This window comes from Lactuca sativa, chromosome 2 (assembly GCF_002870075.4).
Source record: "Lactuca sativa cultivar Salinas chromosome 2, Lsat_Salinas_v11, whole genome shotgun sequence".
NCBI lineage: Eukaryota > Viridiplantae > Streptophyta > Magnoliopsida > Asterales > Asteraceae > Lactuca > Lactuca sativa.
The window spans coordinates 170,938,783-171,010,871 of NC_056624.2; the positions used below are offsets into that span (position 1 = coordinate 170,938,783).

General features: G+C 37.1%; 1 long non-coding RNA gene and 1 other non-coding gene across 2 annotated transcripts; one reads left to right on the forward strand and one right to left on the reverse strand.

The window, feature by feature from the left end:
* Nucleotides 1–21,332: 21,332 nt before the first annotated feature.
* Nucleotides 21,333–23,202, reverse strand: LOC122196499 (uncharacterized). Its single transcript, XR_006188288.2, has 2 exons — nucleotides 23,030–23,202; nucleotides 21,333–21,816 (listed from the first exon to the last, which is right to left on the reverse strand). It is a non-coding gene; the product is annotated as an uncharacterized LOC122196499 (long non-coding RNA).
* Nucleotides 23,203–33,523: 10,321 nt separating this feature from the next.
* LOC111903101 (small nucleolar RNA R71) lies at nucleotides 33,524–33,629 on the forward strand. Its single transcript, XR_002854045.1, has one exon. It is a non-coding gene; the product is annotated as a small nucleolar RNA R71 (small nucleolar RNA).
* Nucleotides 33,630–72,089: the final 38,460 nt, after the last annotated feature.

The window sequence follows — 72,089 nt, forward strand, 5'->3', positions numbered from 1 at the left end:
AAGTTGAGTTTAACTTATGTTTCAATATTAGAGGTGTGGAGTGCACACTCATATAGTTAAATATGAACTTGAAAACATGGGTGTTCGAGGGTAGCAATCCTAATGGGGTTCCAAGGGGTATCGCCCCTAGCGAGGTCCAAGGGGTTAAGTTGTGGAGGCAGTATGGAAGTGCTGTTATCGAATAATGCAAGTGAGGCTCAACACTTGATCATCAAAGTTGATGTAGTTGCAGATGAATCCAAATTACATTGAGTGGCAGTTAGTGAAGCCATGGGTACCAATGATTATTTACAAAATCGAGGTACTTCTAGATCGAGAGAATTTTTTAAGGGAGAATTCATGTATGAGTGAAGAAGATGTAACGCTCTAAAAACTCCAACCAATTTAAACATTTCAAAATAACCCAATATCATCAAGTTATTACTAAAAGGTTTTCAATACATTTATTATCAGAGTATTCCCAGAACTATATCATAAAACAAAACATGAGGAGCGGTACGATCACGCCTTTGTCTTGCCACGGTCTCCTGAAGTATCTGAAACATTAAACCACAACTGTAAGCCTGAAAGCTTAGTGAGATACCCCCAAATTACCAACCACGCATACCAAACACATAACATATCATATCATAACAAAACAGAACAACCATGCACTTCGGGTCTACTGTGTGACTGGTCTGCCGCACCGGGCCTTCAGTCCACCTGGTCCACCCTCCGAATCTAGTCATATACATCGAGTCTGCAGTGTGGTTGGTCCGCCCGCACCGGGCCTTCAACCCACCTGTTCCACTCTCTGAGTCTATAGTATGACTGGTCCGCCCGCACTGGGCCTTCAGTCGGCCTGGTCCACTCTCCGAGCCTCGACACGCCTGGTCCACCCTCGCGGGGCCTACAACCTATTCGGACCGCTCGCTGGGCCTTCGGAATATCTGGTCCGCCCTTGGTATGTTGGCCTACTGCACAAAGCAGGACCCGCCTTAACCCAACCCAGTCAACCAACCATGTGCACATAAACATATAATCATATAACAATTAATCACCAATCAACCGATCTAGCAGATCACATACATAGCATACTCTAACCAGGATTCCGACCTTAACCAGGTCACTAACATATACCATCCTAACTATCAGGATGTAATCATACAGCGAAGCAATAACATAACAACTACCCGGATTTCCATCCGATAAAGGGCCGACCTTGGTGCCTTAGACCCTGTCGATATAATGAGGATAACTCACCTTGCAACTGCTGACCGAAAAGATAAGATCACGCTGCTCCAACCTCCAACACGAACTCCACCACTGATCAATACCAAAATTCTGAACTCAATCAATATCAATAATTACCAAAATACCCCTGGAAGTAAACTGGCCAACTCTTTATGAAAGTCAAAGTCCTCAGTCAAAGTCAACCTTCCTGACTGACTCTACTTGCCGAGTCAACCCGCTGACTCGTCGAGTCCCTATACTCAGAAAATCCCTAACCATGACTCAACTCGCCGAGTCGCCCCAAGACTCGCCGAGGCCAACCAACTCTGAGTCACTTCCGGCTCAACTCACAGAGTCGTCCCTCGACTCGCCGATTCACCGCTCAACGAAAAAGGTTAGGACCTTACGACCAGACTCGCCGAGTCCAAAAACAGACTCGACGAGTTCAGGGCAATCTTCAACAGACTCGCTGAGTTGTTCTTCCAACTCGCCGAGTCCATGAACATATTCATACAACTCGTTAAGTGCACCCATGTGACTCACCGATTCCAGACGTGACATCTTCATCCAGGCGATTTCAGGCCATTCCAATGCTTCCAATACATAGATTTGGACTCCAAGGGCCTGATTCACACGGAAAGTTTCCAACTTTACGTGCATGCAAGGTTCAACAAGCTCTAAACAAGCTAAAATGAAGGTTTAAGGCAAGGACACTCTCAAACAAGCCCCAAAGCTATCACTTTCCAGATTCATGAGTCAAGACCAGTCTAGATCTATAGTAGCAACCATAGATCTGAACCCAAAACTCGAAAAGAGACTTATATATGACAATTTGGCCCTAAAACTTCATTCATGAACAATCTAAGCACAACCAAGCCAAGACAGCAGTTTTTTACCTTCAATCTGATGCCAACAAGCAAGGAAATCAGATCCACTTCGCTCCTCTATAATCCCACCAACTCTTGCTTCAAGTATCCTTCTTCTCCAAGCTCCACAAAACACTTAAATCCCTCTCACTCTCAAAATAGGGTTTGGAAACGATGGGGAAAGCTTATGGACATCAAAGGGGGTGCTTAAGAGGCTGGGATGGGGCTTAAGGTTCCTTATATAGGGTGCAAACCCCAAGAATTAGGGTTTCTCATTCCAGCACGAACTCGTCGAGTCCGGTCACTTAACATATGCCTGGCACACGCTTAGACTCGACGAGTTGCAGCTCCTACTCGCCGAGTTCCTCTCTTCCAACTTACACTTTTACCCCTTGAACTCTTGATTCTGACTTTGGGATGTTACAGAAGAAGTAAATGAAGAGGTCGAATATGAATCAAATGTTGTTAAAATCATTGAAAAATATTGAGCTACCAAGAGAAATGGGAGTATATCTAATACCAAAGAATAATATCTATTTTAAAAGTACTTTACTTTTTCGATAGGGGTGATAATTGATGACATGACATGACAAAAATACACGACACGAAATAAAATTGGGATGAAAATGAAATTCGAATTCTTGTGTGTGTCCTTTTCGTGTTAAGTGTAAAAAACACAACGTCATGTCGTTCTGTGTTCGTGTTCAAAATTCGATACGAAATTGACACGATTTAGCACATGTATGTCGAGTATTTCGTGTTTGTCGTGTTATGCATGAATAAGTATTAATTAAATAAATTAACTGTTATTTTATGTTATCTTTATCGTGTCGTTTTGTGTTTGTTGTTTTTTAATCAGTTCATTTTCATGTTAGTTAAAAAAACACTATATCGTGTCGTGTCGTGTTAGTCAAAAACACGACATGATGATCCGATTTGCCACCCCTATGTTTTATATGTATTTTTTTTATGGATATTTACCTTTTTTGAACCGTTATCAACTTATTTGTCATATATATAGTTTCCCCAAAACTAATTAAATGCTTTAACAATTATTCTAGTAAAGTATTTCTCATCTAGGCCGAGTACTTGCTACTTCGTAGTCGACCGACGAATAGTGTATGACGAGTAGTACAATATTATTTCACATTCTTCACTTGTGTGTGAATATATGTAAATATTGTAAGATATATATGAAGTCTCGTATTTACTTTTAAACTTATAGAACTATGTCGTATCAATATGATATACACTAGCACTCCCCTCGAAACGGAGGCTCGATGAGGTGTGCATGTATATATCAAGCCAAGGGATTGCTTCGTGTCCAACTCAAATAGGTTACAAAATAAACATGTCGAAATTTGTTTTAAATTGGAACGGATTTTCATTAATTATATATATAACTATAAAACTATGAAATAAAATAAAATTTAAAATAAAAAGAAAATATATATTTACTTTTATCGAGTCCTAAACTTCAAAACCAAGTGCTCGAGGCACAAAATGGACAAAGTGGTTTTACTTTTTTGACTAGTAGCCAACATTGCTATAATGCTTTATGCTCGTCTACGCGCGGCGTCCAGCAGCGCTACGCTGGGCGTAGCTCGGATAAGGTTGTCAGCTCGCACTAGCTGGTTCGCACTCGGACTCGGAAGGATAGGAGCGAAGGTACGCTGGGCGTATAGGCCTCGGACGCGGGGCGTAAGCGAGGGGTGGCGTGTCGCAATCCGAAGCGAGGACCGTGTTCAGCAAGCGACGGTCAGGATCTTGCCACGTCATCGTTCTAGCATCAGATTTCACAATTTCGAGTTACAACTTCAAAAATTTGTAACTTTCGCGTACGACCTCCGTTTTTGACGTTCTTTATATCCACGCCAAGGTGGGAACTTACTCTACAACTTTCGTTAAGACTTTGTCGGCTAATTTTGGCTCGATTTTAAATTTTATATTATTAACGGGCCGGGACACGATTGGTCCGTTAAATCCTCATAACTTCTTCATCCGACATCCGTGTTCGCCCATCTTTTTCTCGTTACGCTACTCTCAACGAGATCTTCGATTCTCGTTTAGGTCGTGTCGGCTAAAAACCGCTCGATCTAATATTCGAATTTCGGGATGTACACTGCTATTCCGAAACTTCGAAAAATCATAACTTCTTCATACGAAGTCAGATTTGGGCGTTCTTTTTATCGATGTTCTTAGTTTAACATATTCTACGACTTTCGTTTAGATCACTAAGGCTAAATCTCGCTCTATCGTAAATTCACTATTTACGCTCTCCGGTATCGTGTCGGTTCTGTCGCGAAACTTCGACGGGTCATAACTTCTTCGTTATAACTCGGATTTCGGCATTCCTTATATGCACGGAAACCTTGAGACATATTCTACAACTTTACGTAGAGATATCGTGCATATTTCACACTTTAATTTTGACGCTCATTTTTATTCTTTATTAATTATACATTTATAATTAAATTATAAGCACATAAATACACATAATTCACATAATACTCAAATATTTCATCTTTATTACTTCAAGAAAAGTGTTACAATAGTTGACCTAGACTATTACATTGACAAAAATGCTTAGCCCTGAAACCCGGGCGTTACAATTCTCTCCCCCTTAGGATGATTCCGTCCCGGAATCATGCATCAGCAAACAGATGTGGATAGCGACTCATCATGTCATCCTCTGTTTCCCAAGTGAGATTCGGCCCATTCGAATGTTTCCATCGGACTAGCACTAAGTCGACCATCTTGCGTCGTAACTTCTTAGTCTTACGGTCAACAATTGCCTCGGGCTCTTCGATCAGCCTTTTATTTTCATCCATCCTTAACTCTGAGATTGGAATTATGTCGGGAACATCTCCCATGAATTTCCTCAAATAACACACATGGAAGGTGTTATGAATACCATCGAGTTCTTCGGGCAATTCCAGCTTGTAAGCTTGGTTCCCAATCCTCTGAAGAACTTTGAACGGTACAATAAACCTTAGACTCAACTTTCCTCGTTTCCCAAATCGTATAAGTCCCTTCCACGGTGAGACTTTAAGCAAAACGGAATCCCCAATTTCGAAGGTTATCGGTCGTCTTTTCTTGTCAGCATAGCTCTTCTGACGATCCTGAGCTGCTAACATTCTTTCCCTAATCATCTTCAACTTCTCAGCAGTCTCATGGACCATCTCGGGGCCCATAAACTGCTTCTCTCCGGCTTCAAGCCAACAAGACGGCGTACGAAACTTTTGTCCATACAAGGCTTGATAAGGAGCCATCTTGATGCTCGAGTGAAAACTATTGTTGTAGGAAAATTCTACCAGAGGTAAGTGCTCGTCCCAATTCCCTTGGAATTCGAGGGTACATGCTCTCAGCATATCTTCCAACGTCTGAATCGTTCTTTCGCTCTGACCATCAGTTTGCGGATGGTAAGCAGTACTTAAACACAACTTTGTACCCAACTCCTCTAGTAGACTCCTCCAAAACCTCGATGTGAAATGACTATCACGATCTGATACAATTGTTAGAGGGACACCGTGAAGTCTTACAATTTCCTTCATGTAAGCATTTGCGAGCTTATCCATAGACCACTTCTCGTTGGCTGCTATGAAGTGTGCACTCTTGGTGAAACGATCCACGACTACCAAAATCATGTCATGACCGTTCTTCGTCCTGGGCAGTTTAGTCACAAAATCCATGGTGATGTCTTCCCATTTACCCATGGGTACAGGTAAAGGTTCTAAACTCCCATATGGTTTCTGATGTTGTGCCTTAACCCTCGCACATGTTACGCACTTGGCCACATACTTCGCAACATCGAGCTTCATCGTCGGCCACCAGTAGTAGGGTTTTAGGTCCCTATACATTTTAGTGCTACCGGGATGAATTGAGTACATGGTCTTATGTGCTTCTTCCATCAGAAGATCTCTTATTCCTCCCGTCTTAGGTACCCAAATTCGATCTTGGAATACCTTCAGTCCTCGACTGTTTGTTCTGAATACTAACGTTTTGCCCAAACGTTCTTCCTTTCGGTCATTCTTCTCTAAAGCTTCTTCTTGGGCTTTCCTGATACTTTCCACAATTGTCGAGACGACTTCGATTCTTAACGCTCTTGGCCTTTTCCTTTCAAGATTGACTTTCCGACTGAGAGCATCAGCAACAATATTTGCTTTACCTGGGTGGTAAAGTATCTCACAGTCGTAGTCCTTGAGAAGTTCTAGCCAACGTAGTTGCCTCATGTTCAACTCCTTCTGATTAAAGAGATACTGGAGACTCTTATGATCAGTGAAGAGCTTGCACTTCGTGCCGTAGAGGTAATGCCTTCATATCTTTAAGGCAAAAACTACCGCTGCCAACTCCAGATCATGAGTGGGGTAGTTCTTTTCGTGCTCTTTCAATTGTCGAGATGCATATGCTATCACCTTTTCTCTTTGGGTCAAAACACAACCCAACCCGACTCCAGATGCATCACTATAAACCGCGAAATCTTCGACTCCATCGGGTAGAGAAAGTATCGGTGCTTCACATAACTTCTTCTTTAGCTTCTCGAATGCCTCATCACGCTTTTCACTCCATGTATACGTAGCTCCTTTATGAGTCAAAGCTGTTAATGGAGCAGCTACCGAAGAAAAGCCTTGGATAAATCGTCGATAATATCCGGCTAATCCTAGAAAGCTACGAATCTCCGTGGGACTCTTTGGACGTTCCCAATTCATTACAGCCTCGATCTTTGCGGGGTCAACCATTATTCCCTCCTGGTTAACAACATGACCCAAGAATTGGACTTCCCGTATCCAAAAGTCGCATTTGGAGAACTTTGCATAAAGCTTCTCCTTCTTTAACACTTCTAATACTTCCCGTAGATGCTTGCCATGCTCCTCTTGGCTTTTCGAGTAGATGAGAATGTCGTCGATGAACACTATTACGGATTTATCGAGGAATGGTTTACAAAACCCTGTTCATCAAGTCCATGAATGCTGCGGGAGCATTGGTTAGCCCGAATGACATAACCAAGAACTCGTAGTGTCCATATCTAGTTCTGAATGCAGTCTTCTCAATATCCTGCTTTCTCACCTTCAGCTGATGATATCCTGACCTAAGATCGATCTTGGAGAAGTAGCTCGAACCTTGCAGCTGATCGAATAGGTCATCAATCCTCGGCAATGGATACTTGTTCTTCACCGTTGCCTTATTCAGCTCTCGGTAATCTATACACATTCTCATACTTCCGTCCTTCTTCTTCACGAATAACACCGGAGCTCCCCAGGGTGATGAACTAGGTCGAATGAAACCGTTATCCAACAACTCCTGAAATTGCGTCATGAGCTCCTTCATCTCCGTCGGTGCTAATCGGTATAGTGCTTTTGCTATCGGTGTTGTTCCTGGTAACAAGTCTATACGAAACTCCACTTATCTATCAGGTGGTAATCTGGGAAGATCTTCGGGAAAGACTTCCGGATAATCACACACAACCGGTATATTCTGCACCTCTTTCTTCTCCTTCTTAGCATCGATTACGAATGCCAAGTACGATGCACATCCTTTGGACAAACATTTCCTGGCTTTCATCAGGGAGATGATTCCAGAATTCACTATGCGTTTGTCCCCGTACACCATAAATGATTCCTTTCCGGGTGGGTTCACCCTTACTATCTTCTTTCAGCATTGAATCTCAGCATCGTTGGCGCTAAGCCAATCCATACCCAAAACGATGTCGAAACCGTTTAACTCTATGGGTAATAGCTCTTCGTGTAATTCGTTTTCGTTTAGGTCAATGACGATGTTCCTAATACGATTACTAACAGGTATGAATTTGCCACTGGCAACTTCTACAATCAGGGCATTATCTAGTTTTTCTATAGGCAATGCTAATTTCCCACCAAATTTATGCGACACAAAGGAGTAGTTGGCCCCCGAATCAAATAGTACATTTGCAGGCAATCCATTTACAAGAAAGGTACCTGAAGCGACGTCTGCTGCCTCCTTCGCAGCCTCGAGCGTCATCTGGAAGGATCTCGCCTTCGGCTTCGGTGGTATGTTGGGTCTTCCTGCCTCCTTCTTCTTTGGGCAATCCCTTGAAATGTGCCCCTCCTCGTTGCACTCATAACATACCTTCTTAGTGAACGTGCATTCGTTGGCGTAGTGCCCAGGCTTTCCGCATTTGTAACAAGTGACCCCTCCGTCACACTTCCCAGAGTGCTTTTTCTTGCACTTGTCACACCACTTCGCTTCTGATCCTCCTCCTCTCGAACCAGACTTCGAGAATCTACCCTTCTTACCAGACCTTGAGGATCCGTCAAATTTCCTTTTCTCTCCCACTTCCGCTCTCTCCAGACCCTTCTCTCGTATCTGGGTCTCCACATTCTTAGCAGCCCAGATGGCGGATTTCAGAGTGGTAGTTTGCTTGACCATTGGACCGAAGTCCGTTGGTAATCCGAGGGCAAATTTGTTAACCTTGGAGAGTTCAGTTGGGACGAGGTGAGGAACAAGCTTCATTTTCTCAGTAAAGCTTGCAGCGTATTCAGTAACGCTCATTCTTCCCTTCTTCAGATTCTGGAATTCGTTGTTGATTTCCAGAAGATCCTGCTCAGAGCAGTATTGCATCTTCAATTGTACCAGAAAATCCTCCCACGACATATTGCTTGCTTCACCTTTGGGCATTGAGTCAGCTAGTAGTTTCCACCAGCTTAGTACTCCAGATTTCAACAAAGGAACCGCGAGAGCGGTCTTCTGCCTGTTGCTACACTCGCAACTCTCAAACATCGTCTCCATTTCAGAGATCCAGTTCATGACTTCCACCGGTGTCGGGCTTCCAGATAGACTCGGTGGCTTGGATGCCATGAAATCCTTGTATTTGCATCCACGTCCGTCATTTCCTCCCTCCTGGTGGTTTTGCCTAACTATCGGTGGGTTGGCTTGACCAACAGTCCCACTATAGTTTCCCTCCTCAGTCTACCCTTCGTTCAACTCGGGCTGTTCGATCTGAATAGTCTCTTCCTCTCGATTTTGCTGGAGCAAACGTCTGGTTTCCTCCATTTGACGATCCAACATTGCCTGGATCATCGCTTGCACTCCGGCCATCGTGACTGGCTCAGGTGCAACTTCTTTAACAACAGGTATTTGTTGAACCAGTGGGGGTTGGTTCCTATCTCCATTGGTGTTCAAGTTTCCGCTACGGGTCCTTGCCATCTTGATCTATACACCGAATAAGGTGAACTTAGATCTTTATTTAGGATAGACGTTTTAAATCGTCCTTATCACTCCGAAACGTTTACATGCTAGTTCTAATATCTTAGTCGTGCGTTTAGAATCCTAAACACATAAGGTTTCCAGATCCGGTCGGCAACAGACCATAGATCCGAACAATTAACAGCATATCATGCACAAAGCATTTAGCACATAAAAGCATTTTAGGCACAATTCCTAAAATAAGCTAGTGCTCACACCTCACAATCATCGCTTAGCATTCTAAGTTTAAGTCTAGAAATCCTACAAATTCCTAGTTCGCTTAAACTAATGCTCTGATACCAACTGTGACATCCCCAAAATCATGGCCAGAAAAGACCGGTTTGTTTATGCTTTGTTTAAAAATCAGAGTTACATTTTAAATGAAAGTGTTGCGGAATTTGTCCCAAAACAAAAATATGATAAAGATTTATCAAAAGCATTTCCATAGAAATGTATTTCATTAAAAGACTCGGGATGTCATGTTCGTACAGATCAAAAGCATAAACAGTACAATATAAGCCTTACTACATTATTTCATATCTACAGGCCTATATCCGTAATCCCTCGTCCAAAACATCACACCTATGCTCATGCGCCACTACCTGTAATACATAAAACTGAGTGGGTCAGGCTTGGGAGCCTGGTGAGCACATAGGGTTTTCAACCCACAATAAATAAGTTTATTAATTTCATCGATCAACAATAACCCGATTACCCGTTCCCGTTATCCTCACTTTACGTCCCTAATCACCTATCATAAGGGACCTAGCCTAAGGATCATCATCGGGACGGACACTACTGCTAAGGGGATTCCTCAGCAATAAATGTCCTAAAGGCAACCATGTGGGGGATAGAGTACACCGGTGAACACATCGTTCACAAACACCTACAGGTTGCGAGCCTGCTAGTGTTCCACTGGACTGTCTAGAAGAGTCCGTGGTCGTCATCCATACTCCGCTAGATGACAGAATCAACAACATTAACATCGAGGCCTCTCATCATTTTATCACACATCACCTATTACATCTACCCATGTTTTACCCCAACATTTTCGTATATATAAAATACATATACAGTTTAAATCATTGAAAACATGTATAACAATGTTCATCCGACATAGATAGCAAGTATTCAGATAATATGCACACATAGCACGTAATTTATATAAAATACTTCATATCTATGTGTAAGTTGAAAGTAACTATGCACTCACCTGATTAGGTGGTGACTCAGCACTCGGACAGCGCTTCGATACTCTCAAAACGATATTCCTTCGATAAAACGTAGTATCGATACCACTAGGGTTTAGTTTAACGTTAACCGCGACAATTTAATTAGTCCGAGTATTATTAAGTGTTAATAATACTCGATATAACTCATAATAATAGCCCAAATAATTATTTTAAGGACCTAATAACATTCCTATAATTATTTGAAAGCTATATTAAAAATTGCGTAAGCTTAGCATACTTACAGCGAATTTTATCGAAAACCGGGACTTAATTGGAGCAGCATTTTGAAACCGAAAAACTCCTTTTTCTCGGGACTCCGGGAGCCTCGGGGCTTCCCTAGGGTGCTAGGGGTTTTATCTAGGGCTTAGGGGGTGGTTTGGGGTTGTAGAGAGAAAGAAACTAGAGAGAGAAAGGGTTTTGGTGTGAAAATGGAGGCTGACTTCGGACCCTTTTATAGGCTGCGAAGCCTCTGTCTACGCGGGGCGTCCACGCTGGGCGTAGCTCGGATAAGGCTGCCAGCTCGCACCAGCTGGCTCGCACTCGGACTCGGAGGGATAGGAGCGAAGGTACGCTGGGCGTACAGGCCTCGGACGCGGGGCGTAAGCGAGGGGTGGCGTGTCGCAATCCGAAGCGAGGACCGTGTTCAGCAAGCGACGGTCAGGATCTTGCCACGTCATCGTTCTAGCATCAGATTTCGCAATTTCGAGTTACAACTTCAAAAATTCATAACTTTCGTGTACGACCTCCGTTTTTGACGTTCTTTATATCCACGCGAAGGTGGGAACATACTCTACAACTTTCGTTAAGACTATGTCGGCTAATTTTGGCTCGATTTTAAATTTTATATTATTAACGGGCCGGGACACGATTGGTCCGTTAAATCCTCATAACTTCTTCATCCGACATCCGTGTTCGCCCATCTTTTTCTCGTTACGCTACTCTCAACGAGATCTTCGATTCTCGTTTAGGTCGTGTCGGCTAAAAACCGCTCGATCTAATATTCGAATTTCGGGATGTACACTGCTATTCCGAAACTTCGAAAAATCATAACTTCTTCATACGAAGTCAGATTTGGGCGTTCTTTTTATCGATGTTCTTAGTTTAACATATTCTACGACTTTCATTTAGATCACTAAGGCTAAATCTCGCTCTATCGTAAATTCACTATTTATGCTCTCCGGTATCGTGTCGGTTCTGTCGCAAAACTTCGACGGGTCATAACTTCTTCGTTATAACTCGGATTTCGGCGTTCCTTATATGCACGGAAACCTTGAGACATATTCTACAACTTTACGTAGAGATATCGTGCTTATTTCACACTTTAATTTTGACGCTCATTTTTATTCTTTATTAATTATACATTTATAATTAAATTATAAGCACATAAATACACATAATTCACATAATACTCAAATATTTCATCTTTATTACTTCAAAAAAAGAGTTACAATAGTTGACCTAGACTATTACATTGACAAAAATGCTTAGCCCTGAAACCCGGGCGTTACACAAAGCAACGAGAGTACAAACCAATACTGGTGACAATAGAGTAATCGGCGCAAACAAAGACCGGTGGTAGACAGCGGTGGCCTCTGACGACCAAAATTACATATAATGTTTGTTTTTAGGTTTTTTTTTCACTCCCTATTATAATCCATCTTAGTGGGTTTTTGGGATTTCTTATTGTGATTTGGCAGTGACAATAATGAGTTTTTAGGGTTTGGATAAAACAAATTTATAAGCACTTATTGGTTCAAATAAGAAGTTTTTGATAAGTTATTTATTGACTTATTTAAGGAGTTTTTAATAATTTGTTTTTTATTTCTCATAAATTTAGAGTTTGTCCATTAGTAAAAATAACATATCAATTTATTTCATTTTGATACCGGATAAAGCTAATCTAAACATTTTTTTCTATTAAAAATGACATTGTATATTCAACCCTGATCCCACCATCCATCGAAAATGGATGAAACCTATTTTAGGAATGAAATCTGAACAGTTGAAAGTGAGTTTAACCATTTGCGGTGTTGGGATTGGTTACCACATGAGGTTTGAGATAATTGACTACATAAGAATGTTGTTAAGGTGTCTAAAAGAAGAAACCAAAGAGGAAGGTCTGGGATATAAGAAAGTGAGGAGGTGCACATTTATGCTTTGGGCCTCATGCATAAATCATGAAACTTTATTCGGAATAATATCAATAAATGAGAAGCTAGAAGCATATATGCTCAAGAAATTATGTTTTGGGGTCCCTTGTCAAGCATTATTGGATTGTATAATGTTATTTAAAGAAAATATTCTCCAGTGTTGATACAATTCTAAGGACAATGAAGGAAGATATCATGAGGAAATGTAATTGAAGAGTGAGTGTGGATCAATGTACGAGAGCAAAAGATTACGCTTCAAATTAGTACCAAGGTGGGTTAAAGATCACTATTGTAGGCTTTGGGAATATGCATAGGAGGTAAAGATATCAAAGCCAGGGAGCACACAGAATATGGATGTGAACATGATGGCCAATCGAAATAGTTACTTCATTGGCTTTTATGTTTCAAGGTGTGAAATATGGATGGATCAATACATGTATGAACGTCTGTTTGGATGAGTGCATCTTAAACGGTATATATAAAAGTCTTGAAATCAATATGAAGGACCACAATATATGATTTCTTAAAGTTCATTAATGCTTAATGTTTGTTAATCAAGACTAGATTGGACTTAGCCTAACCATTGTTAAGTATAAGTCTCAATCGGACTACTCAAGCTATTACTTTCTAACTTAACAGAACAAATCTCAAAGAGTTAAACAAGTTATATTTTTATACTACCTTTACATAAGCAAAAGGAAAAAAAAACTATACTTTATTGATAAAAGCTCAAAAAAATTGTATACAGTTAGGTGGAACAAACTTGAAACCTGGTTACTATTTAACAAAACTACATTAACATTTTATCTTACTAAAATTGAATTAAAATGCACCCTAAGCCATCTTATAAGCATTTCTATGTGATAAAACTGTCTTTTGTATTTTGTAGTCCATTGATGCACAAAAGCATCATCAAATGCACTTGGGCATATGCAATTAAATTGAAAAGTCTTCCAGGTTTATGAATGTCATGCTTGAGGATGAAGATGAACCCTTTATCATGTTCCTGAAGAATTATGTGCTTCTGGTTTCTCTTGACTTCAAGAAGTAGGGGTGTTCATATGTTCAAATCCAATGGATTTTGATTAAATCAATCCAATCCAATCATCCATTGGATGTTGGATTTTGTCAACCAAATCAATCTAATTGGATGTTGCATCAGATTGGTTTTATCCATTGGATACTTTGATAGGTTTAATCTGTCATCTAATCAATTGTAATCAATTTTTTTTTCGAATAACCAAATATAACTATGATAACAAAAAATAAAGTCGCACACAACTAAATAAGGCTAAGCACGTTTTATTAACTTCAAGTCTTTAACTTATTTTTTATCAAATAATTAATAATATTAACTGGATCTGGTTAACAATATTGGATTAAACTTGAACATCCAATTGGACTAGACTTGTTCGGTTCTACTGGATTTTCAGGATGATCCAATAATCGATCCAATCCAATTGGATTTTGAAATTTGGCATCCGTTCCAATCTGATTGTAATTGGATATCCAATCCAATTAGTCAGTTCCTAATCGTAATTGGATCGGTTAATTTCTGAAAGAAGATGTTATCCATTTAAACCCCCTACCTAAAATCCAAATTAACTTGCAAAAACACAGCACCAAATTAGTCTAGAATTTCAAGTATCAACTTGATTTAAGGCCAAATATGAAAATTTGTGGTGATTTTAACTTGCAAATTTGTGGAGGTTCAACTTGAGAATCAAATGCACATGATTTTTAGGCCATAACGTGTTTACATGCTTATCCACCTCTAAAGCAATAGTGGTTTTCCCAACACTTGGAGGCCCAACTAATCCCAAAATATGTCTGCATCCATAAACATGCATAAACTCTTGACATCAGATTAAAATGTAACACATTCATATTATATGATTGTATTTGAAATAGTAAATAAATGTCATTAAAGACTGTTTCGTGTAGCTTAAGATAACTTTGTTACTGTATCTCACATTGGTGTGACATGGTCTTATAAGTGGCTCTATATATGTTGAAGTTCCGTTCTCTCGACAAGGGATCTTTTGGAGAGTTAATATAGGGCTCCACATATATTTACAAACTTATTAATTAAGAATCTAATTTGACTTAGTGAAGGTCACAATCTACTTTTATCACCCAATATAGATATAGAGCCTTGGCTATATTTCTCTTTCAAACAATAAATTATATGACGAGATTCCGACATCCCTTGGCAGTCTATCAAATATAGCCACTGTAAAACTCGGGAACACTCCTTAATTAACATTCAATCTGAGCATTGATGGAGTGGGATCTTACCAAATTAGATGCTGATAGTCTATTTTTGTATGGACACCATCACCATCATCATTAGGGTTTAGAGCAATGGAGATTTTCATTTAGTTGACACACATTACATGAAGGGCATACACAAGTAACCACCACACGACATCCCTTTTGTTCATAAATGTATCATTTTTTCTCAACAAACACACTAAAGAAATGAGTGAAGCTTCTATCAACTGCTTCAGATTAGCAAACACTTTCTTAGTATTAACTAGTTTATCATCGCACCCACTTCCGTAGTACTCAGACATAGCGTAGCGAGATATAACTTAGTTATATCCAGAAAGTTAGTCAATGGATACATGTTCCCATGCCAATGATAATCTCCTAAGGCATCATCTAAAATAACATTATCATGATAACCTAATGAAACAAGCTTAGATATAGCCTCATTGTATAAAAGTTTCAGTTTTTTCAAGATAAAGTCTTCGAGATGCTTATCAGTATAATGATCCAACGTTTTATCATCAAGAGTAGGCTTTAAATTAGGAGTTTGTGTCGATTTGTTAATCCCAAACCGGAAACCCATCGGATTTGAAAAAGAATTGAAACCACAACATGATGATGTAACTGATAAATCGGAATCAAATTCCAAAGGATGAGACTCCAGTCGGGGCAGACATGTTTTCCTCTAACACCAGTAGCGTAGCCATTAGATGCTACAAAAAAGCATTAAAATTTATAGAACGATTTCGTTTTCATCAACAAAATTCATATGGTCTCTTGGATATATGATAAAAGTTAATTTTGTAAAGACTCATAAGTTGCATGAAATAAAAGGAAACTTACGATTGAAATGTTATGAACACTTACCGTGATAGAACAAAAAACTTCATTTGAAATTGATATTGTCATGTTGCAGCAAGATTATGGAAATATATTTGGTTTTGTTGCGATTTTTCTCCTGGTTACGAGACATGGGTGTATATGTTTGTGGTTGTTTCATTTGTGCAAGCTCCTATAAATATCAATGCTATAATGGCTAGAAATGTAAAGATATTTAAAATCAAATAGTTAAGTTCAAACGGTAACATTTTATGACAATCATATTTTTTTTAATGTCGAGAGAAAGTTTGGATATTCATCTAAATTGTGTGTAAATGTAAAGATTATAAAAATCAAAATATCAAGTTACAACAGTAACATTTTATAACGGTCATATTTTTCAAATTGAAGAAAATGAGTGGATATTCATCTAAATAGTGTGTAAATATAAAATTTAAAATTTAGATAGTCAAGTTACATAATATTTTATAATGTTTAAATTTTTCTATTTAAGGAAAAAAATGTGGATATTATCTAAATTGTGTGTGTAAATTTAAAGATATTAAACATCAAACAATAAAGATACAAAAATAACATTTTACAACGGTTATATTTTTCAAATTGAGGAAAAACATGTGCATATTCATATAAATTTTGTGTGTATATGTAAAGATATTAAAAATCAGATAGAAAAGTTACAGCGATATAATGGCCATATTTTTTAAGTTGAGTAAAAGTGTGTGGATATTCATCTAAATCTGAATGTGATGTGGTTGATATATATATATATATATATATATATATATATATATATATATATATATATATATATATATATATATATATATATATATATATATATATATAACGCTCATATATATCATAAATGTAATTTAATAAATAACTGATAACACTCTTACGTCAATGATGCTTAGTTGAAATTTATGGGCTTGTTTGACGTGGAGTATTTGAGAGCTTCAAACTTCTACCTTCTAGAGTTCGAGAAAATGCTCCGTCTTGAACAAAAAGTCTCGTTTGTCACTACTGACTCTCACGTAGCATTTAACAAAACGTTATCAACTAAATTTTCCACGCACTATGTATATTTAAGATAATGAAATGAGGTTTGTGAAAACATGCTTTTCTGATATGAAGATTGAACTTGAAGCAAGATTTTTGAAACAAGGGAAACTAACTTTATTCAAAGCCAATATTCAAAGAGTCATATATATATATATATATATATATATATATATATATATATATATATATATATATATATATATATATATATATATACACACACGTTATGGCTACTGAATGACACATTTGATGTCCGCTTCTTGTATCTGCTTTGCATGGAAGTGAAGAGCAGTGTCAAATTCAATAAACTTTTGAGCGATGATCAAGTAGATGATACCGAGATTATTAGAAATCTATAGAAAATTGTGTTTTATATTAAACCTTGATCCCACCATCCGTTGGAAATCAATGAAATCTCTTTTAGGAACGAAATCTGAATATTTGTGCAATTGATAGTGTGTTTAACCAATTGTGGTATTGGGATTGGTTACTAGATGAGGTTTAAGATAAATGACCACATGAGAATGTTGTTGTGGTGTCTAAGAGAAGAACTAAAGAGGAAGATATGGGATATAAGAAAGTGAGGAAGTGTACATGTACGCTTTGGGCCTCATGCATAAATCATGAAACTTTATTCAAAATAATATCAATAAATGAGAAGGTAGAAGCACGTATGTTCAAGAAACTATGTTTTTGGGTCCCTTGTCAACCATTATTGGATTGCATAATGTTATTTAAAGAAAATAAGCTCCAATCTTGGTACAATTTTAAGGACATTAAAGGAAGATATCAAGATGAAATGTTATTGAAAAGTGAGTGTGGATTATTGTATGAGAGCAAAGAAATATGATTCAAACGAGTACTAAAGTGGGATAAATATCACAATTGTAGGTGTGACATCACTATTGAAGGTCCAAATGATTTTTTCAAATAATAAAATGCTAAGGATGTTATAATCGATACACAACATAAATTACATCGTAAAGACTTAACGATCCTGAATACTATTACAAGTCTTCTCTTTAATCACTCAACATCCATTCTGAGTCTCCGACAGTCTTAATACCGATACCTGTGATGCTTATAAATTGAGTAGGTCAAGTTGGGAAACTTGGTGAGATACGTAGGATTTACAATTCTACAATATTATTATGATAATCATCAATGATCCTGCAAAACCATTAGTTAACCAACAACTCATCGTAACATCTATAAAACATTTTACTCTTAGTTATCCCCCCGTCGATCCTCACATACTAATCCTATATTGGTGATCTTATAAGATCTATCCTATGGATATTGTAAGCAACAAGTTGACTATATTGCTTTGGGGAGTCCTAGGCGTTAGTCAATAAAGGCAACCATGGGCGGATAGAGTACATCGAATGAACATACAATTATATTTATTTAGATCAATATTATTCATTAATACCACAAGAATGGGTTTAGTCAGTGGTCGTCATCCTACTCGTATAAATGACTGGTCCTCTAGGCACCTAACAGATGTTTGATACATACATACCATTTTTGGTTGTCCATAAAGGATGGAGAATACTAATATAGTACCCCACCAAACATCAATTTCATTGAACAAAGTTCTACTCTCCATTCCCATCTCACACACATCCTTTATATATACATACCTATTATCCAAACTTAATTGAACTAAGCATCTCTTTTGGTTCTTAGTCTATAACTAGACAAGAGTACAATACATGTAATCAACCTTGAACACAATTTTCCTATTTATGTATTATCTTTACAGAACAAGCATACCTAATCACCCTTTCCAACTTAATTCGAACCAAGCATCCTTTATAAGTCTTGCTTCATTACTATGCAAAAATATGACACTTGTAATAATTATCCAAAAACATTTTCCTATTTATACCATACTACAATATACAACTAGGTGTGAGACCCATGTATTACATGAGTTTATTTAAAATAAAAACTAAATACAAAATTCTAAACATTTTAGAAGTTTGAATTTATAAGAAAAGTAAGAAAATATTGAATTATAAAAGTTAAAGTGTTTGTTTTCTCTTTTAAATTTGAACAAATATTTAGTTAAATAATTAAATAAAATTAATGAATCTTTAATTTAGTAAATTTGAAATAAGAAGAAAAGTTCATTAATGAAATTGATATGCATTTATTATTGCATTTTAATATTATCTAGAATTTTATAAAATGAAAAAAAACAATAAAATGACATGTGGAATAAAAATTAATTTAAAATAACAACAAAATTACATGTGGCAAAATAAATGAGAATGTGAGATGTGACAAAAAGATATTTATTTATTAGGGATGATTATACTACTATCTAAATTAATTGGACCTACTCATTCTTTATACGTCTTAGCTTAGAAACTAGACTAGATTACAATCTCTGTAATCCACATCCAATACCAACTCTGTTTCTACAACACTATCTTAATTTAGTGTATATATTTAGCACAAAGTATCAGGTGTATACAAATCTTTTAAGTAATAATACTTCTATTAAAATTTTCATATAATATATCATATATACACTTAACAGCTACAATGATATCTGGTTTGCATAATGCATGTTATAAAAAATTTATCAAACACATATTCCAAACAATAAGCATATAGATCACATATAAGCTTTTAACAACTACTTAATACTTTCAGTAAATACTTGTATTAAAATCATGTTCATGAAAGTAACTATAATCTCACGTAATCAAGGTGGAAGATACGAGAAATCTAGCTTCCCGACTAATACTTAAGCTTATCCCTTTCCATCAACAAAATATGAATATTATTGCGTCTTAGTATTCGTTCAATTTATATGGGTTTTATAACTATTCTAGGATTCTTCAATAATCACAAGAAATACTTCAAATTCTATCAAATAAGGAACAACAATGTAAGATCATATTGGAGGTAAAATCTGTATAGTATAGATAGTATATTGTTTGGAAAATCCACTTTAAATACATCACTAGATCCTAGACATCATTCCTGTAAGTATATCAATCAATATTATGATTGGAGTTACTGATATATCTTATTTATAAATTCATAATAACAACTATGAATATAAGTATAAGTTACACTTATAGCGTAGTAAGTGCAACTTAACTTACAATTTTTTTTAACAAAAGTTCGGAAAGTCGCAAGCAGAACTTCGACTCTGAAAGATCTATTTCTCATGGCTCTCTGATGGCTTAAAGCCTTGCTAAAGTAATCGGGAACTCAAGAGTATCGAGGATAGAATGCAAAAACATTTTAGGAGGATTTGTGGCTGAAAATGTGAGAAAATGAGCTAAATTCATGGCTATTTAAAGGACTCCACGGGCACGTCGCGCCTCCAAACCATAGGCGTGCCGTGCCTCAAGGCGGTGTTCGATCCAACGCTTTCAACGTGTCCTTCCCTTCGTTCTTCCACTTCGTCCGATCGTTGTCACCTCCAGCCTTGCCACATGTCACAATTTCATAGAGCCACATCTCCAGCTTCGGCTGGTGCCACATTATCAGCGAGACATGGTCTCTGATCTGTAAGCACCCGATCTGTAATTCTCGTTTACATTGATTTGACTAATAAGCACCCGATCTGTAATTCATTTTTTATGACACACATAACTGTGTCGGTTTGAACGCAGAGCTTCGATAAATCATATCTTCCTCATATGAAGTCGGATTTGAGCGTTCTCTATACTCACGAACTCATCATCACAACTACTACAACTTTAATTAAGATTATTTATCCTCAATCATCTTCTGTAAAAAATGTATATTTAACGTAATTTGTTAAATTTATAAAACAATTTTATACAAATCTTATAAGCCCATAATATTTGTCCATAAAACATGTATGCAATATATACATATAATGTAAATCGTCTAACACCAACTTACAGGCGTTACAGTAGGATTTGGGAATTTGCATAAGAGGTAAAGAGATGAAACCTCGGTAGCACAAAAAATATGGATGTGAACATTATACCCAAACGAAATAATTACTTCAATAGCTTTTACGTTTAAAGTTGTGATATAAGTATGGATGAGTGCATGTTAAAGGGTATATGCAAAGGCTTCAAATGAGTATGAAGGACCACAAGTCATGATTTCGTAATGTTTTTAAAGCTTAATGTTTGTTAATCTAGAATAGCTAGACTGGACTTGGCCTAACCATTGTTAAGTATCAGACTCAATTGGACTACTCAAGCTATTGCTTTCTAACTATTGGGTACTTCTGTTTTCTATGGACACCAAGATGGAAGATTTTATCCATTTAGATCGACCTATATGTTTAGGGGCATGGAATGTCACATAAATCCAAATTTAACTTGCAAAAGCGCATCACAAAGTCAGTTTATAATTTCAATTATTAACTTGATTTAACTTTTAAGGCTAGATTGAAGAACATATTCGTTACTTGTATATGTCATAACCATAGAACAAATTGCAATAAATAGAAAGATAATGCAATAGCTACAACATTTGAAAGTTGAAACCTTTTTTGGTTTCTCTAATTAACCTCTTCATAACACCCTCGGATAAATACAAAATTAGAATAACACACAATCAAGAATCGTATGTGCTTCTAGGTTGTATCTAGAACACGGGATTGAGAAATGTACCACTAAATAAAACTATAAATTTTTTTCAACAACTTCAAAATCACTAAAGTTAAATACATCAAGTTCCTTCCTTGCATACTTTTGGGTATAAAATTTTTGATGGGTTCTGAATCATCTAATATTGTCACCATTGTTGAGCTGCTTGACCTCTGGTTGCATTGAAACTTTGACTCTTTAGGAGTTTCTTCCTTTGCCTCTAAATTCCCCAGCATTACTAATTCCAATGTTTAGTTGTTTGACTTTTTTCTTTTCGGCAAGAACCAAAACGGTGGAGATTTTAGCTGCAGTTGAAGGTTCCTTTTTTTTTTTTTTTTTTTTTTTTTTTTTGCAGGCATCATTGAACCTGTTTCCGTGTATTAAAAGTTTCATTCAATGTACTCTAATTGGATCACGAACAACATAGCACGGATGATCCCAAGGAAAATTAATCATTGACATTACCATTCATGACTATATGATCTTATCGAACACGTTTCCCTATTTTGATTAATACAAGTAAGGATATCTTATCGAGTATTGACTAATGTCATCTTATTTCCTGTTTCGATCTTATTGGCCTCTAAAAGTTCGATGCATAATGAATTTTATCTTCATATTTTTTTTGTCCAATGCGACCTACTTTTACATATTTTGTTAATTCATATCATATAAATAAAAACTAAGGATAAAAAAATGATTAAAAAAATTGGATAAATAAGATATTTTGAATAATTATGAAGGATATATAATATTTTAAACTTAGCTTTACGATAGGGGTATAATAGTCAAATAATTATATAACTTTGCTTTTGTAATATAATCGCATAAACATGTTTGGTGCTTTAAATCCTACAATTTTTATAATGCCACATCAAATGTCGTTAAAAACTTGGCATTGTAGAAAAAAATATATGTATCACTAAAGATTTGTGCCGCTAAATGTTATTTTTTTTGTAGTTAAATATCGAATACTTGAATACACAATCCATTCCTTCAAAATCGAATTCATTTTACATATTTTGCTCCTTAAAAAATCAGTATGTGAGCTAAACACCCCTTAGATTACATTCAATGCTAATCGAGATTTGCTACTATAAATTGCAGGATCCACTACAAATGCCCAAATAAGAAAAACAAAATCAAAACACATGATCATATGAATTAAATTAGATAAAGTTTATTGTAAATTCATTATAGAGATTAGATGCTTGTAATTTATTATAATCTTGAAAAAAAGTTAAAGTAGAGACCAAATTTTTATTTATTTATTTATTTATTTTATCTATCTATGTTCAACATAATGCAATGAACTTGAAGACAGGGCAATTCAACATGTCTAGATTGGTAAACCGATAAACACCACCAGAACTTACGGAATTCTTAATAAAAAGTTTAAAATATGCAAAAATTATTCATTAATCGATGTTTCGGAATATGCATTAAGAAGTTTACCTATTACAATCAATATGATAATGCGTTATAATAAGCCAACATTTTTGAGTAACTTTACTCATGAATAAACGATAAAGCTTAGTTTGTAAAGACACATAAGTTGCATAATATAAAAGGAAACTTACAATTGAAATGTTATGAACACTTAGCATAATACTTCAAAACAACTTCATCTGAAATTGATATTTTCGAGCAAGAGTCTTGAAAATATTTTTGTTCTTGTTGCTATGTTTTTTCTCAAATTTTCGAGACATGGATGGATATGTTTGTCTTTGTTTCATTTGTGGATGCTCCTTTTAAGTAGCAATGCTATGACGACTAAACATGTGAAGATACTTAAATTCAAATAGTCATGTTATAACGGTAACATTTTATAACGGTCATATTTTTCAAGTTTAGACAAAGTGTGTTAATATTCATCTAAATTATGTGTGTAAACCTAAAGATAACAATGAAACAATCAAGTTACAACAATAACATTTTATAACGGTCATTTTTTTAAATTGAGGAAAAATGTAGTTACTCAAATAAATTGTGTGTGTAAATATAAAGATATTAAAAAGTAGTTAGTCAAGATACGACCATAACGTTATACACGGTCATATTTTTCAAGTTTAGGGATAGTGTGTGTGGATATTCATCTAAATTGTATGTGTAAATATAAAGATATTGAAAATCAAATAGTTTACAAAAGGGTCATAATTTTCAAGTCGAGGAAAAATATACAAATATTTATCTAAATTATGTGTAAATATAAAGTTATTAAAATTATGTGTAAATATAAAGTTATTAAAATTCAGAAAGTCAAGTACAATTTTTATCATTTTGGTCATATTTTCAATTTGAGGAAAAATATGAAACACTGTGTGGATTTCGAGTGCTTGCTGGAATGGTAATTGTAGGAGTATATTACACGAACGGTCCCTATGATTTATGATAATTTGTGCGTTTGGTCCTTAACTTATTTTTTTAACTCGGAAGGTTCATACTGTTTGTGTTTGTTACGCGCTTGGTCACTGTCTGACTTAAAAAAAAAAAAACTATATTCCCTTCGATTTTTTAATTTAGTTAAATAAACACACCCTCAATCCCACCCTTCACCTTATCTTACCTACCTCACCATTTTTTTCTATTTCAATAATAGTATTTTTAGGTAAGACAGGACCAAACACGTAACAAAAACAAATAGTAACAAAAACAAATAGTAGGGACTTTCTGAGTTAAAAAAATAAGTTAGGGACCAAACACGCAAATTACCACAAACCAGAGGTGTGGCACTTGTTCCAGGTGTTACATGATTCATTCAATTTTTAGGGTTTTGGGCGTAGACACGGCGAGTTGGGAGTCCAACTCGTCGAGTAGAGGAATGATTTATGGACGCGGGAACGGGACCTACTCGACGAGTTGGAAGACCCGACTCGGCGAGTAGGATATGTAAAGAGAAAACCCTAATTTGAGGGGCTGCACCGTATATAAGGATCATAACCTGCCCCTTGTGGCCTCCCTTAGCACTTTACTACCCAGAGAAAACCGTTTTCGGCCGTAAGCCTCCTTGAGTGAGAATAAGAGCTTGGTTTAGCAAACTTTGGTGTGTTGGAGAAGGAATTTAGAAGAAGGAACAAGAAGGGAAGCAATATATCAGACATCTACACTGCATTAGTCACCATTTTAAGGTAAAAAGTCATTACATTGAGCTGTGGATTCTTAGATCTCTTCTCTTTCAAGTATATGACCATTTGGGGGCAAAATGGGTTCTAAACTTAGATCTAAACCTATCACAAGGATATGATTCAAGATCTGGGCCCCTTTAGGTCCCTAATGGCATAAAGTTGCTCAGTTTGTGTAGTCTAGCCATTTTCCATGCACAAACCTTGAAAGGAGCCTAGTTTTGAAGATATAGCCTTGGGAAACCTTGCATGCTCGTAAAGTTTGCAACTTTACATGGTATCTGCACTAGGGGAACTTGGATCTAGAGTTTGGGACCTTAGATCCCACTGAAAAGGACCGAACATGAGAGGACTGAAGGAACTCGTCCAGTTCCTCATTTGACTCGGCGAATCAAGAAGGGTTTTCCTGTTTTCGGGATCTAGGGTGTTTTCGGTGGAGAACTGGGTTTTCGGCTATATGAGTTTTCGGCCTGAATAGGGTTTTCGGCTGGATGGATTCTCAGTTCAAGGTTCATGAGTTTTCGAGGGACTCGATGAGTTACACAGGTAACTCGGCGAGTGGATGAATTACTCAGACAACTAGGCGAGTTGCTGGATGCACTCGACGAGTAGAGGTCAACATGGATTGTTGACCTTGACTGTTGACCGAGGTTGACCAGGGTTGATTTTGAGGGTGTCTACGGGATTTGACGAGTTATTCATATGATGATTATAGGCGGTTGATTTGGAGCAACACTTGGGGATTATCTAATCTAAACCCGTCAAATTCTACATTCACTAGAGGTGAGTCTTCTCACCATACCAATGGGTCTAAGGCACCAAGGTCGGCTCATTTTATGATAATTGGTGTGTGTGGCATACTTATGCAGTGATACGTGGTAGAGATAGCTTCTATAGCTAATGGTAAAGATAACTTTTATAGCTCATGGTAGAGATAGCTTTTACAACTAATGGTAGAGATAACTTTTATAGCTAATGGTAGAGATAGCCTTTATGGCTAATGATAGAGATAGCTTTTATAGCTAACGGTAGAGATAGCCTTTATGACTAATGGTAGAGATAGCTTTTATAGCTAACGGTAGAGATAACCTTTATGGCTAATGGTAGAGATAGATTTTATAGCTAACAGTAGAGATAGCCTTTATGACTAATGATAGAGATAACTTTTATAGCTAACGGTAGAGATAGCTTTTGTAGCTAATATGATACGTGCTATGTGGCTTGTGTGTGTGGGGTATGCTATGGGGAACTCATTAAGAGTTAGCTTACAATTTGTGGATTTGTGCAGGTACATCTGAGCCTAAGGACAAGGGCAAAGCTTGATGGCGCGGCTTGTACTCTCTTTCTCTCTCTCTCATGCATTTTATGTGACACTCTGATGATTTGAAATTAATTGTAATGGTTATGAATTTTGGAAACAATTGTAATTGGAAACCCCGTGGGTTGTGAAATATTTTGGTTAATTAAAAATAAAAATTTTCTTTTGAAAATTTTGGTTGTTATAATAGGGACTATTTGTGTAATTTACTATAATTGTAGAGATATACATATTAACGCTAATATTTATCATATTAACCAATGTTGTAATAAATAAATTTATATAAAAATAATTATTTAGTATAAAACTAAAATGTTATATTAAATAAATTTATATAAAAATAATTATTTAATATATAACTGATACCACTTTCGCAAACGGGCTTTCTGCTTTAAATATTGAAGCAAGATTTTTGAAATTGAGAAAACGGCTTTACTCAAAGCCCATATTTAGAGAGTCATACATATTGCATAAGCCCAACAGCTTTACCATTATTTACAAATTTCACACTAAATCATTATTTTACTAGATTTTACTAGAATTTTGACTTTCCAAAACATTTCACAAGCTTTGACCGTTATCCTTAAGATCTCACAAACATTGGGTCAAAAAATTTAAGAATGTTACAAGGATTAAATAACAACCCTTATTGAATCTTGTTATGCTCAGATATGTATGGGTAGTTGGGTACCTTGAATGAAACATTTGATGTCCCTTTCTTCTATCAGCTTTGCAAGGAGTATATATGTGATGATTACATGGAAGAGGAGATTTCGATGAACTTTTTAATTGTTAATCAAGAAGAATTTGACAATGAGAAATCTAATGGAAAAATGGTGTTGTAGATCCAACCTTGATCCCATAAGGACCATTTATATACTTTGATTAAAATGAATTAACTCTCATCTTTTATATATCTTTTTTTTCGAAAAAAAATCACATAACGTTTATTTTTTATTCTTTCCTTTTTTTCCTTCCTTTTTTTTTCATGCTACGAATTTGTATTGGTAATTGCATAAGATTTCCTTCAAATTCATAAGTATTTAAATCAAAATACTTCTAATTCACTTTCAAATTACTTCTAATCTCAAGAGAGTAAATACACACTACAAGAAAAGCAATTATTAGCTACGACGCAAATAGCGGCGACTTCAACTATTAGCGGCGACGTACGTTATTGATGCCGCTAACAGTTGAAGTTGCCGCTAATGACTGTAAACCACGATCCGCATCAAACCTTTTTTGTGAAACCGTGTACATTCTGTCTGTCTACAATCCAAGGGCTGGTGTCCTCTGTTTCTTGTAAATTAATAGCGGCGACATGAATACTGACGACAAAATCACCGCTAATAGTCGAAAAAAACCCGCGAAATTTTCCCTCTTTTGCTATCGCCACTGTTTCCCGATCGTCGCCGCTATTGAGTGTCGCCGGTAAAACACAGCTACGTGCAAATAGAACAAAATCTTGACATTAGATTAAAATGTCACTAAAGACTGTTTAGTGTACCTTAAGATGACGTGTGCATTAAGAATAGACTTTGATTTAGTGAAGGCCGAGATCTACTTTTATTGTCCAACATGGATTCAAATCCATGACAAAATTTCTCTTTCAAACAATAAATTATAACGCGAGATTCCGGTATCCCTTGGTAATTTATCAAAACTAGACACTTGAAAGCTCGAGAACACTCCTTAAGTAACATTTCATCGGGACATTGATGGAGTGGGCTCTGACCAAATTGCATGCTGATCATCCATTTGTGTATGGACACCATCACCATCATTATTAGGTTTTAGAACATATGAGATTTTCATAGAGTTGACACACGACATTGAATACCTTTAATTTATTCATAAACGTATCATTTTGTCTCAATAAACATACTAAAGAAATTAGTGAAGCTTCTCTCAAGTGCTTCATATTAGCAAACACCTTCTTGGTATTAACTAGTTTATCCTTGCACCCACCATCTCTACTACTCAGATATATCTCAGTGTTATCAGAATATTAGTCAATGGATCCATGTTTCCAATGACAATGACCATTTCGAATACAACTTCTAAAAGTATGTTCTCCAACCAAGCTTCAGAGAAATGAGATTCATTCAGATGGAAGACAAAAAGCCTCTTTGACTGCATCCAGTCATGCGAATCCAAACTTGTCTGCTTCACTTGCTACCTTAAGTGGTTCAGTGTAAGTATTTAGAAGGCAAGTAATATGCTGTCAATTTAACTATATGATCTTTGTCCATTCATTGGTGGTTAATCCACATTTGTTAGAATTTGTTGTTGATAATTTTTCCGTTTAATCCTCTTAACATGCAACCTCAAAGTATAGTTAACATGTGAGCAAAGAACCGAGTTTTCACATGTATATAAATTTCCTTGAGAAATCTAATTCAAAACAGCTGATGGAAGAAATAGTTCGAGAAACTTATGAGAATTATAAGGTATTATTTTCTACCTTACTCATTGATGGATTTAAGTATGGTATAAAAGCATGGAGTAATTTGTTATTTAGGAATGCAACAGGTTCTTCTAAGGTCTGAGCTCAGATAAGTTCTGAAGAGTTTTAATTGATGAAGAATCATGGAGGTTGGTTTGGAAAGATTATATGAATACTTAATAAACAATGCAATGCAGGCTCCACTAATTCTAATAGATGAGTAGCGATTGGAAGAAGCTACATATCTAATGCTTGGGGGAATGTACCTGATTGAAGATCAGGCTAGGTGTTTGTTATTTCCTGCAATATGCATTAATAAATATAATTTCGATGGATGTTTAAGCATATGCATTAGATTGAAGTACACCTACGACAATCAATATGATAATGCTTTATAAGAAGCGAACATCTTTGAGCAAGTTTAATTTTGGATATACAATAAGTGCCTAATGGTTGTAGCGAAATCATACTGAGAAGTGCCTAATGGTGGTAGCGAAATCATATCCCAAAATGTTGTACCAACAACTGAGCCATCTCGCTCATTTCTCTGATGACCTCATCCCTTTCATGCTCAGCTTGCACGAGTCGTGCCTCCATAGCAAATAGCTGCTGCCGAAGTGTGGCAACCTCTGCTTCCAGAGAACGATCCTCACCAAGGGGATCCCCTGGTGGAGTAGGGTGGTCCTGGTGTGCCTCATCGGTAGGTGGTTCGACAGGGGCTTCATTTGTGTCCCTATCCTCCTTCATGTCTTCGTCAGTCCCATCAAACTCATAGTCTGTATCAGTGTGCTCGTCGGGCCCAATGCCAGGGGCTCCCCCTTGTTCTTCTTCGGGATCCTCCTCAAGCATCCCCTGAGCCACTAGGGCTTGATAAAAATGTACTCCTTGCTGATCATCATCCACGGTGACTGCATGGGGGCGCAGGAATAAGTCATGTTTTGATTATTGCTACAGTACATTTTAATTATTTAGGTTTGGGTTCCCTAGAATTACTGGAGAGTGAGGTGGGCTTTTGGATTCATTTCCCGCTATGTTTACTCCCGAGCACATGTTGGTTATATTATGAATAAATATAGTTGATCAGGTTATATTTATCCCTAATATGACTACATAAGTGTCCAGGTTTAATCATAGTGTTCAATTTCCTCAAGAAGCTTTTATTAGATATTGTTAGATTATTATTCTAATATGCGCACATAAGTGTGAAAATTTTGTTTTGTTCATAGTTATTTAGTCCCATTGTGTTTATAGTTGCATATCATGTATGGTTAGATATGCTAGTTCACTATAAACATTTCTCTGATACCAACCTGTCACACCCCCGAACCAGACGGCGAAAACGTCATGGGGCTCGTGTGACTAACAATTGAATTATCATCACAATGAATATACATGAAACATAACACATTCATCACCAACATTACATATAACAACCAACATTCTTCACATCAAGTGTGGTGTTATAAATTACATCAGTTCAAAGTATTAATAGTACAATGAGTGATGTTACATAAAATAAAACCATATACACTTGAAAATCTTCCTGCTTAACGAATACCTGAGAATACAAGTTATTTTGAAAACGGTCAACATATATAATGTTGGTGAGTTCATACGTATGTTTGAATAAAAGTCTTTTGTATCTTTTGTAAAAACCCAGAAAATCCGATATTTTCTGTAAAATGTCTGAAAATGATGTGAAAATCAAGTATAAATGCATGTGTGAATTTCGTAGTAGTAACATATATGAATGCAATTTAGATTTCTTTGTATTGTAAGTAAGTGATAATTGAATAATAGTATTTCCCTAGAAAATCCGACATTTTCTAATTTATAATAATGTCGAGGTTCTTGGATCATTGATTAAGTTATTTCGTGTTGCCACAATCGAAGGGTTAATATTCGAAATGTTAAATTGGTATTGGATCTCTATATGAGCCGTTATAACCATACAAGATATTGACTAGGTTGCCTGTGTTGGCATTTTTCCAAATGCCGGTATTTGCTCAAGGTTTTGTCACCCTAGAACGGCCTAGTCTAGCTGTAGTGAACAACTAAGGCATGGGGAGTCACCCCGTATAGATCTATACACAAAATCCCGCTCTCCCTCTAGGAAACTCTGGTTATAACTATAGGCTACGATTGTACACTCAAAGGTGCCAACCGATAAGTCTCACTAGATTCTCAACCTTTCATGTTCGTTATGTTTTTCAGTATGTTTAATGTTTACGTGTATGTTGCATGTTTTCATATCCAAAGGTACATATATAAGTATACGAAGTTCAATAATTATGTAAGGGATAGAGTTACGATCTACTAAGCATGTGAAATTCAGTCCAAGCCCAATTAGCATGTAAATGGACCATAAAGGCCCAATAACATGTACGAGGGTAATTTGGCCCAATAGGCATGTAAATGGACCACCAAGGCCCAATAAACATGTGACCCATATCTCATGCCCAAATTAACATGTAAATGGGTCGCAAGGCCCAATAAACATGTCATGGAAGATATTGGGCTCAATATACACTTGAATGGGCCTTTAAGGCCCATTGGCCATGTAATGTGAATATTAGGCCCAATAAAATTGTTATCGATGTATTTCGTCCATTCGTTATTGTTTCGTTGTTTATATTTAACTCGAGGTTTACCAAATTGATTATAAAAAGTCTTCTTTTTGTAAAAATGACGTTCTTGGTCAATAAGCCTCAAATTTTCAATTAAGGCCCAAAGTTTTGTAAAAATAACACTTTAGTCCATCATTTATAAAAATTTATATTTTGACATTTTGGCCCAGTTTTGCAGAAAAGTGCATTTTCAGCCCCTTGTTTGTAAAAATTGTCACTTTCGGCCTAATTTTGATAAAAGTTACATTTTTGGTCCCATTTAGAAATAAATGTTATTTTCACCCCTAAATTTGGTTTATTTACATTTATGACTCAAACTTTGGTCAAATAACATTTTTAATCCCAAAACTTTCATTTTTTTTTTTGCAAATTTGGGCCCAAAACCGTGAGGCCCAAATGTTTGGCCCATTAAGCTAAAATTTATATTTTTGCCCTTTTGGAAAGCATGTTTATCATAAAAATCCATTTTTATACAATTAGGACCTGTTTGATCCTTATAAAAACATAAATGTCACTTTTTACTCTTATCTTTTGTTTTCTTGACAATTTTGACCCTTAACAAGGTTTTTGCCTTAAATTTTTATATCTTAAACATATAAACACTTTTAACTTGATAATATGATGTATAATGTGTCTTAGTTCATGGATCTTAACTCAATGTTACTTAAGATGTCGAGATTTTTTAAGATCTAACACATTTTTACAAAATAAACTAAGAAATCACACAAGACATGCATATAACACATAGATCTACACACTTTACTTGTATTCTCCACCAAAAATCATGTAAAAACCGAAAACAAGGGGGTATGAACTCACCTTTCCTTAGATGTTTCGGTTTTGAAGAAGAAATGGAAGAAGTTAATGTGATTTTTGGCTGTAGCAAGCTCCTTGAGTAGATTTCGAGCTTAAGAAGTTTCCAAGAGTGTGATCATGGAATAAAGCTATGTAAGAAGGATTTTTTCATGTTAAAATGGAAGGAGATGTTTGTGTTTGATACTAACTTACCAAATATTGGAAATACTTGATGAAGATCCTTAAAACTCAAGCAAAATTTTGAGATCCTTGGAGGAAGGAGGATGATCTCTAAGAGTGTTTGGAAAGGATTTGAAAGTGTGTGTGTGTGTGTGTGTGTGTGTGGTTTTCCTCTCGATCGTGAGTAGAAGAACATGGGACAGAGAAGGGTGTGCATGGATATATGGGACTTGTCTAGATGTATGTGGTGTATTAAACTTGGTTATCCTTTAAACAAAAGTGATGTGTCATGGTTTGGATTAATTAGCCATTTTTTTACTCATGGGCCGAGAATTAAATTAAGAAGGAGAAGATGAATTATTTTGGCCCAATCTTGATCCTTACTCGAAATCAGGAGGCCCATAGAGAAGTTTTCAGCCGATTGGGCCTTTAGGATAGTTCACGGCCCAAAATGGCGTAAAAGAATGGATTTATGGCTTACTAGGGTTAATTGGATTAGTTATGGCCCGATAAGGCCCATTAGGGTTAGAATGAATCATTCTAGGCCCAAATGGTCCAAAATGTTATAGATTTGTGAATTGGGTCCATTTAGAATCCAAATAGGGTTTCCAAGCCCAAAATAGTTGAATTGAATGCTTATTGGTCCATTAGGCCTAATAAGGAAATTCTAGTCCAATATAGACTTAAACCAAGATTCTTAGGGTTTTCAAACTCTTTGTTGAACATGAGAGGTGAATTTAAATGAGCACTGAGTGATATTTACTTAGAGTATATGTTTTACAATAGTTGAATGATTACACGAGAATAGAATTTCCTTGCTAAAATGCTAGTTGTGACAAATAATCTTTCATTTACCAAAGTCGTTAGTTGACCAAGTTGGGCTTCGAGGTTTTGGATCGATGCTTGATGATTTCTTAAAAAAGCTTGCTGGTCAATCATCATAGCCTGCTGATCTTTTATCATGGCTTGTTGATCCTTCATCATCATCCTTTGATCTTTTATTATTGCATCTGTCTCATCATGTCTTTTCTCAGAAGCCTCCATAAATCTGGCTAACATGGTCTCATGGTAAGCCTTTTTCTCTGGTTGTGGTTGCTCTTTTTGGTAGAAACCCGTCCAGTCTTCCTATACTTTTCTTCTTTTTGCTTTTTATACTCATCATTGGCAACTATTCTTTCTTTGGGTTCCTCCAATCTTCATCATACTTATCCCCACTCGAGTAGAATACCTGAGCCTTTTTATTCCCATTATCATCCAAGTGGCAATCTTTGGTCAAGTGTGGACCATTGCACCTTTCAGATCCAACTCTAACAACATGAATTGATTTGTCCATTTTGGTCATCCTCCGGTCCATAGTGTTCAACATTGCTAGTAAAACAACCATGTCTTCAGAATTTCCTCCCCCGATTCCTTTAGCTCCACCATGTCTTGGATTGTGTTACCCGCGAGAATACTTTGAGAACTCTTCAATTAACTCCTTAATTTCCGCCGGATTTTTCTTAGTAAGTAATTCTTGAGAATCAAGGAGTTTCCTCGTCATGACATTCACCCCGTCATAGAATATAGACACTTCTTGTTGTATGTTAAGGTAATTCTGACGACAGTTTCTTAGTAATCCTTTATAACGTTCCCAAGCTTCATATAGTGACTCCCCGGTTGTTGCTCAAAATCGGCTATCACCTTTTTGAGTTTAGCTATTTTTGAAAGTGGGCAAAATTGTTCAAAAATTGCTCACGCATCTGTGCCCAAGTAGTAATTGCACCAAGTGGAAATGCCTTCAACTGATCTTTTGCAGCTCCCTTAAAAGTGACGGGAAGCATCTTTAACAAGACTGTCTCTCTAGGAACATTCGGGACATTGAAATAGTGTGCTATGTCATTGAGTTCATCAAGATGCTTATAATCATCCTCATGATCATTTCCGGAAAATGGGACATCCTTAAGTGCAGTAAGAATGTGTCATTTCAACTCGAAAATGGTAGTGGCGGGAATTGTAGGTTGCACCAAATAAGGACCAACGTCATCTCTAATTTGCTTCTTGTAAGCTCCCATAGAAATATCAGCGATGTTCGCCATCTCGTCTTCTTTCTCGTCTTCAGCTTCACTCTTCTCTAAGTCGAATTTGGGACCGGACACGTACTCGGGATCTTGTGGATTAGGATTCTTCTCTAAGCTCTCAATTGTGTTTACGTCTTTTGAAGAATTACTTGATTCTCCTACGTTCTTCCATTTCTTCTTTCCAAAAACTGATTTAAGGTCTTTGAAGGGCGACTTCTTTGACATTTAGTCTACTCCTACGTCCTTATTCATCTTTTTGTGAAGGGATGAATCTGGATCTTCAAGCGGTGGTACCAAAGGAGTTTTGGATCCTCATGTCATCAACCACTACAATAAAATAAAAAATAAAAATGTAAAACTGAACAAAAACTAAATAAAAATGCCTACTGACTGACCACCACGACGTGGTAAAGAGCACCACCTTGTGACGTTGTCGCATACAATCTAAACAGAAAAAAAGTAAATGAAGAAAAATGAAAACTACTAAGCTCACGTTGTGAGCTTAAGTCTCGCGTCATGAGTTTAGTACCGAACTAAAAACTAATGCAGAAACTTAACTTTTTGCAGGTTTTACCCCACAAAAAGGATCGATTAACCTATGGGTCAACATGTTTGTCTTTGTTTCATTTGTGCATGCTCCTTTAAGTAGCAATGCATAACAGCTAAAAATGTGAGTATTGAAAATCAAATCGTAATGTTACAATGGTAACATTTTTTAACAGCCATATTTTTCAAATTTAGTGAAACTGAGTAGATATTCATCTAAATTGTGTGTACATGTAAAGATAATGACAATCAAACAATCAAGTAACAAAAATAACATTTTATAACAGACATATTTTCAAAACGAAGAAAATATTGATATTCAAATAAATTGTTAGCACAAATTTAAAGATATTAACCACCACATGGGACCTATGATTGAGTTGTGGTAGTTGGATTCACTCTTCCTATAGCTATGACTAGCAACCCCTGTAAGTCAGTTTTTAGTCCCTCTTTGAAGGTCGAGCCTGTATAAAAGTCAATATGGTCTAGCTAGTTCTCACTTCTCCCCCTATAGCTTTGTTCATAAATGTATCAATTATCATTTTGTCTCAACAACATACAAAAGAAATGAGTGAAGCTTCTATCAACCGCTTCAGGTTAGCAAACATCTTCTTGGTATTCACTAGTTTATCCTTGCACCCATTATCCCTAGTACTCAGATCTAGTTGGGTGTTATCCAAAATTTTAGTTAATGGATCCATGTTCCCTTGGAAATGACAATTTCTCAATACAGCTTCTAAAAGAAAATTCTCATGATAACCTAATGAATCAAGCTTAGAAATAGTCTCATTATAAAAAAGTTCCAGTTTTTTCAACATAAAGTCTTCTAGTTGTTTGTCCGTATAATGATCCAACGATTTATCATCACCATTAGGGTTTAAATTAGGGGTTTGTGCCGATGGGTTAAACCCAAACCGGAAACTGATGAGGTGGCTATGGTACAGCTGGTCCGTAACAACAAAGAGAAAGGGTAGAGCCCAAGTAATTGGTTAATAAGTTTCCTTAATGTTGAGTATTTTTTTCTTTCCTTATTTATTTGTTTTGTTTCCTTGTGTCAAAAGTCTTAGAGTTCTAGTAGGTTTACGACTTCGTTTCTCAGGAAATTCGCGCGGCGGAAGATCCTGAATTTGAAACTTTCTACACCAAAAATATTCTCTTAAACGAAGGTATTCGTGCTTGGATGGCGGCTCAAGATCAGCCTCATGAAAACCTTATATTCCCTGAGGAGGTTCTACCCCGTGGAAACGCTCTTTAATGGAACTTTAGCTTTAGCTGGTCGTGACCAAGAAACCACTGGTTTCGCTTGGTGGGTCGGGAATGGTTTAAGAGTCTTTAAATACCCGCACCTTTATTTGTAATGTTGATGTTCTGTTTTGATTAATAAAAAGAGTCTGAAGACTGTCATCTTCAAATCCGAGCATCTCATGTTCGATACACGTAAAGTATCACGAGTTTACAAAGTGTTTGACAATACACTTGACAAATTGTCTATTTCTGTAGTTCAACCTACATCAGGTGACAATGAGGAGACGGTGGCAGAATTGTGTTACACCGAAGAAGAAACATCATGGGGCGAGCATACCTCCAAGACATGCATTGTATGTTGCATACTATTAGCTCCTAAACTCCCCAAGACACCTACACAATGCCACAACGTGTTGATGTTTAGTTCATCAAAAGGTTTTTAACTGCCATGTTCCGAGATGAGTACGTTCCCCAAGTGGAGAGGGAGCGTTTGGCCCAGGAGTTTCTGACCCTCAAGCAGGGTACTGAGTCTGTTACGACGATTACCAGGATGTTCCATGAGAGGGTGATGTTCTGCCCTGAGCACGTGTCCACTGAGCAGGCACGTATGAGCCGATATCTGAGTATTTTGAGGAGAGACATTCGGGAGTTCGCGGCGAACTCCTCGTACCGGACATTTGCCGAGCTTCAGGAAAATTCCCGAAAGAGGGAGATTGAGCTAGAGACTTAGGCCAGGGAGGAGGCGGAGTCTCAGGGGAGGGATCGGCGACCGGCACAGTCTCAGCCGGCAGCCAAGCGGGCCAAGCCCGCTGATCCCAAACCAGGGAGCCAGAAGGGCCGCACTTGTGGGAAGTGTGGCAAGGGTCATAATGGAGTCTGTAGAGCGGGATCTTGCTACAAGTGTGGCAAGGAGGGGCACATGGCCAAGGACTGCCCCAAGGGGTTTGCGGTGTGCTTTCACTGCAATCAGACCGGACACCGGAAGGCAGAGTATCCGCAGTTGCGAGGATCATCTCAGGGAGCACCTCAGGGATCTGCCCCTGCCGCCATCAGAGCTACCGAGAGTCGGCCAGTGAAGGCCGAGGCGCCGAGGGCACGAGGGAAAGCTTTTCAGCTGACTGCGGAGGAGGTCCGCGTAGCGCCCGATGTCGTGGCTAGTATGTATTCTTTCGTGTATTTATTTTGATGTTGAGATATTATGCTTATATTATGTTATGCGTAGGTACTTTTCTTGTGAATTCTGTACCTGCCTTGGTGTTATTTGACTCGGGTGCGAGTCGGTCTTTTGTATCTTTGGCTTTTAGTCAGCATATCAGTGTTAGTCGTGAGGCGTTGAGTCGGCCTCTGAGAGTTTCCATAGCTGATGAGAGGGTGATATATGCCACGGAGGTTCTCCGAGGGTGCGTAGTCGAGATTTTCGGTGTTGAGTTCCCGATTGATCTGGTTCCTATTGCGATGGGTGATGTCTGTGTCATTGTGGGCATGGATTGGTTGAGCAGATTCGGTGCGGTTATCGACTGCGAGCGACAACTGGTGACCATACGAGACCCTAGTGGGGGAGTTTTTTCGGTGTACGGCGAGGGTACACGTTCAGGATCAACGTTTTGTTCGGCCGCTAGGGCGAGGCAGTGTCTACAACAGGGCTGTAAGGGTTTTGTGGCGTATGTGATGGATGCGCGGGTGGATTCCGAGAGGCCGAGGTCAGTTGAGGAGGTTCCGGTAGTGCGTGATTTCCTGGATGTATTTCCCGAGGAGTTGCCGGGTGTGCCTCCTGTGAGGCAAGTGGAGTTCAGTATCGATTTGGTTCCGGGGGCCGTGCCTATCGCTAAGGTGCCTTATCGCCTTGCACCTCCAGAGATGCAAGAGTTATCCTCGCAGCTTCAGGAGCTGCTGGGGAAGGGGTTTATTCGGCCGAGCAGCTCGCCGTGGGGAGCGCCTATCCTGTTCGTCAAGAAGAAGGATGGTTCACACCGGATGTGCATTGATTACCGGGAGCTGAACAAGCTGACGGTCAAGAACCGTTACCCGTTGCCGAGGATCGACAATTTATTCGATCAGTTGCAGGAGCATCTTGGTTCTCCAAGATCGATTTGAGGTCTGGATATCATCAGGTGAGAGTGCGGGATGAGGACGTCCAGAAGACAGCGTTCAGGACGCGTTATGGGCATTATGAGTTTGTGGTGATGCCTTTCGGGCTCACCAATGCCCCGGCAGTGTTCATGGATCTCATGAACCGAGTGTGCAGGCCGATGCTGGATCTGTCGGTGATTGTATTTATCGACGACATTTTGGTATATTCGAGATCTAGAGAGCAACATGAGGAGCATTTGAGAGAGGTTCTCGGAGTTCTGAGATCGGAGAGGCTTTATGCCAAATTCTCCAAGTGTGATTTCTCGTTGCGGGAGGTCCAGTTCTTAGGACATCTCGTTAACCAGGAAGGGATGTTGGTCGATCCGGCCAAGGTTGAGGCGGTGATGAGTTGGGAGGTGCTGAGGTCACCCTCCGAGATCAGGAGTTTCCTAGGGTTGGCGGGGTATTATCGGAGATTTATCAAGGATTTCTCTAAAATCGCAGTGCCACTCACCAGGTTGACCCGGAAGGGTGTTGCTTTTTCATGGGGCCCCGAGCAGCAGGCCTCCTTTGAGACACTTCGCCAAAGGTTGTGCGAAGCCCCGGTGTTAGCCCTCCCGGAAGGGATGGAGGACTTTGTGGTATACTGTGATGCATCGATTTTGGGGTTGGGAGCGGTGCTGATGCAGAGAGGGCATGTGATAGCATATGCATCGAGGCAGCTGAAGCCTCATGAGACGAGATGTCCCACCCATGATCTAGAATTGGGGGCAGTGGTGTTCGCCCTCAAGATTTGGCGTCACTACTTGTATGGGGTTCGGTGTACGATATACACAGACCATAAGAGTTTGAAGTATTTGATGGATCAGCCCAACCTAAACATGCGTCAGAGAAGGTGGTTGGATGTGGTCAAGGATTATGATTGTGAGATCCTGTACCACCCAGGCAAGGCTAATGTGGTAGCCGATGCATTGAGCCACAGGGCGGAGAGCACCCCGCTGCGGGATGTATGTTTGAGATTAACCGTGATAGCTCCAGTGTTGGACGCCATTCGTGGGGCACAGGCCGAGGCTGTGCAACCTGAGATGCAGAAGAGGGAACGGGTTGTTGGTTTGGTTTCAGAGTTCGTTACCGATGGTCGGGGGCTTATGACATTTCAGGGGCATATCTGGGTGCCGTTTGTGGGAGGAACGCATACCATTTTGATGGAGGAGGCTCATCGGTCGAAATTCTCGATCCATCCGGAGGCCACTAAGATGTATTTGGATCTGAGAAAGGAGTATTGGTGGACCTGTATGAAGAGGGATGTCGCGTGGTATGTTGAGAGGTGCTTGACCTGCCGTAGGGTTAAGACCGAGCACCAGAGGCCGCATGGTAAGTTGCAGCCATTGGAGGTTCCCGAATGGAAGTGGGAACAGATCACTATGGATTTCATCACCAAATTGCCAAGGACTGCTAGAGGAGTTGATGCAATTTGGGTGATTGTGGACAGATTGACGAAGAGCGCTCACTTCCTTGCTATCAGCGAGAGTTCTTCAGCAGAGAAATTGGCGGAGGTGTATGTGAGGGAAGTGGTATCTCGGCATGGGGTGCCGATCTCGATTGTTTCAGACCGTGATGTGCGCTTCACTTCCAGATTCTGGAAGAAGTTTCATGAGGAGTTGGGTACTAGACTGCATTTTAGTACCGCATATCATCCCCAAACAGACGGTCAGAGTGAGCGGATGATTTAGATGCTCGAGGACATGCTCTGGGCATGTGTGTTGGATTTCGGGGGTAGCTGGGATACATATTTGCCCTTAGCAGAGTTTTCCTACAACAACTGCCATCATTCGAGCATTGGTATGCCCCTTTGAGCTGTTGTATGGGAGGAGGTGTCGGACCCCCATTTGTTGGGGAGAGGTTGGTCAGCGGGTAATGGGCAGTACAGAGATCGTGCTTCAGACGTCAGAGCAGATCCAGCAGGTCAGACAGAGGTTGTTGACCGCTCAGAGCCGACAGAAGAGTTATGCAGACAGACGCCGGTCCGAGCTTGAGTTCCAGGTCGGCGACCTTGTATTCCTGAAGGTCTCTCCTTGGAAAGGAGTGATTCGATTCAGGAAGAGGGGAAAGTTTGGGCCCCGATATATTGGTCCTTTCCGAGTGATCACGACGGTAGGCCGGGTAGCCTATCGTTTGGATTTGCCAGCAGAGTTGGGGCAGATTCACGACACTTTCCATGTGTCGCAACTGAGGAAGTTTATAGCCGATGAGTCGGCAGTGGTTCCATTAGAGGATATTCAGGTGGATGCGAGCCTGAATTATGCTGAGAGACCAGTGGCCATCAGAGATAGGAAAATCAAGGTTCTGAGGAACAAGGAGGTACCCTTGGTTTTGGTTCAGTGGCAGCATCGGAAAGGGTCCGAGATGAACTGGGAGTCGGAGCATGAGATGCGTGAGCAGCATCCGGAGTTATTTGCAGACGAGACTTTGAGGGCGAAGTCTAGTTCTAGTGGGGGAGAATTGTAACAGCCCGGAACCCCAAGTATTATTTATTCATATATTTTTGGTGTTTTGTGAGGGGACTCGGTGAGTTGGAGCTCAAACTCGCCGAGTAGGATCGCGGTTTTGGACGCGGGTTCGCGCCTGGACTCGGCGAGTCCAAGGAATGGACTCGGCGAGTCCGCTCTGTTTAATGAAACCCTAATTTCCCGGTCCTGAGCCCTATTTAAAGGACCTTATGGCCCTTCGTTGCGGCTACCTTCGACCTTGAGAGCACCAGAGCAGCTGAGAGTTCTTGTGAGTGAGATAAGAGGCCATTATTCACCATTTTTGTGTGTATTTGCAAGAAAGGAAGAGGAAGGCCAAGCTAGGGGAGTTGGAGAGCTTAGATATACTCTCATTTCGGCAGAGGAACCTAATTGAGGTAACATTCAGAGCTTATTCTTGTGTTTTTCTTGATATGGCCAAATCTAGGGTTTCTTCATGCCTTGTTTGCCTTGTATTTGGAGTATGAGAGGTCCCATGGGGAAATGGTACCTAGATCTGGACCTTAGTAGGTCCAGAGAGTCCCAAATGCCATGCTTTATGCCTTTCCTTTTGAGTTGGAGACTTAGGTTACCATTTTAGATGTCATTTCATCAAAAGAAGCCTTGTAGGCGTTGCATGGTAGCCAAGATTGTGACTTTACGTAATGAATGTGCTTGGGAGGGCTAGATCTATGAGTTGTTGGAGCGGATCTGACCTCAGAAGCGAGATTGAGTCGATGCATGGCATGGACTCGCCGAGTCCGAAGAACAGACTCGGCGAGTAGCATGAAGATTGTCCTAACCACTCAGCGAGTGGTCTTGCCGAGTTAAGGGTTGACTCAGTGAGTCAGGGAGAGTTAGAGAGGGTTGACAGGTGGACTGAGTCGAGCTGGAACTCGCCGAGTTGTTCTTGAGACTCGGCGAGTTGAGTCGTGGTGGCCCCGCGATTCATGCCAGGTGGAACTCGTCGAGTCAGGGAAGTACTCAACGTGTCAAAAGAGGATCCTAGGGAGTCAGTGAACGCGTATAGACTCGCCGAGTCGCTCTAGTGCACTCGCCGAGTCCGGTCAGAGTTGACCGTTGACCGTTGACCATAGTTGACCAGTGTTGACTTGATAGGGGTAGTCAACCTTTGTAGAGTTGGAACCGGAAGGTTCCCAGAGTTAGAACCAGTGGGTTCACAGAGTAGGGTCTACGGACCCACAAAGTTATAGCCTCGAGTGGCTAATATGTGTTATGTGTGGTATTTTGGGGAACTCACTAAGCTTTGTGCTTACAGTGTTAGTGTTGTTTGTTTCAGGTACTAGTGATGACCGTGTGAAGGCGCCAGCTTGATCTGTACACACGCATGGGATTTTTATGATATGTGATCTTGGGATTTTTGTATGATATGTATTGGAGTCTTAAAACATTGATGTTTTTATGAAAATTAAATGAAAATGTTTTTATATTATGCGAAAAATTATTTTGAAATTCGCGGTGTTACAAGTTGGTATCAGAGCCTTGGTTTGAGGGATTCGAGTACACCTTCGGGCGTATTTGAACTCAAACTGAGGATTTGAGAAGTATTTTCAAAAAGAGTAAAAGATTTTTGGAAAAACGCAGAGCAGAGTTGTGTGTACGATCAGTCCGCGCCCGAACGGTGATTTCCTAAAATACCCTCATGTTATGAGATATTAATATTGATATGATGTATTCTCATGCTAGAGTAGGGTAGGTACTCCTATTAGGACTAGAGTGGCCTGATTTGTGATGCCTTAGCCTAGGGAGATGTGAGCTGCTATGAGATGCTTGAGGGTGAGTAGGTAGTAGCGAGGGGCTTATGAGAGATTTGTTAGAGAGTGGATTGTGCATGATAGAGTACTTGGAAATTGGGATCCGAAGAGGAGGACTTGGGGTGTATTCTGATACGGTGCAGACAGTAGTATTGGGCCCGTACTACTGAAAGCACCGAGGCGGAGTACAGCCCAAGTAGGAATCTTTGGAATACCAAGGATCAAGGAGGGATGAGTTGTCGAGTGTGAGTATGCTCGAATGGATTCTAATTTATCGTATGTTGTATTTCAGAGGTAGATCATGGTGAGGACACGTCTGAGGCCTGAGAGCAGTGAGACCAATGATGAGAAGATCCGCCGGATCATCCACGAGGAGGTGGGTGCGGCCATCAGGGCAGAGATACCAGAGATGTTCGGGTCTATTAAGACCACGCTGATTGAGACCTTTGACGAGCGTTATGCCGCTCTTTCTGAGGCTGCTATTGCAGCGGCCACCGCAGCTATTGCTGTCGCGAGGCCGCAAGGTGGTGATGCGTTGCTGTTCCGGGAGTTCAGCAACACAAAACCGCCAGAGTTTGATGGGACCCAGGACCCGGTGGCAGCTATGAGGTGGATTTCTGACATAGAGGGGTGTTTCTTCACTTGATCATCTCCTGAGCATTTGAAGGTTCGGTTCGCGCTGAACCAGCTTCGCTTGGGAGCGAAGGACTGATGGAAGTTTGTGACGGCACACTTTACGCCTGCTGAGCTTGCGGCAGTGACCTGGGAGAGGTTCACTGCCATGTTCCGAGATGAGTACGTTCCCCAGGTGGAGAGGGAGCGTTTGGACCAGGAGTTTCTGACCCTCAAGCAAGGTACTGAGTCTGTTACGGCGATTACCAGGATGTTCCATGAGAGGGCGATGTTCTGCCCTGAGCACGTGTCCACTGAGCAGGCACGTATGAGCCGATATCTGAGTATTTTGAGGAGAGACATTCGGGAGTTCACGGCGAACTCCTCATACCGGACATTTGCCGAGCTTCAGGCAAATGCCCGAAAGAGGGAGATTGAGCTAGAGACTCAGGCCAGGGAGGAGGCGGAGTCTCAGGGGAGGGATCGGCGACCGGCACAGTCTCAGCCGACAATAATGACTTTAAATCCTTTGCCCAAACTCACAGTCTCGCCTTCCATTTCTCTTGCCCTCAAACTTCCCAACAAAACGGATGATTCCTCACATTAATGACATTATCCGTACCCTTCTCATTCATGCCTCTCTTCGTATACTTATTTTGGGTCGAAACTCTTCACACCTCCGCCTACCTTCATAATATCCTTCCTACTAAACACCTAAATTTTTCCACACCTGCCTTCTCTCTTTATGGTCGCCATCATATGATCATCTCCGCACCTTCGGGTGTACTTGCTATCCTAATACCTCATCTACTTAATCTCATAAACTCCAACTAAGATCCGTCAAATGTGTTTCCTTGGTTATCCGGAAAACTTTCGGGGATACCGATGCTTTGATCCATCAACCAGCAAAGTCTATTTGTCTAGTCATGTTACACTTGATGAAACCTCTTTTCCATTTGCCACTACCCTTCCCCCTCCACATCTTTTGACTTTCTTGATGACCCCCCCCCCCCCTTCATGCTTTTCCCTACTCCACATCCACCAATCCTACTCCACCACCCCTACCCATGATCCAAAGGAAAATGCATCATTTACATTACCATTCATGAAAATATGATCTTACTGAATCGGTTTCTCTATATTGATTAATAAGATTAATGAGATCTTATTGAGTATTGAATAATATGATCTTATTGAACCTATTTCCCTGGTTTGATCTTATTGGCTTCTAAAAAGTTAAATGCAAAATGAATTTTATTTTCAAAATATATTAATAGATACATCAAAGCGTAGTTAGGTCTTCGGAAACGATGGCTTCGTCTCCTAAATTTCGACCTCCATCTCAAGTGGCAACCTCAGCCAGTAGGTTTCCTGTACTTGTGGTTTTGTGGTTCCTTGTCTTTTCTTCTATTGGGAAGTTACCTTTTGTTTATGGTGTTAAACAATGTTTGAGAAATGCAGGCTTTGTCTCTACAAGCATTGGCACACTTGTTGAATGACTAACTGATTACACTACAAGAAAACTCCTAAATAGCTACAGAAAGTTGCTACGGAATCAAAATCCATAGCTATTCTACTATGGAATATGCTACGGAATAGATTGTCGTAGCTTTTTTGCAACATAAATGGCTACAAAATTGTATTTCATAGCTAAATTGTAAATAGCTACGTAAAATTGCAACACCATCAAAATTTGTAGCTATTACATTACAGAATATGCTACGAAATGGATGGTCGTAGCTATTTTGCTACGGAAATGGCTACGGTGTTGAATTTCAGTGGCTAAATCCTGAATTGCTACCGAAAGTTGCTACGTAATTGAAATCTGTAACTATTTTACCATAAAATATGCTACGGGATTCTTGGTTGTAGCTAGTTCGCTATGAAACTTATTACAAAATCTATACCCGTAGGTAATTGGCTACAAAATTTTCTACGAAATTAAAATCCGTAGATAGTTGGCTACGTAATTGAAATCCGTAACTATTTTTCTACAAAAATTTACTACACAATAAAAAGTTGTAGCTAATCTACTACGGAATTAGTTACGAAAACATTAACCATAATTATTTTGTTTTGTACTATGGGTTGCATTTTGTGCGAGATGTTATAAGCAACACATGTACGTTAACAAAAATATGTATACGGATAGTCTGAAAGTCATATTCGAAATGCTTTATCTCACACAAGAAAAAAGTTTGTGACGATTCCAAATGAAATTGCTTTATTTACAATGCAATGTAATTTTTCGACTAAGGTTTTCAATTTCATTACTCCCAAAATTTTGGATCATTTTTGTGATTATGGAATTATTTCAAGTCTAAGGGGGTATTCATGTAGATCTTGCAAACATTAGGGGCTATGATGGCAAGATAAATGAGTCGGAGGAAGTTTAATCGCAGCTCGCAAGTCTCAATTTATCGTCTCTCTCTCATATCGATCTTCTATTTCTCTTTTTTCAGAAATCGATCAATTAAATTATGGAATATTAGTAAACGATTGCATCATCATCAACATGAGGAAGTGAGATTTATCATCTCTCTCTCATATCGATCTTCTATTTCTCTTTTTTAGTAAACGATTCCATTTCAGGTAAATCAGATTATCTCAATTCACTGTGTTAATCGACCTCAGAACCCTAGAGCTGTTTAGTTTCTTATTTTTTTTAGTAATTTGTACTTTTAGTTGAAATTGCATGATTACTACGTCTAATTTGTCATTGACAATATCATGAAGGCGATTTTACGTTTAAGGAGGCGTGGTGCAATCTATTGGATGAATATTCGATTAAATACGAGGGGGAACCTATTGTGTCCGATCTTAATGGAGATCGAAAGAAAGAGATTCTTGTGGCTGCTTATGATACTTAAATTCAGGTATTGTTTATCTAGTTCGTAGAATTGAATTTGCGGTTTCAATTGAAGGTCATTCAAGCACGTTTGATAGCTCATAAGGATTTGTTCGTGCTCAAATAGTTTCAAAGTATGAACGATTTGGTGTTATATTCTTATCCCAAACCTCTATAGTCTTCTTCTTCCAAGCATACTCTCAAACACTTTAATTTTTAATTTTTAACTGAGTGTTGCTCCAAATGAAATATGGCTATTAGTTGCTATATAATCTTGTGTTATATCTTATATTAGCAGATACACTTGTAGCATTTGCAACTTAAAAATCAAGGGGTACTACTACACTACTATGTTTTTAGTTATATTTATAACCACCTTTATTGAGATTGGAGTTATGAATATGTTCTTTGTCTTCTTGTACTTAATTTTTTCATATTGATCAGGTTTTAGAGACCTCACTAGGCATGTGGATGAAGGATTTAGTGAGGCTCATATTCTTGCAGAAGTAATCTTGTTACCTGATAAAATTTGTTGCTTTGGGCAGATGTGAGTAGCCATGGCAACAGGGGTAGTTGACTGAACTTTCAAATGTGGTCATGTACAAAACCAAGTCTTAGTTGTTGTGACGTCAGGTTGGTCTATAATGTTCTTTTATCATAACCTCCAAAAGCTATAGGAAACAAATGTGCAGGTCAGTTTTTTTTTTATAAAATTTGCATAAATCTCAGTTTTTATGGTAAACTTTAATTACATTCTAGTTTTTATAGGAGGATTTCTCACACAATGCTCACCATAAAGAAATGTCAATTTATTTAAGTAATTATACATCAAAACATGGAGATGTTGGACATGTATTGTTGGAGGAATGATGGAAATGCAGCCACATGTATGTCTCTTTAACTCTTCTGTTTTTATATATTCATTAATATAATTTATAACATTGTATAAAAATTGAATAATCATTTATTTTACACTATTTTAGATGCACCTTGATCCATTTGAAGAAATTAAAATGGCTGAGGAAAGTGCAGATAAGCATCGAAGAAGCGGAAGCGAAAAAGAAGTAACAAATTTTGAAGTTTTATTTCTTTCTTAACTTTTTGTTTCTAGTGTTTTTCAAATCAAATTATATATATATATATATATATATATATATATATATATATATATATATATATATATATATATATATATATCCCTATTCTAATAAATGAATAGTTTTAATCTCCATTTTACATGTGTTACTCTAATACAATTCCTCATTAATATCATGCCACATGTTAAAAAGATTTTTTAGGCAACCCTTTAAAATTTCAAATTTACTTTTTCTAATTATATTTTAAATTTGAAGTTATAATAACTTTAAAATTTTGATATATCTCATAATTAATGATTTATTTAAAGTAATTGATAAATAATTTATGAATTTTTACTATGAAAATTTAATTTATTTTGTAACTGTAGTTCCCACGGGTTATAAACTAATATATGTATATATATATATATATATATATATATATATATATATATATATATATATATATATATATATATATATATATATATATATATATATATATATATATATATATATATATATATATATATTCTACAGATGCATCATCAGCTATTGATTTATGCCATTTTGCAATTTATGCTTTTGCTGGGGCGAACCGGTGCGCTTCGCTGGAGTAGAAAGAATGAGATAATAGTTATATCTTATAGATTATTACTTATTCAATTTACTAACATTTATTCTCTTATTAAAAAACTTGGAAGCCACTCCATCAGATGAATCTCTACTAATTCCATAACATAATTATAAACTCGATGTTCAAGCTCTTAATAGGCATCAACCATGAGAACCTAGCAAACTTGTTGTTTTGTGTAAAGCACAGGGTGACACCTTTTGTGATTTACTAAAACATCAAATTATTTAAACTTATGAATTCAAAATCAGTTAGTTTAATTTTATTGAATCTTGTACAGCTAAAGAATAACATAGTTGGAATGCAGTTCCCTTACAGCTTCTTTGTCCCGCATAAGTGATCTTACAGGTGTGAATTTCATTTAGATTTTAGAATATTTCCCTTAGTCAAATCTTGGTTGACTGAATTTGTTGCAGGGGCATAAATATCGACTTGCCCTCATAGCATATATGCTTTTAGAATTTTAGTTTTCAATATTAAGATTTTTGGTTTTTGTCAATGTCAGGTATTCCTTTGGACAAGGGCTTATACACTATAAGTTACCAGAAGGTAACGTCGGCAGCATCAGGACTCATATTTTGTGCATTATATTTACTGGTAAATCAAATTCAAGTATAAAATATATCAAAATAAAATGTGTATTTATTTTAAGACGTGTAAATCATTATATTTTATTTTGCAGGTGAACAGATGGAGGTATACAATGTTTGTGTTGAATGGATGAGAAAACATTCTTGAAGCATTTTTATTTTTGTCACATCAAAACTTTTATTGATTATGTATCGAATGGTATTTTATGTTTAATTTGTTGCAGCTTTTGATTTTGAAATTATATTTTTTTATGTACCGGATATTTCTTTTAGTTCTTATAGAAATACTTTATTATTTTTGGTTTTATATTAATTGTATTTTTATAAATTGATATAAATAGTAAAATTGAATAACCAAAATTTATTGAATAATGGTATGGGACAATTTCTACGGTATTGGGTACGGAATTTGTTATGGAAAATTGCTACGGAATTTGCTATGAAACATTGTTATGGAATTGGCTATGGAAAAATTGTTACGAAATTTGCTACGGAAAAATCATTATGGAATTCGCTACGGAAACACTGCTACGGTACTGGTTACGGGAAAATTTCTACGGAATTTGCTACGGATAAATTGCTATGGAATTTGTTACGGAAAAATCATTACAGAATTTGCTACGGACAAATTGCTACCGAATTAGTTACGTAAAAATTGTTATGGAATTTGCTACGGAAATACTATGTAGCTCAAATTGCAACGAAATAGATGCCATAGAAACTGTCATAGTAAAATTGCTACGAAATTATAATTCCGTAGCTAAACATATTGCTACAAGAAATAATGTTACGGAGTCTAATTGAAAATTTATTTAGCAAATTCCGTAGTTAATCACCTTTAGCTACGGAATTTTAGCTTTTTGCTACGGAAATTTTCCGTAGCCAAATTGAAATTTTCTTGTAGTGTTATGCTGACAGGGCGTGCAAAGAACCGAGTTTTCACATGTATATAAACTTCCTTTAGATATCTTATTCAAAACATCTCATCGAAGAAATAGTTCGAGAAAGTTATGAGAATTGCAAGGTATTCTTTTCTACCTTATTCATTGATGGATTTAGATATGCTATATAAACCTGGAGTAATTTGTTATTTGGGAATGCAACAGGCTCTTTTAAGGTCTGAGCTCATACACAAACATGTTCTAAAGAGTGTTTATTGTTGAAGAATCTTGGAGCCTGGTTTGAAAGATTACAATTGGGAGAAATAGAGTTCTACTATCGCCCAAGCTTTGGATCACAAATTCTTCCAAAGATCCAAACCCCTCCTCATCTCTTAGAATTGGTCGAGCCTGCATTGAATTGTTTATTTAGTAGTATTCATAAAAGATTTATATTTTAGTATTCTTAAATGAAGCAAACTTACACCCCACCTTGGGTAAAGTTGTACGGTCTATGAAAATGGTGCAATGTGTGACAGGGTAAAGTTGTACAGTCTATGAAAATGGTGCAATGTGTGACAGAGTATGGGTAAAAATGAAGTATATTGTTTATATTGTTAGAAAGAGTTTAGTAGGTTGCTGTTTCCTGCAATATGCATTAATAAATATAATTTCAATAGATGTTTAAGCATATGCATTAGATTGAAGTATACCTACTACAATCAATATGATAATACTTTATAACACTACTAGAAACAGAGGCATCAGCGACGGAATATGCCCGATAAAAAAACCTTGCTCGCTAAATGTCAGTGACGGAATAGCGACGGATTTAGCGAGGGATTAGCTACGGATTCACTTGTCGCAAATTGTTAAAAGGGCTGGTAACTTCCGTCACTAATTTTCGTCACTAATCTGTCGCTGATGATATTCATTTAGCTAAAAATTCATTGCTAATCGTGATGATATTTGTATCATTAGTTTTCATGTACTAATTTAATAACCAAAATTCATAGAAATTTTAATACTAAAACTAAAACTGTATTGCAAGCATTAAATTACATATTAATATTCGACAAGCAACATAAATGTTAGTATTCGATTTCACAATATCGAAACCAAATAAAAAAATTAAGTGTCAAAGACCAAATCAATTTCAAAATATCGAATCCAAATCATAAAAATCAAGTGTCAAAGTCTAACTAGGTAGGCGGGTTACTTCATTGGGTGAGTTATACAACTAACGTCGTTATACATCTTGGCAGTTTCTTGTTTTTCGGCCAAAACTTGTTCACATTCCGCCTTAATCTCTTCCTTTATCTCCTTACACATGCGATCAACAACAACCTACAAAGCAACAATAATTAAGTTTATACCTAATTAAACATCAAGCCATATCATGGAATTAAGAGCAACATGCTTTCAACTTGAAAAAAAAAGTATATAAATAATTAACAATAACAACATACTTTTAACTTGAAAAGACTATAGACTATTAAAAGCAACAATCAACATATAATTATAATAAACAATCAAATTTTAAACTAAATTATTAATTATTAGTTAACTAATAATACCTACCATGTTTTAGAACCAACACCCTGTTGATGAAATCCTTCCTCAAAAATAACAAGCATGTTGGTTTTCCTGGATCACTGATTGTGTGTCTATATCTATTTAATTGCTTCTGTACTAAAGAAAGAAGCTGTTGTAAGACAAAATTATTTTAGATTGTTGTAAAAGAAATATACAAAGAAGACAAATGGAAGATGTCATGGCAACTCAATATTTCACAATAATTTAAGCAGTAATGCAAAATCATGTATGAATTAGTCACCCTCAGTGTAGGGTGCGTTGAACTTTAACATTGTTGTATGATGTTATTTGTATTTTTTTTTACTGAGTTTGGGCCTTGGTATATTGAAGGCGTCAGTAAATATGATGTTAATCGTATTGATAGTGTCATGTCCATGTTAAATTCATTAAGTTAAAAAAACATATTTATGTGTTAACAGTAAATCCATTCTTCTCACCTGTTAAAAGAAGGCTATTACTAGTATATTTATCAAACAATTGATAGTACCTGACTTGTTTCCATAAGTAATGATCATCCAACATGTATTGTCATTCAAGGCTTTTGAAAAATCTCATCCCTCTGACATGACATATTTACAACAGAAGGTTACATCTTCTTTGTATAATCAGATGGGGCCTTGAAGAATTGACAGTACATGTAAGTTTTGAAACCAAGCCCATGTAGCAAAAGTTCTTGGTATAATTATTGTTGTATCAGGTAATTTGTTTGGATAAAAAAGGTTTCACCAACGGACTAAGAATTCAGGATACTACTCAACCAATAATGATGACAAATGAATCTTATAATTATGTGTAAGAGCAATAATAAATAGTTATGCACTTTTGGTTGAATATAATTAGGAAAAGAATTGACTACTTATCTCCTATGATTATTGATATTCACTCAAACACAATTCCTTCAAGAAGAATATGATGTTAAACTTTAGTAAATTTAAAACATATATTAAATTGAAATAAAAGGTCGGCTGACAGATGTAATCTGAAAGTCCGAAATTAGGTCTCTATTGGAATGAAACTTAGAAGTATCAATTTCTACCCATGTTTGAACAAATATAGAAATTTCACAAAACCAAAAACTAGAAATCGGATGACAAACTCACATAAATATCATTGAACTTATCGAGATCTTCATTGAGAATGTTGACAAATCAATGTTGGATTTCCACTAAGTGATGCATAAGAGGTGGTAGGTTTCGGTCGGAGTTAACTCCGGTAGGGCTTCGATTGGGAGTTCGTTGATGGTGGTTGTCGGTGTCATCGGCGATAATAGAGGCCAGGATGGATGGAATTGACGATGAAAGGGTAGGGGGCGCTAGGAAGCCAATGTTGGGGGGTGGGTTTCCAAATAAAATTAGGACAAAAATATATCGATTTGGGAAGGAGACGTGTAACACCCAAAGTTTTGAAGACCAAGAAAGGGAAGAAAACCCTAAGTTTAGGGGTCGACTCGGCGAGTCCAAGGAGGGACTCGGCGAGTCCGAGCGGGATCCGGACCGAGGAGTAAGTGACCGACTCGGCGAGTCGGCCAAGGTGACTCGGCGAGTCTGGTCTGTGCGAGGAAAACCCTAATTCCGGGAGTTGTATCCTATATAAAGGGTGTTATGTCCCTCCCTCAGCCCCCATATCACTCCAGAGGACCTGTAAACCCTACAATTCGTGTGAGCTTCCATTATTGAGAGAAATAGCTTTGGAGGAAGGAGACTTTGGAGAGGAAACTTGAAGATCAAGAAGGTTGCTTCAAGGGAGAGGTGTGTGCTCGAGATCTACTTCAGTTTGTGTTCATCTTGGAGGTATTAAGCTGCCATTTTCCCTTCTTTGCATCTAGATCTATTTTGTCATGAGATTTGGGGGTTTTTTGGTTGTTTGAGACCTAAATCGGGTTAGGGGCTTAGATATGTTGTTGCCACTTCAGATCTATGGTTGGGTGAGTCCATTATGTCATAAAGCATCAGGAGATGAGTAGTTGGTGAAGCCCTTGTGTCCTTAAACCAAACCCTAATGTGTTTTGAGCCTAGATCTCTTTAGTTATACGTAAAGTTTGCAACTTTACGTAGGGATGGAGTTTTGGAAGTATGGATCTATGGATTGGAGTCCCTGCATGACTCAAAAGCCCTCTGCATGTTGGGAGATCTGAATGGACTCGGTGAGTCCTTTGAGTGGACTCAGCGAGTACCATGAAGATGGGGAGGAACTCGACGAGTGGGATGAACAGCTCGTCGAGTCGGATGAAGATAGGCATGAACTCGGCGAGTTGGATGAAGATTTCCTTGTGCTCGACGAGTCTGTTCTTAGACTCGGCAAGTCAGGTCGCGGAGTCCCAAACCCTTCGAGTTAAGACTCGAGTCAGCGAGTCGAGCCAGGACTCAGTAAGTTGGACAGGACAAGAATCGGGAATCAGTAGGCTCGGCGAGTCAGGGGCTGACTCGGCGAGTAGAAGGACTCTAGACTTATGAACTCGGCGAGTCAGTAGGGTGACTCGACGAGTAGGGTTGACCTGGAAGGTTGACTTTGAACAGGACTTTGACTTTGACCTGAGTTGACTTGGTTGTCTTTCGGGGGTCAGTTAGACTCAGTGTTGCTTTGATATTGATAACTCGGGAAGCAAGTAGAGCAAGAGTTCAGTCAGTGGTCGGGTAGCGGTCAAAGGGTTTAGCAGCAGCAGTTCAACAGTATCAGGTGAGTCTCCTCACTGTATGTATGGGTCTAGGGCACCAATGCCGGCCCATTTAGAATATGCATGAAAGACCAGGGAGCGGCTCCTGGCACACAGTATGTTATGTGGTATGGTAGGAAGACCCGGGGGTTAGCCCTAAGCAATACGTATGAAAGACCGGGAGGTGGCTCCTGGCACATTGTATGCTATAGATATGAAAGACCAGGAGGTGGCTTCTGGCAGACTGTATGCTGTTTAGCTAAGTAGAGTAGTATGTACGGTTGTCTTTGTGATACTTGCATAGAAGACCAGGGGGTGGCCCTTGGCACTTGTCTGTAAGACCAGGGGGTGGCCCTTGGCATTTGTTTGTAAGACCAGGGAGTGGCCCTTGGCACACGTCTGTAAGACCAGGGGGTGGCCCTTGGCACTTGGCTGTAAGACCCAGGGAGCGGCCCAGGCTTGACCAGGAAGACCACGTGCGGCCCGTGGCATAATGGCAAGACTATGTTTGGCACATAACACCTTACTTGGTTATGGATAAGTCAGTTATGTATGGTTCTTGGCTATGAATGGTTTGTATGGTATGTGGTATCTGGGGAACTCACTAAGCTTCGTGCTTACGGCTTTTAGTTTTGGTTTCAGGTACTTCCGGTAGCGGATGATGGAGCTCGGGATGATCGCATGGCACACACCATAGAATAGTCAGCCTGGGGATGTTTTACTCTGATAATAAACATGAGTTTTGGAAACTAATACTCTGTTTATGTTTTGAAATGATGATTTTACTTTAAGTGATACTTTATTAAAAGAAATTTTTAGTCTTGAATTTTGGGACGTTACAAGACGAAGGAATGAAAAAATGGGAAGGAATTGAAAATCATGAAATTTAATTGAGAGGGAACTAAAACACTGCCACAGATTTCAACGACAGATTAGCAAGGGATGTTTTCTATCGCTGGTTCTGTCGATAATTCGTCTCTAATCCCTTGTTAAATGGCTTGAATAACGGAATAGAAATCATGGTGTTTTCTATCGCTTATCCCTTGCAAATCCATTGCTGATTAGCTAGGTAATAGTTCCATCGCTAATTCTATAGTTGATACCTCTTTTTCTAGTAGTAAGAAGTCGATACTTTTGAATAAGTTTACTCTTCGGATATAGAATAAAGTTTAGTTTTTAAAGACACGTAAGTTGCATAAAATAAAAGGAAACTTACTATTGAAATGTTATGAACACTTAACGTGATAATGCAATGAGCTTCATCGGAATTGATATTACTGAGAGCAAGACTGTGAAAATATATTTGTTCTTGTTGCTATGTCTTTCTCCGATTTTCGAGACATAGGTGGATATGTTTGTTTATGTTTCATTTGTGTGTGCTCCTTTAAATAGCAATGCTATAACGGCTAAAAATGTCAGTATTGAAAATCAAATGGTCATGTTACAATGGTAACATTTTATAACGGTTATAATTTTCAAGTTGAGAGGAAATGGCTGGAAATTCATCTAAATTGTGTGTAAATGTAAAGATAGTGAATCAACATTCAAGTTACAACAATAAAATTTTATAACGGTCATATTTTTCAAAATTGAGGAAATTGGTAAATATTCAAATAAATTGGGCGTAAATGTAAATATAACGGAATTCAAAAAATCAAGTTACAACGGTAACATTTTATAATGGTCATATTTTTTAAAATTGAGAAAAATGAGTGGATATTTATAAAAATTTTGTTTTTAAATATAAAGATATTAAGTTACAAGGATAATATTTATAACTGTAATATTTTTCAATTTGAGGAAGAGGGTTGAAATTCATCTAAATTGTCTGTGTAAATGTAAAGTTATTGAAAATCAAATAATCAATTTACACATGTGACATTTTACAACGGCAAATGAAATTCAAATTGAGGAAAAAACCGTGTGGATATTCATATAAATTGTATGTGTAGATGTAGAAACATTAAAAACCATGTAGACATGTTACAATGGTAACATTTATAACGTTCATATTTTTCAAGTTGAGTAAAAGTGTGTGGATATTCATGTAAATTGTGAATGTAATGTGGTTGCTATAATGGTAGAGATATATGTTTAACAATAATAATTAAAATAATAGTGAATGTTTTAATAAATGGATTTATATAAAACAAATAATTTAATAAATAACTAATAACACTCTTGTGTCAATGATGTTTAGTTGAAGTCAATAATGCTTGGTTGAATTTTATGTATATTTATGATAACGAAATGAAGTTTGAGAAAACCAGCTTTTTTCCTATGAATATTGAACTTGAAGCAGGATTTTTGAAACTAGTGAAACGAATTAATTTAGAGCCCATATTTAAAGAGTCGTACATATATATCGCTACCTTCAATGAAACATTTGATGGTCGTTTCTTGCACCTGCTTTGCAAGGAAGAGAAGATCAACGTTACTTTCAATAAACTTTTAAGTGCATATCAAGAAGATGACAATGGCATTATTAGAAATCTATTGGAAATGGTGATGTGTATTCAATCCCACCATCCATTGGAAATCAATGAATCCTATTTTAGTAACAAAATCTGAATATTATACAACTGAAAGTGTGTTTAACCAATTGCGGTGTTGAGATTGGTTACCACATGATGTTTGAGATAACTGACCACTTGCAAATGTTGTTAAGGTTTCTAAAGTAAGAAACCAAAGACGAAGGTGTGAGATATTAGAATTGAGGAAGTGCACATTTATGCTTTGGGCCTCATGCATAAACCATGAAACTTTATTCAGAATAATATCAATAAAAGAGAAGGTAGAAGCATGTATGTTCAAGAAAGTATGTTTTCGGGTCCATTGTCATGCATTATTGGATTGCATATTGTTATTTAAAGCAAATATCCGCCAGTCTTATACAATTCTCAGGACAATGAAAGAAGATATCAAGAGGAAATGTAATTGCAAAGTGAGTGTGGATTAGTGTATGAGAGCAAAGAAATATGCTTCAAACGAGTACCAAGGTGGGTTAAAGATCACTATTGTGGGATTTGGGAATATGCATACGAGGTAAAGAGATCAAACCCAGGGAGCACATAGAATATGGATGTGAACATGATGCCCCATCGACGTAATTACTTCAGTGACCTTTATGTTTGAAGGTGCGAAATATGGTGGATCAATACATGTAGGAAAGTTATTTGTTTGGATGAGTGCATCTTAAATGGTGTATACAAAGGCGTCAAATGAGTATGAAGGACTACAAGTTATGATTTCTAAAAGTTTCTTAATGCTTAATGTTTGTTAAAATAGATTAGACTCGACGACTATTGTTTAAGTATAAGATTCAGTTGGACTACTCAGGCTATTACCATCTAACGATTTTGTGCTTCTGGTTTCTCTGTGCGACTGGACACCAAGAAGGAAGATGTTATCCAATTAGATCGACCTATATGTTTAATTAAGGGCGTGAATTTTAACCTAAAATCCAAATTTAACTTGCAAAAACGCAGCACAAAGTCGGTCTATAATTTCAACTATAATATGAAAACTTTTCGCTTGGATTGAAAGTCACATTCCTTACCTGTACGCGTAAAATTCATAGAACAATATGCACTAAATAGAAAGATAATGAAATACCTACAACATTTGAAAGCTGAAACTTGTTTTGCTTTCTCTAATTAACCTCTTCATAACACCCTCCAGACAAAATAAATACGAAAATAGATTAACACATAACAACAATCAAGTCTCTTTTTTTTTGTGCTTCTAGGTTGTATCTAGAACAGAGGCTTGAGAAATGTATCACAAAATAAAACCATTAATTTTTTCCAACAACTACTTAATCACTAAATTTAAATACATCAAGTTCTTTCGTTGTTTGCTTTTTGGTATAAAATAGTTGATGGGTTCTGAAAATCATCTGATTTCACCAGATGATTTAGGAGTTTCTTCCTTCGCCTCAGAATTCACCAGCATTACTACTTCCATTGTTGAGTTGGATGACTTTTATTGGCAAGAATCGAAATGGTGGAGATTTTGCCAGCAGTTGAAGGTTCTTTTTGTCCTTACTGGTTGTATTAACTATTAACCCTGTTCCCCTGTATTACCAGTTTCATTTAATGTACTCATAATTGGATCAGGAACAATATAGCACTCATGATCCCAAGGAAAATGCATCATTTACATTACCATTCATGACAATATGATCTTATTGAACCTGTTTCTCTGTATTGATTAATACGATTAATGAGATCTTATTGAGTATTGACTAATGTGATCTTATTGAACCTATTTCCCTGGTTTGATCTTATTTGCTTCTAAAAGGTTTAATGAAAAATGAATTTTATTTTCAAATACATTATCTGATAACCCAAAGTGTAGTTACGTCTTCGGCAATGATGGCTTCATCTCCTGAATTTCGACCGCCATCTCGAGCAGTTACCTTTCCTGTACTTATGGTTTTGTGGTTCCTTGTCTTTTCTTTAATTGGGAAGTTACGTTTTGTTTATGGTGTTAAACAATGTTTGAGAAATGCAGGCTTTGTCTCTGCAAGCATTGGAACACTTGCTGCATGACTCACTGATCTTGCTGACAGGGCGAGCAAAGAACCGAGTTTTCACATGTTGTTTATGAATTTCCTTGAGAAAGCTAATTCAAAACAGCTCATTTAAGAAATAGTTCGAGAAAGCTATGATAATTCCAAGGTATTCTTTTCTACCTTATGTTTTGCTGTAGAATCTTGGAGCCTGGCTTGAAAGATTACAATTGGGAGAAATAGAGTTCTACTATCCCCCAATCTTTAGATCGCAAATTCTTCCAAAGATCCAAAACCCTCCTCATCTCTTAGAGTTGTTCGAGCCCGCATTACATTGTTTATTTAGTATTCATAAATGATTTACATTTTAGTACAGTCTATGATAGAGATATATGTTTAATGCTAATATTTATAATAATAGTCAATGTTTTAATAAATGAATTTATACAGAAAAAATAATTTAATAAATAACCGATAGCACTCTTGTGTCAATGACGTTTAGTTGAAGTCAATGATGCTTGGTTGAATATTATGTATATGTAAGATAATGGAATGAGGTTTGAGAAAACTGGATTTTTTGCTATGAATATTGAACTTGAAGCAAGATTTATGAAACGAGGTAAATAAATTTATTTAAATCCCATATTCAAAGAGTCGTACATATATATATGGCTACATTGAATGAAACATTTGATGGTCATTTTCTTGCACCTGCTTTGCATGGAAGATACTATCAATGTTGCTTTCAATGAACTTTTAAGTGCTAATCAAGAAGATGACAATGTGATTATTAGAAATCTATTGAGAATGACGATGTGTATTCAACCTTGATCCCACCATCCGTTGGAAATCGATGAAATCTATTTTAGTAATGAAATATGAATATTGTACAACCGAAAGTGTGCTTAACCAATTTTGTTGTTGAGATTGGTAACCATATGATGTTTGAGATAACTTACCACATGAGAATGCTGTTAAGGTGTCTAAAATAAGAAACCAAAGAAGAAGGTGTAGGAAGGTGTGTGATATAAGAAATTGAGGAAGTGCACATTTACGCTTTGGGCCTCATGCATAAACCATGAAACTTTATTTAGAATAATATCAATAAATGAGAAGGTAGAAGCATGTATGATCAAGAAACTATGTTTAGGGTACATTGTCAAGCATTTATTGCTTTGCATATTGTTATTTAAAGCAAATATCCGCCGGTCTTATATAATTCTAAGGACAGTGAAAGAAGATATCAAGAGTAAATGTAAATGCAAAGTGAGTGTGGATTAGTGTAGGAGAGCAAAGAAATATACTTCAAGTGAGTACCAAGGTGGGTTAAAGATCACTATTGTAGGATTTGCATGCATAGGAGGTAAAGAGATCAAACCCATGGAGCACATAGAATATGGATGCGAGCATGATGCCCAATCGAAGTACTTACTTCAATGACTTTTATGTTTGAAGATGTGAAATATGGTGGAACAATACATGTTCGGAAGTTATTTGGTTGGATGAGTGCATCTTAAAGGGTATATACAAAGGCTTCAAATGAGTATGAAGGACTACAAGTTATGATTTTTTAAAGTTTCTTAATTCTTAATGTTTGTTAACATAGATTAGACTTGACGACCATTGTTTTAGTATAAGATTTAATTGGACTACTCAGGCTATTACTTTCAAACTATTTTGTGCTTCTGGTTTCTCTGGACAACTGGACACCAAGAAAGAAGATGTTATACAATTAGATCGACTTATATGTTTAGCGGCATGAAATGTCACCTAAATTCCAAATTGAACTTGCAAAAACGCAGCACAAAGTCAGTCTATAATTTCAATTATAATATGAAAACTTTACGCATGGATTGAAAATCACATTCCTTACTTGTACGTGTAAAAACCATAGAACAATATACACTAAATAGAAAGATAATGCAATACCTACAACATTTGAAAGTTGAAACTTGTTTTGGTTTCCCTAATTAACCTCTAATAATCATAACAATATCCAGACAAAATAAATACGAAAATAGATTAACTTATAACAACAATCACAAGTCTTTTTTTTGTGCTTCTAGGTTGTATCTGGAAGAGGGGCTTGAGAAAATTATCGCTAAATAAAACCATTAATTTTGTCCAACAACTTTTTAATCACTAAAGTTATATACATGAAGTTTCTTACTTGTTTGCTTTTGGGTTTAAAATTGTTGATGGGTTCTGAAAATCAACTGATATTGTCACCAATCTTGAGCTGCTTGACTTCCTGTTGCTCTGCAACTTTGACTTTTTTGGAGTTTCTTCCATTGCCTCAGAATTCACTAGCATTAATAATTCCATTGTTGAGTTGGTTGACTTTTTTTTGGTAAGAGTCGAAATGGTGGAGATTTTAGCAGCAGCTGAAGGTTCTTTTTGGCCTTACTGGTTGTATTAACTATTAACCCTGTTCCTGTATTACCAGTTTCATTTAATGTACTCATAATTGGATCAAGAACAATATAGCACCCTTGATCCCAAGTGAAATGCATCATTTACATTTTGTTTATGGTGTTAAACAATGTTTGAGAAATGCAGGCTTTGTTTGTTTAAGCATTGGAACACTTGCTGAATGACTCATTGATCATGGTGACAGATCGAGCAAAGAACCAAATTTTCACAAGTTGTTTATGAATTTCCTTGAGAAAGCTAATTAAAAACAGCTCATCGAAGAAACAGTTCGAGAAAGCTATCAGAATTCCAAGCTATTCTTTTCTACCTTATTCATTGATGGATTTAAATATGGTATATAAACCTGGAGTAATTTGTTATTTGGGAATGCAACAGGTTCTTTAAGGTCTGAGCTCATACATACCAGTTCAGAAGAGCGTTTGTTGCTCAAGAATCTTGGAGGCTGGTTGGGATTGATTACAATTGGAAAAAACAGAGTTCTGCTGTCACGCAAGCTTTGGATCGCAAATTCTTCCAAAACCCTCCTTATCTCTTAGAATTGGTCGAGCCTGCATTGCATAGTTTATTTAGTATTCATAAGTGATTTATATTTTACTATTCATAAATGAGGCAAACTAACGCCCCTCCTTGGGGAAAGTCATATAGTCTATGAAAATGATGCAATGTGTGACAGAGTATGAGTAAAAACGAAGTATATTGCTTATTTATTAGAAAGAGTTTAGTAGGTTGTTATTTCCTGCAATATGCATTAATAAATATAAATTCAATCGATGTTTAAGCATATGCATTAGATTGAAGTGTACCTACTACAATCAATATGATAATGCTTTATAAGAAGCCAAAACTTTTTAATAAGTTTACTCTTTGGATATACAATAAAGTTTAGTTTGTAAAGACACATAAGTTGCATAACGTAAAAGGAAACTTACTATTGAAATGTTATGAACACCTAACGTGATAGTGCAAAGAACTTCATCTTAATTGATATTTCCGAGCAAGACTGTGAAAATATATTTGTTCTTCTTGCTATGTTTTTCTCCGATTTTCGAGACATAGGTGGATATGTTTGTCTTTGTTTCATTTGCGTATGCTCCTTTAAATAGCAATGCTATAACGGCTAAAAACGTCAGTATTGAAAATCAAATAGTCATGTTCCAACGGTAATATTTTGTAACGGTCATATTTTTCAAGTTGAGGGAAAGTGGTTGGAAATTCATCTAAATTGTGTGTGTAAATGTAAAGATAGTGACAATCAAACAATTAAGTTACAACAATAACATTCTATAATGGTCATATTTTTTAAAATTGAGGAAAATGGTAGATATTCAAATAAATTGTGTGTAAATTTAAATATAACGGAATTCAAAAAATCAAGTTACAACGGTAACATTTTATAACGGTCATATTTTTTAAATTAAAAAAAATGAGCGGATATTCATAAAATTGTGTGTTTAAATATAAAGATATTAAGTTACATCGATAATATTTATAACTATCATATTTTTCAATTTGAGGAAGAGGGTGGAAATTCATCTAAATTGTCTATGGAAATGTAAAAATATTGAAAATCAAACAATATATTTACAACTGTGACATTTTACAACGGTAAATGAAATTCAAATTGAGGAAAAAACCGTGTCGATATTCATATAAATTGTATGTGTATATGTAGAGATATTAAAAACCATGTAGAAATGTTACAATGGTAACATTTATAACGGTCATAATTTTCAAGTTGACTAAAAGTGTGTGGATATTCATCTTAATTGTGAATATAATCTGGGTGCTATATTAGTAGAGACATATGTTTAACACTAATATTTATACTAATAGTCAATGTTTTAATAAATGAATTAATATAGAAAAAATAATTTAATAAAGACTTGATAGCACTCTTGCGTCAATGATGCTTAGTTGAAGTCAACGATGCTCGGTTGAATTTTAAGTATATTTAAGATAACGGAATGATGTTTGAGAAAACCGTCTTTTTTCCTATGAATATTGAACTTGAAGGAGGATTTGGAAACAAGTGAACGGAATTAATTTAAAGCCCATGTTTAAAGAGTCCTACACATATATATAGCTACCTTCAATGAAACATTTGATGGTCGTTTCTTGCACCTGCTTTGCGAGGAAGAGAAGATCAACATTACCTTCAATGAACTTTGGAGTGCATATCAAGAAGATGACAATGAGATTATTAGAAATCTATAGAAAATGTTGATGTGTATTCAATCCCACCATCCATTGGAAATCAATGAAACATATTTTAGTAACAAAATCTGAATATTGTACAACTGGAAGTGTGTTTAACCATTTGTGGTGTTGAGATTGGTTACCACATGATGTTTGAGATAACTGACCATGTGAGAATGTTGTTAAGGTGTCTAAAATAAGAAACCAAAGAGGAAGGTGTAGGAGGGTGTGCGATATAAGAAATTGAAGAAGTATGTTCAAGAAACTATGTTTTCGGGTCCATTGTCGAGCCTTATTGGATTGCATATTGTTTTTTAAAGCAAATATCTGCCAGTTTTATACAATTCTAAGGACAATAACGGAAGATATCAAGAGGAAATGTAATTGCAAAGTGAGTGTGGATTAGTGTATGAGAGAAAAGAAATATGCTTCAAATGAGTACCAAGATGGGTTAAAGATCACTATTGTGGGATTTGGTAATATGCATACGAGGTAAAGAGATCAAACCCAGGGAGTACATAGAATATGGGTGTGAACATGATGCCCCATCGAAGTAATTACTTCAGTGACTTTTATGTTTGGAGGTGCGAAATATGGTGGATCAATACATGTAGGAAAGTTATTTGTTTGGATAGGTGCATCTTAAAGGGTATATACAAAGGCAACAAATGAGTATGAAGGACTACAAGTTATGAGTTCTTAACGTTTATTAATGCTTAATGTTTGCTAAAATAGATTAGTCTCGAGGACCATTGTTTAAGTATAAGATAAAATTGGACTACTCAGGCTATTACTTTCTAACTATTTTGTGCTCCTGGTTTCTCTGGATGACTGGACACCAAGACAAAAGATGTTATCCAATTAAATAGACGTATATGTTTGAGGGCATGAATTGTCACCTAAAATCCAAAATTTAACTTGCAAAAACGCATCACAAAGTCAGTCTATAATTTCAACCATAATATGAAAACGTTTCACTTAGATTAAGATCATATTCCTTAATTTTATGTGTAAAAACCATAGAACAATAGCCGCTAAATAGAAAGATAATGCAATACCTACAACATTTGAAAGTTGAAACTTGTTTTGGTTTCCCTAATTAACCTCTTCATCACAACCTCCAGACAAAATAAATATAAAAGTATATTAACACATAACAATAATCACAAGTCTTTCTTTGTGCTTCTAAGGTGTATGTATAACAGGGGCTTGAGAAATGTACCACGAAATAATACCATTTATTTTTTCCAACAACTTCCTAATAACTAAAGTTAAATACATGAAGTTCCTTCCTTGTTTGCTTTTAGGTATAAAATTGTTGATGGGTTATGAATCATCTGATATTGTCACCAATCTTGAGCTGCTTGACTTCCTATTGCTCTGTAACTTTGACTTTTTTGGAGTTTCTTCCTTTGCCACAGAATTCACGAGCATTACTAATTCCATTGTTGAGTTGGTTCACTTTTTTTGGCAAGATTCGAGATGGTGGAGATTCTAGCAGCAATTGAAGGTTCTTTTTGTCCTTACAGGTTGTATTAACTATTGACCCTGTTTCCATGTATAACCATTTTCATTTAATGTACACATAATTGGATCAAGAACAATACACCAACCATGATACCAAGGAAAATGCATCATTTACATTACCATTCATGACAATATGATCTTATTGAACCTGTTTCTCTGTATCGATTAATACGATTAATAAGATCTTCTAGAGTATTGACTAATGTGATCTTATTGAACCAATGTCCATGGTTTGATATTATTGGCTTCAAAAAAGTTCAATGAAAAATGAATTTTATTTTCAAATATAGTATCTGATACCCCAAAGTGTAGTTAGCTCTTCGGCAATGATGGCTTCATCTCCTGAATTTTGACCTCCATCTCGAGCAGTTACCTTTCCTGTACTTGTACTTGTGGTGTTATGGTTCCTTGTCTTTTCGTGTTTTGGGAAGTTACCTTTTGTTTATGGTGTTAAACAATGTTTGAGAAATGCAGGCTTTGTCTCTACAAGCATTGGAATACTTGTTGAATGACTCATTGATCATGTTGACAGAGCAAGCGAAGAACCGAATTTTCACAAGTTGTTTATGAATTTCCTTGAGAAAGCTAATTCAAAATAGCTCATCGAATAAATAGTTTGAGAAAGCAATCAGAATTTCAAGGTATTCTTTTCTACCTTATTCATTGATGGATTTAAATATGGTGTATAAACCTGGAGTAATTTGTTATTTGGGAATGCAACAGGTTCTTTTAAGGTCTGAGCTCATACAGACCCGTTCAGAAGAGCGTTTATTGCTCAAGAATCTTGAAGCCTGGCTCGGATTGATTACAATTGGAAAAAATAGAGTTCTACAGTCCCCCAACCTTTGGATTGCAAATTCTTCCAAAGATCCAAAACCCTCCTCATCTCTAAGAATTGGTCAAGCCTGCATTGCATTGTTTATTTAGTATTCATAAATGATTTATATTTTACTATTCATAAATGAAGCAAACTAACGCCCCATATTGGGGAAAGTCATATAGTTTATGAAAATGACGCAATGTGTGACCGAGTATGACTAAAAATGAAGTATATTGCTTATTTATTAGAAAGAGTTTAGTAGGTTGTTATTTCCTGCAATATGCATTAATAAATATAATTTCAATTGATGTTTAAGCATATGCATTAGATTGAAGTGTACCTACTACAATCAATATGATAATTCTTTATAAAAAGCCAAAAACTTTTGAATAAGTTTACTCTTTGGATATACAATAAAGTTTAGTTTGTAAAGACACATAAGTTGCATAACATAAAAGGAAACTTACTATTGAAATGTTATGAACACTTAACGTGATAGTGCAAAGAACTTCATCTGAATTTCTATTTCCGAGCAAGACTGTGAAAATATATTTGTTCTTGTTGCTACGTTTTTCTCCGATTTTCGAGACATAGGTGGATATGTTTGTCTTTGTTTTATTTGCGTATGCTCCTTTAAATAGCAATGCTATAACGGCTATAAACGTCAATATTGAAAATCAAATCGTCATGTTCCAACGGTAACATTTTGTAACGGTCATATTTTTCAAGTTAAGGGAAAGTGGTGGGAAATTCATCTAAATTGTGTGTGTAAATGTAAAGATAGTGACAATCAAACAATTAAGTTACAACAATAACATTTTATAACGGTCATATTTTTCAAAATTGAGGAAAATGGTAGAAATTCAAATAAATTGTGTGTAATTGTAAATATAACGGAATTCAAAAAAATCAAGTGTAACACCCAGGATTTTGAAAGCCAAGAAAGTAAAGGAAACCCTAAATTTAAGAGGGACTCGACGAGTCCAAGGAAGGACTCGGCGAGTCGGAGCGGGATCCGGGTCGAGGAGTAAGTGACCAACTCGGCGAGTCGGCCAAGTCAACTCGGCGAGTCTGGTCTGTGCGAGGAAAACCCTAAATCCGGGGCTTGGAGCCTATTTAAACGTCTCAATCTTCTTCCTAGGGCTCCTTTACAGCCTCTCACACCCAGAACGCCGCACCCTAAGCCCCCATTGTGTTCATTCAAGCTTTTAGCCATTTTTGAGTGGTTTTAAGGAAGAAGAAGGAGTGGGAATCTTTGAAGCATCAAGGAGTGGTCTTGGATCTGAAGTTTGGGGAGTATTTCAGAGCATTGGAAGGTATCAATTCGTTTCCCTCCTTTAGATCTTCTTTGGATATGAGTTTTGGGGCTTTTAAGCCATGTTTAAGGTCAATCTCGAGTTTGAAGTCCAGATCTGAGGTTGTTACCTCAGATCCATGCTTGTTTTGGTTTAGAATCCCATAAAGTATCAGCCATTGGGTGGAAATTGGAGTCTCTTGGTCCTAAACCCTAGCTATGGGTGTATTTTGCCTAGATCTCCCTCTCTACACGTAAAGTTTGCAACTTTACGTGGGGAATAGGCTTGGGAAGGGTAGATCTACGGTTTGGAGTTCGTGCATGACTCGGAAGTCCTCTGCATGTAAGTGGATCTTATTGGACTCGGCGAGTCCTTTGAGTGGACTCGGCGAGTAGCTTGAAGATGAGGAGGAACTCGACGAGTGGGATGAACAGCTCGTCGAGTCGGATGAAGATGGGCATGAACTCGGCGAGTTGGATGAAGATTGCCGTGTGCTCGGCGAGTCTGTTCTTAGACTCAGCGAGTCAGGTCGCGTGGTCCCAAACCCTTCGAGTTAAGTCTTGAGTCAGCGAGTCGAGCCAGGACTCAGTGAGTTGGACAGGACAGGAATCGGGAATCAGTAGACTCGGCGAGTCAGGGGCTGACTCGGCGAGTAGAGTCGCGAGTGGAAGGAATCTGTACTTATGAACTCGGCGAGTAGGGTTGACCTGGAAGGTTGACTTTGACCAGGACATTGACTTTGACCAGAGTTGACTTGGTTGACCTTTGGAGGTTAGTTAGACTAAGTGTTGGGTTGATCTTGGTAGCTCGGGGAGCTAGCAGAGCAGCGGTTCAGAGTCAGTGGTCAGGTAGCGGTCAAAGGGGTTAGCAGCAGCAGTTCAGCAGTATCAGGTGAGTTTCCCTTTGTATGAATGGGTCTACGGCCACAATGCCGGCCCATGTAGTTATGAGTAGAAGACCCGGGGGTTAGCCCTAGGCAGAGTATGCTAGTATGATATTCGGACGAGGTCCAATGATAGAGGACGGGTGCCCAAGGAGCAGTGTATGTGATAGTTTATACTTGTTGTCTGTGTGATACTTGTATGTGCCTGGTAGGGAGGTGAGTGTGGGCGAGGTCCCGTATCTCACTAATAGCAGAGTGTGGATGGTGTTCAACATCTCAGTAGCAGCAGAGCACGGGCGAGGCCCAAGTTAGTAAAGGAGTGAGGGTGGGCTGGGCCCGAATCTCACTATCAGTAGGAGTATGGACAAGGTTCCATGACTCATCAGTAGCAGGACACGGGCGGGGCCCAGAGATAGGCGAGGCCTTAGAGCAAGAGTTGTTGGTATATGTTTAGTTTATGTAATGTTATGTGATATGTTTATGTGCCATTATATGTTAGTGGGCGAGGCCCTGTGACAGGCGAGGCCTAAGTGAAACAGATCTGTATCCGAGCGGGGCTCGAAGCCAGGCGGGGCCTGGAGCGGCGGGGCCGTTATAGCGGGCGTGGCCCAATATGTGAAGTATGTGATTTTGCATGGTATGTGGTAAGGTGGGGAACTCACTAAGCTTTGTGCTTACGGTTTTCAGTTTTGTTTTCAGGTACTTCCGGTAGCGGAGGGAGGAGCTCGGGGTGATCGCATGGCACACACCATAGAGTAGTCAGCCTGAGAATGTTTACTCTGATAATAAACATGTGTTTTGAAAACTTATGCTCAGATTATGTTTTGGAATGATGTTTGTTTAAAGTAATGTTTTATTAATAAGAAATTTTTGGTCTTAAATTTTAGGATGTTACATCAAGTTACAACGGTAACATTTTATAACGGTCATATTTTTTTAAATTAAAAAAAATGAGCGGATATTCATAAAAATTGTGTGTTTAAATATAAAGATATTAAGTTACACCGATAATATTTATAACCATCATATTTTTCAATTTTAGGAAGAGGGTGGAAATTCATCTAAATTGTAATGTAAAAATATTGAAAATCAAACAATCTATTTACAACTGTGACATTTTACAACAGTAAACGATATTCAAATTGAGGAAAAAACCGTGTCGATATTCATATAGATTGTATGTGTATATGTAGAGATATTAAAAACCATGTAGAAATGATACAATGGTTACATTTATAACGGTCATAATTTTCAAGTTGAGTAAAAGTGTGTGGATATTCATCATAATTGTGAATGTAATGTAGATGCTATATTGGTAGAGATATATGTTTAACACTAATATTTATAATAATAGTCAATGTTTTAATAAATGAATTTATATAGAAAAAATAATTTAATAAATACTTGATAGCACTCTTGTGTCAATGATGAATAGTTGAAGTCAATGATGCTCGGTTTAATTTTATGTATATTTAAGATAACGGAATGAAGTTCGAGAAAACTGAATTTTTTTCCTATGAATATTGAACTTGAAGCAGGATTTTGGAAACGAGTGAAATGAATTAATTTAAAGCCCATATTTAAAGAGTCGTACACATATATATATGGCTACCTTCAATGAAACATTTGATGGTCGTTTCTTGCACCTGCTTTGCGAGGAAGAGAAGATCAACGTTACCTTCAATGAACTTTTGAGTGCATATCAAGAAGATGACAATGAGATTATTAGAAATCTATAGAAAATGTTGATGTGTATTCAATCCCACCATCCGTTGGAAATCAATGAAACATATTTTAGTAACAAAATCTGAATATTGTACAACTGAAAGTGTGTTTAACCATTTGTGGTGTTGAGATTGGTTACCACATGATGTTTGAGATAACTGACCATGTGAAAATGTTGTTAAGGTGTCTAAAATAAGAAACCAAAGAGGAAGGTGTAGGAGGGTGTGCGATATAAGAAATTGAAGAAGTATGTTCAAGAAACTATGTTTTCGGGTCCATTGTCAAGCATTGTTGGATTGCTTATTGTTTTTTAAAGCAAATATATATCCGCCAGTCTTATACAATTCTAAGGACAATGAAGGAAGATATAAAGAGAAAATGTAATTGCAAAGTGAGTATGGATTAGTGTATGAGAGCAAATAAATATGCTTCAAATGAGTACCGGGGTGGGTTAAATAAAGATCACTATTGTGGGATTTGAGAATATGCATACGAAGTAAAGAGATCAAACCCAGGGAGTACATAGAATATGGATGTGAACATGATGCCCCATCGAAGTAATTACTTCAGTGACTATTATGTTTGGAGATGTGAAATATGGTGGATCAATACATGTAGGAAAGTTATTTGTTTGGATGGGTGCATCTTGAAGGGTATATACAAAGGCATCAAATGAGTAGGAAGGACTACAAGTTATGAGTTCTTAAAGTTTCTTAATGTTTAATGTTTGTTAAAATAGATTTGTCTTGACGAGCATTGTTTAAGTATAAGATTCAATTGGGCTACTTAGACTATTACTTTCTAACTATTTTGTGCTTCTGGTTTCTCTGGATGACTGGACACTAAGACGGAAGATGTTATCTAATTAGATAGACCTATATGTTTCGTAGCATGAATTGTCACCTAAAATCCAAATTTAACTTGCAAAAACGCATCACAAAGTCAGTCTATAATTTCAACCATAATATGAAAACGTTTCACTTAGATTAAGATCATATTCCTTAATTGTATGTGTAAAAACCATAGAACAATAGCCGCTAAATAGAAAGATAATGCAATACCTACAACATTTGAAAGTTGAAACTTGTTTTGGTTTCCCTAATTAACCTCTTCATCACAACCTCCAGACAAAATAAATATAAAACTATATTAACACATAACAATAATCACAAGTCTTTTTTTGTGCTTCTAGGGTGTATGTAGAACAGGAGCTTGAGAAATGTACCACTAAATAATACCATTAATTTTTTTTCCAACAACTTCTTAATAACTAAAATTAAATACATCAAGTTCCTTCCTTGTTTGCTTTTAGTTATAAAATTGTTGATGGGTTCTGAATCATCTGATATTGTCACCAATCTTGAGCTGCTTGACTTCCTATTGCTCTGCAACTTTGACTTTTTAGGAGTTTCTTCCTTTGCCATAGAATTCGCGAGCATTACTAATTCCATTGTTGAGTTGGTTCACTTTTTTGGCAAGACTCGAGATGGTGGAGATTCTAGCAGCAATTGAAGGTTCTTTTTGTCCTTACAGGTTGTATTAACTAGTAACCCTGTTTCCCTGTATAACCAGTTTCATTTAATGTACATGTAATTGGATCAGGAACAATACACCACCCATGATACCAAGGAAAATGCGTCATTTACATTACCATTCATGACAATATGATCTTATTGAACCTGTTTCTCTGTATCGATTAATACAATTAATTATATCTTCTAGAGTATTGACTAATGTGATCTTATTGAACCTATTGCCCTGGTTTGATCTTATTGGCTTCAAAAAAGTTCAATGAAAAATGAATTTTATTTTCAAATATAGTATCTGATACCGCAAAGTGTAGTTAGGGCTTCATCTCCTGAATTTCGACCTCCATCTCGAGTAGTTACCTTTCCTGTACTTGTGGTTTTATGGTTCCTTGTCTTTTCTTGTATTGGGAAGTTACCTTTTGTTTTTGGTGTTAAACAATGTTTGAGAAATGCAGGCTTTGTCTCTACAAGCATTGGAATACTTGTTGAATGACTCGTTGATCATGTTGACAGAGCGAGCAAAGAACCAAACTTTCACAAGTTGTTTATGAATTTCCTTGAGAAAGCTAATTCAAAATAGCTCATCGAAGAAATAGTTCGAGAAAGCTATGATAATTCCAAGGTATTCTTTTCTACCTTATTCATTGATGGATTTAAATATGGTGTATAAACCTGGAGTAATTTGTTATTTGGGAATGCAACAGGTTCTTTTAAGGTCTGAGCTCATACAGACCAGTTCAGAAGAGCGTTTGTTGCTCAAGAATCTTAGAGGCTGGCTGGGATTGATTACAATTGGAAAAAACAGAGTTCTATTGTCCCCCAAGCTTTGGATCGCAATTTCTTCAAAAGATCCAAAACCCTCCTCATCTCTTATAATTGGTCAAGCCTGCATTGCATTGTTTATTTAATATTCATAAATGATTTATATTTTACGATTCATAAATGAAGTAAACTAACGCCCCACCGTTGGATTGCAAATTCTTCCAAAGATCCAAAACCCTCCTCATCTCTAAGAATTGGTCGAGCCTGCATTGCATTGTTTATTTAGTATTCATAAATGATTTATATTTTACTATTCATAAATGAAGCAAACTAACGCCCCACATTGGGGAAAGTCATATAGTTTATGAAAATGACGCAATGTGTGACCGAGTATGACTAAAAATGAAGTATATTGCTTATTTATTAGAAAGAGTTTAGTAGGTTGTTATTTCCTGCAATATGCATTAATAAATATAATTTCAATTGATGTTTAAGCATATGCATTAGATTGAAGTGTACCTACTACAATCAATATGATAATTCTTTATAAAAAGCCAAAAACTTTTGAATAAGTTTACTCTTTGGATATACAATAAAGTTTAGTTTGTAAAGACACATAAGTTGCATAACATAAAAGGAAACTTACTATTGAAATGTTATGAACACTTAACGTGATAGTGCAAAGAACTTCATCTGAATTTCTATTTCCGAGCAAGACTGTGAAAATATATTTGTTCTTGTTGCTACGTTTTTCTCCGATTTTCGAGACATAGGTGGATATGTTTGTCTTTGTTTTATTTGCGTATGCTCCTTTAAATAGCAATGCTATAACGGCTATAAACGTCAATATTGAAAATCAAATCGTCATGTTCCAACGGTAACATTTTGTAACGGTCATATTTTTCAAGTTAAGGGAAAGTGGTGGGAAATTCATCTAAATTGTGTGTGTAAATGTAAAGATAGTGACAATCAAACAATTAAGTTACAACAATAACATTTTATAACGGTCATATTTTTCAAAATTGAGGAAAATGGTAGAAATTCAAATAAATTGTGTGTAAATGTAAATATAACGGAATTCAAAAAAATCAAGTGTAACACCCAGGATTTTGAAAGCCAAGAAAGTAAAGGAAACCCTAAATTTAAGAGGGACTCGACGAGTCCAAGGAAGGACTCGGCGAGTCGGAGCGGGATCCGGGTCGAGGAGTAAGTGACCAACTCGGCGAGTCGGCCAAGTCAACTCGGCGAGTCTGGTCTGTGCGAGGAAAACCCTAAATCCGGGGCTTGGAGCCTATTTAAACGTCTCAATCTTCTTCCTAGGGCTCCTTTACAGCCTCTCACACCCAGAACGCCGCACCCTAAGCCCCCATTGTGTTCATTCA